At 43.4% G+C, this 60,948-nt stretch overlaps 2 protein-coding genes across 3 annotated transcripts; one reads left to right on the forward strand and one right to left on the reverse strand.

The window, feature by feature from the left end:
- Positions 1–26,474: 26,474 nt before the first annotated feature.
- Positions 26,475–37,131, reverse strand: il17rel (interleukin 17 receptor E-like; the record flags this gene model as incomplete). The annotated part of the gene is made up of 19 exons (XM_079183691.1): positions 26,475–26,847; positions 26,932–26,988; positions 27,324–27,455; positions 27,998–28,055; positions 28,145–28,204; positions 28,656–28,801; positions 28,919–28,976; positions 29,418–29,462; positions 30,102–30,265; positions 30,386–30,440; positions 30,531–30,602; positions 30,921–31,060; positions 31,423–31,467; positions 31,811–31,925; positions 33,002–33,108; positions 34,161–34,310; positions 35,022–35,049; positions 36,345–36,572; positions 37,123–37,131. The coding sequence occupies 19 exons, from the start codon at positions 37,129–37,131 to the stop codon at positions 26,726–26,728; spliced, it is 1,791 nt and encodes a 596-aa protein (XP_079039817.1). The 3' UTR covers positions 26,475–26,725.
- Positions 37,132–40,444: 3,313 nt separating this feature from the next.
- LOC306714266 (protein phosphatase 1H-like) lies at positions 40,445–55,764 on the forward strand (the record flags this gene model as incomplete). 2 transcript variants are annotated; one of them, XM_079184244.1, is made up of 10 exons in its annotated part: positions 40,445–40,680; positions 43,970–44,156; positions 45,409–45,762; positions 47,893–48,005; positions 48,311–48,395; positions 49,432–49,550; positions 52,095–52,158; positions 53,071–53,178; positions 54,595–54,746; positions 55,617–55,764. In XM_079184244.1, 10 exons carry the CDS (start codon positions 40,445–40,447, stop codon positions 55,762–55,764), a joined length of 1,566 nt encoding a protein of 521 aa, XP_079040370.1. The 2 variants fall into 2 exon arrangements, with proteins under 2 accessions (XP_079040370.1, XP_079040371.1); XM_079184245.1 differs by having other exon boundaries at positions 43,970–44,135.
- Between the last annotated feature and the right edge of the window lie 5,184 nt (positions 55,765–60,948).

Below are 60,948 nucleotides of genomic sequence, written 5' to 3' on the forward strand. Positions count from 1 at the left end.
GAGAAGAGGGAAAAAAGGAAGGATGCAAGCAGGGAGGGGGAGAGAGAGGGATGGCGCAGTGGTCTGAACTCTGTGTTCCCGACACTCGATTCACATCGGAGTCTGCTGCCCTCACACACACACACACGCACATGCGCGCACACAAATACACACACTCTACACCACAATGTACACAAGTACATCTACAGACTGCAGACCAGCACTCACACAGACATTGATTGATTATTTCTCGATTACCTCAATCATTGTATTGGTCTATAAAACATCAGCTAACTGTAAAATAATGGCCATTAGTAAAAAGCCAAAGAGGTTCAGCTCTCTGTCATATTTAGCTTGATCATGTACTTAATCGATTAATAGATTATCGAAATGCTGATAATTGTATAGCTCAATCAATCAGTCCCTCCAGCTATGATCACATGTAGCTGATATCACTCAAGTGAGATGAAGCAGGCTCTTTGTTTTATGTGAAATGAGGGGAAAGCACAGAGCTGCGTGCTTCCCTCTCTGCTCGCTGCTGTCCTCCGACGACCCCACCCAATATGATTCAAATACTCCACCGAATGCTGCATACGTCTGCTCGCGTACATCTCCGTCTGAGTGTCTGATAGCACTGACGCAGTGTTTGACGCTACATGTGCAGTTTGAGACTCCAGTGATCTCCTCCTGAATGCCGCTGGTTATGATGCAGTTTGTGTTTCAGCACAGATTCTTTTGCAAAGAGCTGTATACTGGCTCAGCTGCTGAAAAGTGATGGACAGCAGCGCGGCATCTTTGCTGCAAAGTGACCGACCTCGACATAATTTGACACCCTTTTTAAAATCACAGTAAATGTGGAGTGCGGCGGCAGCGACATGCTGCGCCGAGCAACATGCAAGTTGGTTCAGGTGTGTGCTCTGATGAGACAAAGAAACGTGGAAGTCAATGGCACATGTGCTGTAACTGAACTTTGACATGTGTGACACTGTGTGTGTGAATGGGAGCCGTGTAGTATGTTTGTCTGAGAGTCTGCTGCCAAACTCGGTTGCCTGGCATTGATATGACATTCCTTCTGCATGCTATATCTATTTTGGTGTGTGTGTGTGTGTGTGTGTGTGTGTGTGTGTGTGTGTGTATGTGTGAGATGCGTCAGGGACAAAGAGTTCACACTGCAGCAGTGCTGTCTCTCTCCTTTTTCCTCTCCATCTCCTCTCCCACATCCCTCCCTCCCTGCTTCCGCATCCATCTCCATCTTTCTCTCTCTCTCTCTGCCTTTCGGTTTTTTTTTTTTTCCCCTGCGAGTCTGTTTCCTTCTCCTCAAATGATCTCTCAGTATTTCGGTCTGTCTGGTCTCTCTCTGTCTCTCTCTCTCTCTCTCAGTCTCACACACAGTTTGGGGCTAACACACTGTCTGTACATTTTGTGCTGCATGTTCGTGCTTGTGTTTGTGTATGAAGCCTGTCGCTTTGTGTTCAAAGTGATATGTGAAGTGAAATGTGCCTTTCTTTGTATAATTGTAGCATTTTAGGGTTTGCCTGTGGATCTCGCAGTATCACTATTTCACTAAATATTTAAAGGTACCTTACACAATGCATGCAGGTGTGTTTCCTCTTTGCATGCTCTTTGACATCTGATGATTTGTATGCATGCGAGTGTCCATCCCTTTCACCCCCACTGTTCTCCCTTTCACCCCCACTGTTCTCCCTCATCCCCTCATTTGACCTCTCTGTCTCTCTCTCTCTCCCCCCTTAGTCTATATCTCTCTCTCTCTCTCTCTCCGTCCCTTGCCAGTATGTCAGATCCTCCCACATTGTGTGTGTAGTTCACCCTCCGTCTGCCTGTGCATGTGAGTGAGAATGTTTGATGCACCCTCTTTTTTTGAAGCTGTCGGCTCTGCCTCCGACAGAGAGGCTTGATGTGTGTGAAGCTGTTTGGTACTGATGTCTGCTTGTGATGTACAGTGTAGGACTCTGCACAGTGTGTGTTTGTCAGAGAGAGTTTGTGTGGTTGAGTATAATCTCTAACCTTATCCGGATATAGAAATCATACAAATACAAACATGCTTTAGTCTTGAATGTTTGTATGTATCCATACACTGTTATTTTTGTTTTTTTACAAGGCATTATTTTTTTCCCAATAAAAGTAGAGAAAGGGTGGAGGAGGGGCAGCTCATCTGGGATGTGTGTGTTGCTACAGAACAGCAGAATAAAACAGGTTCGTATCTTTAAGTCGCTGTGAAGAGCCTTTCTGTTCAAAGCAGATTGAGGCCTTAGGTCATTCAATGCTATGAACAAGTAACTAGTAAACTGTCTGTGTAAAGTGGTAGCTTAAAAAAAATCAATGAATGTGATTCTGCGTGTGCAGTGTGCATATTAAATCTGTCCTCATCCACAGAAATTCCGTTGAAAATCATAAGATTTTTGGAAGTAAAAATAAAAGAGTGGACACTGGCCAGGCTTTCCTTTACTGAGGTAAAGGTCAGAGGTCACATTACTGTTTCACCACCTAGAGGCCAAACTCCTCGCTCGTCTTCCACTGCAGCTCGATTTGAGGAATTGTAGGGGATACGGGTGCAGTTTGTAGTTTATAAATGAAATGTATCATGTCATGTGCAACTGTTTTTATGACTTTTTCATGATAGATACGAAATCGAACCAGAACAGTTCTCTGAAACTCGGCTGCCACAGCCAGGGCACGTCGGTGACATATCACTGGTGTGTTCATGATTCCTCTCCTCTCTCCCTTTTCCCATCCATCACTCCATCTCTTTTTCATCCCCCTCAGCCAAATCCCTTCCTCCGTGCCCATTTGTTTCCCTTCCCAGGCTGTCGTTTCTAATAAGAATTTGTTCTTGAATGGGTCTGGCTTGTTAGGCAATGGTTGCATAAAAAATTAATAACACTCCAACTTGTGTAAAGAAAAACATGGCGTGACTGAGTGTGTGTGTATGAACTTGATGCTCACTGTGATAATATGTCTTTCATATCAATGAAAGAGGGCTGTAATTCTGTAAATGACATGAAGATAAATGACACACACACATCACTGGATCTGCCTTTGCTAAACGGTATAAAGGACACTGGAGCTTTAAGACCACACAACTAATTGAGGCTCATGTGAGAACAGTAAGCGTGCGGCAAAGATCCGCTGCTGTGTGTGGAAATAGAGGCTGCAGCGTTGGTACACAGACTGTTGTGCTGTCATCTTGTAATGGAAGGAATGAGCGAAAAGTAGTAAAAGTATCCTTTCAGATAGAGGATGTGCTTTTTTGCTGCAAAGATGGAATGGCTGCAGAAGAATGCGGCTCAACTGACTCGACCACTGGTTTTTAATGTGTTTGGGTCCATTAGCTCAGTGAAATGATCCGGGTTTGATGTCCATATACGGCCGTCTTAATATTCCATGTCTAAAATCTAAGTCATTTCAGTTGAGACTATGATCCATCCATATGAGCCATCGCTAATCCGAACACTGCGGTAGCCACAGTGTAGCGTGACAAATAAATGCATAAGTCGTATTACACTAGACAGCCCCTGTGGAGTGTGTTTATTTACATGTGAGTGTGTGTGTGTGTTTCATGTTTGCTGTTAAATGTGCCCATGAAGCATGCAACCTCTATGTGTAATTACATGTATCAAACGACATCCTGGCATGTGTTGTGGCCCGCTCGCATCGCCTGCGTATAAATGTCGCATGTTTGCGAGCACACGTCGCACATCCATGAGTGCACGTGGACAGACTCCTTTCCAACGCGTGTGTGTGTGTGTGTGTGTGTGTGTGTGTGTGTGTGTGTGTGTGTGTGTGTGTGTGTGTGTGTGTGTGTGTGTGTGTGTGTGTGTGTGTGTGTGTGTGGCTCATTACAGCGGGCGACTCCTGCGGTGCGGCTGGCAGGCAGTGAGATATGAATGTCCATCTCTGCTCCTCCCCCTGCCAAGCAGACCAGTCGCAGTCTGTCACTTGGTGGCAGCGGATGATGCTCAACCAGTGGTCTCCCACAGAGTGGAGAGAAGGCTGTACAGCGGCTGCCACATGTAAGGAGTTGGGTACCATTTACTGTATATAATTTAGAGTTACATATGGATTTGCTTTTAGTTTATTTTGGCACAAAATTGACAGAAGACAAACACGAGAAAGAACAAAAACGAGGCGGCCCAAAACAAAGCATTTTCTTTTAAGAAAAAAGATGACAAAGACACATGTGAACTACACTAAAATGTAACGTCAGAGGAGGTTTCAAGGTTTCAAGGAATGGATCAACATGCACATATTCAATTTGTTTCAGTTATACAAAAAAGGGATACCTTTGGACAGTCTCAGGCTAGCTGTTTTTCCATCTGCTTCCAGTCTTTATCTTAAGCTAAGCTAACCGTCGATAGCTTCATATTCACAGTACAGATATGAGAAGGGCAGCGATCTTCTAATCCAACTCTCAACAAGAAACCTTTCCTTCAAGTGATCCACATCAAAATGTCACACTTTGGTGGGGAGATGGTTTCAGATTAGTGAAAGTTTTAGCTGCGGCTGTTTAGCATGACCACTGCTCTTTGTAACAAGCATAGAAAACATGTCCAAACTAGTTTCTGGGGAGATGCATCATTTTATCTGTTTCCTTCTTAAATCATACACCTATAACATTCAACTTCATAAAGGGCGTAGCTGACAAAAAGCTAAGAGAAAGAAAAAGCTTTACCACAGCTGGTGAATTGGTTGGTTAGTGAAAGCCAACACCGGTCCAGACCACAACACAAGCTCTGCCCTCCAGGTGAAAAGCAGCTTTGTCATTACAAAGCAGGTCAAACCACGGGAACAACACTTTATATTTCATGTTCCAAATCAATTGTGAATTAAACTTTTCTTTATGTTTTTTCATTCAAGCGCGTCCTTTGATGTCAGCGAACATGTTGAAGATTTGAACGCTGCTTGACAACTTTATTGCCCGCCTGTGACCCCCCCCCCCCCCCACACACACACACACACAGAGTCAGTAACCATGAAATTGCATCAACTGGCAAGACAATCAGGGGTCATCTTGATGTTGAGAGGTTTCCATGGTTACTGGGCCTTGCTGATGTGCCACTAGCACACGGATACAGATTACTTGAAATACCTCAAATATTTACCTGAAAAGCTTTGAATCAGGCTCATAGAATGCCTTTTGCTTGTTTTTTTGTGGGGGGTTTAGGATCTCAAGCCATGTCGGGCTGATTTGTAGAGGCTGGTTTGTTAATATACCTTAACAGCTGGACTGCAAGGTTGTCCTCAACGAGGACATTTATACACACCAATTGACCCTGGACTGAATTTTGCAAGAGTAACTATTATTGGCTTGATGGTATCCTGATTTAACAAGGCCAGAAGCTGAGTGGATACTGTGAGTTTATAGCCGGGGATGGCTGCTTGCAGTCAATCTTCTGCCAGGCGAAAGGTCAACCAAACCATCCTTCCATCCCTCCTTCCATTTATCAGTCCATCACTTTCCGTCTCTCTCTGGCCTCTAGGTAAACTCGCAGGATGAGAACGTCAGCGTTCAGTGGCCTTTAAGGCCCATTACCGCTCTGCTCAGAGGACCTTATTACACCTCGGTCAAAGGTCAGTTTGTGTGTTTTTGTTTGTGGGTGTGGGGGGAGGGCCACACACACACACACACACACACACACACACACACACACACACACAGTGACCGCACCTGATGGTCATGCATCCGATCAATCATCTGTGAAGGTATATTGGTTATTCTAAGAAGGCAGATGAGGTCTATTCCATGTGGTTAATCCGCTGTGACATTGTGACAGTTTGAGTGTGTGTGCGTGTGTGTGTGTGTGTGTGTGAGGGGTTAGGTGGAAGCATTTCATAAATGTATTGATTGGATGAAGTGTAAACACAGAGGGGCTACTGCATTATGCATGGGCCAAGTGGATAGTTGTGTGTGCATTTATGCATGTGTGTGTGTGTGTGCAAGTGTGTCAGTGAACAAATATACGTGTAAGCATGATTGCATCTGTCTCTATGCATACGAGTTTGCATCTTAATGTGTTTGTATTTACGGTTTATATGTATATACATGTGTGTGTATGTGTGTGTTTAGTAAGTAGCTTAGAAGTGGCAGCTGGAGCAGAGCGCACTGAATACAAAGACCCCCTCTAGACATCCATCCGTCAATCAAACACTCTCCGGGGGAGCGCGTTTGTTAGTTTATTTGTGCTTCCGTCAATCAGCTCTAATGGCGGCCCACCCATCTGTCCGCCCGTCCATACATCGGCCACTCATAAACATATGAACAGCCATTACACGCGCCGACACAGTGGGGTGATGAAGCTATGTATGCTAAGGCATGCAAACAATGTGGCTCTATATTACATCCCTCCACACATGAAACCCAACAACAATGGTCGCTTGAGTTATTCTGCAAGATAATGGTTGTCTAAATGATGGATTTCATAGCTTGTTTTGCAGTTGAATGACTCATTATACCCCCTGCTGGATTTCTGACATGTTGAGCGAAACAAAAATATACATTTAAGCGGGCAATCTGTCTATTCTAACAATGGATACAGTTAGGGATGCGCCTAGGAGACTTTTTCAGTCCCAGTACAGATATCTGGGCTCTTTTATGTGTAAGACAACATCGGGCTTGACTTAAAAGTTGCTTTCCTAATTTTGTAAAACAAAATGTTTTTTTGCTTATTTTCTTTTTTAATAAATTGTATACCTGCAACTTGGTAAATAAAATCTTCAAAATAAATAGGAATTACAATTCAAGTGTAAACCATTTTAATTTGATGCAACAACAATTGGTAAAAACCGTCCAAACACAGAAATTCAAATTCCAGTTTATAATATACATCCAATACAAACATAGAATTTTAGTCAATAGATCGGCCCCGTTGTCACCAAAGCCAATACAGCCTGAAATGTTGCATCGCGTATCGGTGAGTATGCACTGATCCATTATCATCATATCATTTATCAGCTCATTTATGCTACAGTGGAAAAAACAACAACCATACATGCCGGATCAGTGCTGCGCGAGTTCAACTCACAACAGAGATGAGAAAGAAGCAACACGGCTCACTCGTTAGCTACTTCCATCATCGGCACCGGAAAAACATCCAAAATAGATGCACCCCAGTTCACACCAACACAAGACGGGTTAGAGGGAGGCCAACTATCACATTTAGGCTTGAATTGGTCAAATGGACCAAGTGGAAATGACCTAAATGCAACAACAAGCATCCGTATCCCCATCAAACTGTATGTAAAGATGTTGAAGCCTTTTGTGTGCTCTATTTAATATTGGAAATATTAAAAAAGAAACAATGAAAACGCTTTAGCTCTGTAGCTCTGAAACAGACAAAGAAAAGCCCCGGTACATGGTCACATAAAGTAAACACTTGGAGTTCAGGCCCCTTTGTATTTGAGCCCCTGATGTTCTGATGTTTGTGTCCTCGCCTGCTAGTTTTACAGCGTCTGTAACTGTCTGCGTGTCGTTATTGTACATGTGTGAACAAGATAACTGCATGCATTTTGATGGAAACCGTGTGTGTCCCCATTTTAATGTGCATGTATGTGTGTGTGTGTGTGTGTGTGTGTGTGTGTGGGGCACCTCATGTGGAGGTTTGCCTCCCCTCCGGCTGCCTGGCAGCTCCGTGTGCTGAGACAGAGTTGGTGCCGGTGCCAAGTTCCACACTCCACCACACTCGCCTCACATGGCTCCCAGTAGCTCTCCCACCTCCAGTTTTGGTTATTTTAAAAGCATTTTCCCAAATTGTACTTGGCACTTTGTGTGCGGAGAGAGAGATCCACAGAGACTCTGAAAGCAGCTCTAACGGCAGTTTTAAAGACACACAGATATCAAAGGGGAAATTACTTTTTGACAACACAGTTACATTTTAATGATCCCCCCTTATAATCGTGTTTTGGTCATTTATGGCACTGAAACAGGACCTGCTGCTATAGTACTAGCATTGCTATTCATTGTTTCTGGCATTAAAGTTGCTGGATGTAAGAAAGCATTTTAACATTAATAAATCTCTGATTGCAATAAAGGAATAGTTAGACATTTTTGGTAAATAAGCGTGTTCACTTTTCTTAACGAGATTCAGATGATCACGTAAATACTCACATCTGTCCAATTAGAGCAAGCCATGAGCACCGTAGCTTACCTTAGCATAAAGACTTAAACGTTGGGGAAATAGTTGTATGTTCTTGTATTTCTCTTCAAAGCAGGAAGCTTACGAGACCAGGCAAGAATCACGGGATCACATAACACACACAAATCTAAATTTCAGTCAGGCTTAAAGTAATGCGTTTGACTGCGGGGAAGATGTTTTCACTCTTCTCCTGAATGGCTTAGGCTCATCCTATCACCTGACGCGTATCTGTGGAAAGTGGCTGCCCGTTTCCGAACAGTTTCCAAGGTTTCCTTCTCAGATGGTTCTGTGTAACAGGCCATCTGGCGGGTCAGGTTAGCTGCTCTCTGAAGTAGCAAGGAAGTCACCGCTCCATAGCCAAGAAGCAGTCTAGCACACAAACCCCCGCAAACAACACAAAATCATATTAACATTTCCTTTTTTTTGGTACGGAACAAACTTGACCCATCGTGTGAATTAGTGAGCCTTAAAGGTGCTGGTAGATGGATTTTGTTGACAAAGCCAGACTTGCTGTTTCCCACGTTTACAGTGCATAATATGCTAAACTTAGATAACCAGCTGCTGGCTGTCGCCTCAATTTTCAACAGATCTTCTCATCTAACTCTCAGCTAGAAAGCCAACGAGCGCATTACCCAAAACATCAAACTACTCCTTTAAAGATTGAGATAGATGGTTGTAAATGTTGCAACAACACAGGCGGTCTGAACTGTGCTGCCTGTAATAACTGTGACTTGTATTTTACGGAGAACTGCAGGAGAAAAGAAAAGGGAACACACACGCTGAGTGTAAGACTATACACTCTCACCAGCCCCTCAAATGTTATTTTCCACTTAGAAGTGAAAATATGCTGTGATGATCATGCAAAGCTTTGGAGATTGTGTGTGTGTGTGCGCCCGTGTGTGTGTGTGTGTGTGCTGGCTCTCATCCTACTGTGTGGTAAATATTTCTTCAGGATCATACCAGCCTGTTCCCAGAACAAGCCACCCTGCCTTCAGCCAGAACTATTTATTATCAATTCCACTAGTATGATCTTCTCATCTTCGTCCATTTGGCTCCCTGCTTACAGTCAGCAGCTGATGCCCCAGTGTGTCTGTCTGCGTCTGTGTGTGCGTGTGTGTGCGTGTGTGCGTGCGCGCGTGTGTGTGTTTGTGAATGAGCAAGAGAGAGTGTGTATGCCGAGCAGCATGTGACAGAAACTCCATGCGCACACGAGATGAATCAGGTGACGCCAAGGTCAGATCAAAACAATAACAGACGCGAGTGCACGTGCGTGCTTCCCCCCCACCCCCGCGCTCAAACACGCTCCTTCACACGCAGCTGTCAAAAGTCGGCCTCTTGCAGGGTTCGCTGCCTTTGTTTTCTCAGAGAACAACCTCTTTCACCCTGATCATGCGCCAAAAACATTTGCAAGCCTCTATCCACGATTATTCTGCGACATCAATTTTGAGTGTATCCATCGTTATTTGAAGAGTTCGGGGAAAGTTTTGTTGGCTTCCATAACCCGTTATTAGTTAAAAGGGAGATTATTTTACTTAAGTGCCCGTCACTAATAGGAAAAACCTTAAATTGAATCCCATTTTTAGAGGAAAGATCCCAACCCCATCTTGAGTGTTATGAAGAAGGTCATAGTGAACTTCAGATGAACCGCTTGTTCATTGATCATTAATTGACTTTCATGTCAAAACACATGCCACTTCAAATTCTTTAGTTAATATTTAGTGATTAACTAGGATTTCTTCCTGATAGTAAGCACTCTTTTCAGATGTGCAGTTACTTATTTCATGTGTCATAATATTTAAAGCAGTGTTTCATGTATTTGGTGTTGTGTTTTAGGAACCAGTCGTTTTTCTGGACACCCGACAAATGTAAGTCAAATATTCACTCGCTCTGCATCGGCTATTTTCTTTGCGAGCTCCCGAGGGAAACATCAGACTGATCTGATCTGATAATAGCAAAGTTTCAGACACGTCAAACCAAAACAATACGCTGACACCAAATGACACCAGAACCCTCTGCAAGCTCCAGAGCCACATGATGATCCTCTCTGGGTTCTTCATTACAAGTGACCCCTTTCCCATTGTGACGCATCCTTTATATCAAAATACTGATTAAAACATTTTGTAAACAAAACTCTTGGCTCCAAATTACCACATAAGTGTCAGTCACGTACAACGGTGAGTTCATCCGTCATATTTTCACAAAAGCTATCTCCTAATCGAGTGAAACTCTTACGTGGCTCTTTGTCCAAAAGCTTCAGTTTATCTGCCTTCCTAACCCCTGGTTGAGTTGACTCCTAATAGGATTATGAGCCCAACCGCAGATCAGTCCGGAGAGGGTCGGATTGGCTTTCGGCTTATCCCCGAACTAAGACAACGGCTACAGAGGGCTCCTTTTGTTGCATTGGAGAAAGGTAGAAACACTGAACATATATACACACTCATGTTGTGTTCATCTCCTAGTTATTGAGAGCTTGTGGGTATTGGTCGACTTGGCCATTCATGAACGCAAACACAACGAAAACACAAAGAGGTGATGCCTAATGAAGTATCGACTTCATCTTCATCACTTTAGCTAATTTGTGGCGGCAAATGTTTCGGAGACAATAGCAGACAATAGACTGTTGGTTCATGCTACATAATATGCAAACGTTCCTTTGTTCTTCACATTTGCATCAGCTGCTGTTTGTGTACGTCATCGGACAGAAGACACTCGACTTCATTAAAAGTTGAGAAATCATAAGGTAATGAAACAAGACTTGCATCAATAACCACGTAGCTCCCATTGTGAGAAGCATCCAAATTGCCTCTTTGTCTTCCCCTGCAGAGCTCAAAACATACCTCTGCAGCGCAACTCCTATTTCAAAGACTCACACACGTTGACCTTCTATCCGAGGACAACTTCCCCTGCAGCTGATTTCCATACAAATCCAGACTCGCTTTAGCCTCACGGGAGGGGAAAAAAGGTTTAATTTCACCCTTTTTAGTAAGAATACCCATCCTTATTCCTCTTATCTCACCCCCTGGGCACTGTGGAGAACATCCACATGCAGACTCCGTCTTGATCAAATCTCCTCAAATCCAGTTGACATGATGCAAGGTGAGCTGGAAAACAGTTGTAGCCTCAGTGACCTACAGAAACCTTTTAATAACTTCATTACTGGACTTTCCCTTGTATCCATTTAAATCCACTTAGAATGGAACTTGAGGCGGTTGTGAATGACTGGGTCTCTATGGATGAGTTAAAAGAGAGACGGCTTTTGGAGCCGGAGGAGCGTAATGGGGGTCATCGGGGAGCTTGGTGTGAATAAAGGAAGAAATCATTTGCATTTGCAAGTGACCCCTGGATAAGAAGTTGAAAAACACGGCATAGAAAGAGTGGAGGAACTGACGTTGACATTTTGACTACTATAGTCAAAAGGGAAAATGATCAATTGATCAAGGTTACTGCCAGGTAAAGCTTTTACTTCCCACTCTAAATGTCATATTACATGAAGTGGGTTATTATGGTCTTTTACTGAAGTTCCAATTTCATTTACAGAAAATAAAGATCTTCTCTCTGTGCTTTGTTATTGCTGTGGTCTAGAGATGAAGCGGTGTGGACATTTCATATCACAATTAGTGACCAAAGTGATCACGTTCATCAGTATTGTTAAAATGAGCGGAAAATGTGATGTACATAGTTAGATTATTATTATTATTATAGTTAATATCAATATGCTCTCTCTCTCTCACACACACACACACACACACACACACAGTCAATCCTTTGTGTTGCATTTGAGTAATTGCAATGAGCCCAACTACTGACAGAAATGCGGAGGAGTCTTGTACAATAGTCAATCCACGTTTGTTGCATGTAAAAAAAAAAGAAAAAGTTTGAGATTCTCACAAAGAAGACTCTGTTTCTTTAAGATATCCATGGATGTTCATACATGTACACATCCATGTTATATTTCCCCCCTAACTTATGTAATGTTTCCTCAGCCTCAGCCAAATATATACACAAGGCTTCACAGCTCAACGCCTGTTACAGATACAGCCCTGGGAATAATATGAGAATGTACGTAAATGTTTACTTGCCAGGGGGGAAAAAAATCCATAATATATTTTAAGTTTCTGGCCATGTATAGAACAGCGCTGTGTATTTGTGTTGATACGTGTATGTGTGCAACAGAGTGCAATACACCCCAAATACCTTGGCTGCAGAAATGTGGGGGCAGCGCCACTTGGATTTGTATGGTAATGCTTTTGGCCTCAAGCCAAAGTGGACCCTGGAGTTGAGTTATTCCACAGCAGCAGCACACACACACACACACACACACACAGTGTTTACAGTGGCGTATTTGGACTGAGCTACTAATTGAAACATATTTCTTTTTCCATCCAAAGGAGTAAAGGGCATCCCTATTTTCCCACTGTGAAGGTATGGTGTGTGTGTGTACGTGTGTGCGTGTGTGTGTGTGTGTGTGTGTGTGTGTGTGTGTGTGTGTGTAGAAGGGGGTGTGGGGGGGCTTGTGAATAGGCCCATAGAGTTTCTAACCACAGGCTGGCCATTACACCTAGTTACAGTCACCGCTGGATCGACAAGGAGACAGACAGTCTGCAACACTGACAGAACTCCACTGTGTGTGTGTGTGTGTCGGTGTGTGTGTGTGTGTGTGTGTGTGTGTGTGTGTGCGTGTGTGTGTGTCTTATATCAGGTTGGGGATCCCCTGAGTTGCCCACTTCAGCACCACATGTTTAATAGAAAACTTAAACTCTCCCGAACAGGGAACAAGACGCAGAAAGAGGGAAAGGCGAGCTTGTCTCTTTCAACAGAAAGAGTCCTCTGTAACCCGGAGCTCAGGAACTCGAGCCTGTCTCTCCGTCTGTCTGTCTGTCTCTCCGTCTGAGGCGCTGTCGGTGATGAAAGAGGTATTCAGATGATTTACAAAAAGTCAAAAGTAGCAACACGTGTAATACAGTGTATAGAAAATATGTTTGTACAGGACAGGCATTTTAATCACATTTGAGTATAGAAGAATTATTGACAGAATTGCCACTTTCAGACGTTTCTAAGGTCATAAAACATGTTGTCTGACCACATCTAAAAGGCAAAAGGTGTAATAGCTTCCTCCTGGCTGCATCTCACTTCTCACTTTGTTGATTTGATGCATCGGATGAAACCTAAAATGTTAAGCCTATGCATTGATCAGATAAGCATCTCTCACTTTTGGACTATTGGTTTCTCCTAGAAGGCGTCCATGCATTCGGTTGTGGACATGAAAAGTGCAAAGAACAACGATTTTCATCGAAGCAAAAAGTATAATATGCGACTGAAATGAGGTGAAGTATAGTAGCACAAAATCAAGTACTTCAAATTATCTTTAGGTACAATTCTTATGTAAATGTTCTTTTGGCACTTTCCACCGTGTCTTTTTTTCTTTCTTCTCTGTGTGACTCTCTGTTTTCTTTCCTATGTTTATACACTGCTATTATTCTGTCTTCAGTATTTCAGTCTGTCTCCCTTTCTGTCTCGGTCTCAATATTACTATTCTCTCTCCTGGTTTTTACAGCTCTCTCTCTCTCTCTCTCTCTCTCTCTCTCTCTCTCTCTATTTATACACAGTGTTACTGTTCCCTCTCTTGGCTCTTTTAAGAGTCTCCCGCTCTTGGACGCAGCCTTAAATGGAAAGTCTATACGTGCTGCCTGTTTGTGAAGGCCACAGAACTCTGTTCAACAGCTGAGCATTTATAATGGTTTGTTTATGTTCGAAAGGGCTTTCCACAGTAACCCACTGTCATGTGCGGAGCCTGGTTTGAACGGTAGGCAACAGTAGCAGACGAGTGGGCACGTACACACACACACACACACACACACGACACACACTGCTGTGCTTGAGAGCCTCGGCGATATGGATTTAATTAGTCTTATTATTCTAATCATAGGCTGTAAATGACAGGCCGGGCCACTGGGAGGGGAGGAGAGAGAAGGGAGGGTGGCAAAGAGGGGAAGGAATGAAGAGGAAAAAATCGAGGGAGGGATGGCAAGACTGTTTCTGCGACTGAAGCTCTCTATCTAAGCTATCCTGTCACTGTTATTGGAAAGTGTGTGTTTCTGTTTGCGTGCATGTTTTTAGCGCCACTTTATGCTCCGGCCCCACTTGTATGCTTTCCAAACTGCAGTTACGTGCGCGTATCTGTATTCAGAAATGGGGATTTTTGATTGACAGGTGTCTAGCCTCTCTGCACCTGTCTCTGGCGTCACTAATGGAGCTGTGAATACAGGAGGTGGAGTAAGTGTGTGTGTGTGTGTGTGCGCGTGTTAGCCCCCCCGGGGCGGGCTGCTTGATGGAGTGGTCCTCCGTGACACACACACAGACACACACTTGGGTGGAGGTGGATGGTGTGTGTTGGGTGGGTGGGTGTGTGTGTGGGGGGCTATATGAGGGACCTCCTCCATGCTCGTTAATTGCCCATACTCCATAACCCGCTGAGCTGCCATGCGGGGGAGGAGGAGAGGGAGGAGAGAAGGAGTATAGGGGGAGGGGCGACAGCAATGTCTGCCATCTGCTCTGACTCCTGACCCCCACCCCCAACCACGGGCGCTCCACCCAACTCTCCTCACTGCGCATCCACCTCTCCCGGCTTTTTTAAGGTCCTCGGAGGATTGCTTCCTATATTCCACAATATAAAGAAACCCTTGTGTGTGTGTGTGTGTGTGTGTGTGTGTGTGTGTGTGTGTGTGTGTGTGTGTGTGTGTGTGTGTGTGTGTGTGTGTGTGTGTGCGAGTATGTGCATGCGGGCCACCATAAATGAACAAGTGACCCACCACTGCATTACCCCGACACACTTTACAACCACAAATGATGCACACCTGCCTGTATGTTTATCAGAAACACGCACACAATGCACTCATCAGTACAGACAAAGATACACCTCAAACACTCACATGCTCCTCGCACAGCTTGTCCGTGTGTCTGTGTGTCTGTGCAGCTGCGGCGGCGGTGACTCACGTGCACAGAAGCACACACGCAAACACATGCTTGTCCTTTGAATCAGGGCATTCAGTGAATTAAAGGCTGGAAACATCACCGCCACCACGAAAAATACACAGTGGGAGGAGAGAGAGAGAGGGGGAATGAGAAAGAGGGTAGGTGGAGAGGAAGAGAAACTGGTTGGGGAAGAGAAGTAACGCAGGAAGGATAAAGGGAGGGTAAGGCAAAGAGACACTGAGAGACGGGATGCTCAGTGAGAGTGGTAACAAGTGTCTGCCTCTTTGTGTCTTGATGTATTGTTCCGGTAGCAGAAGGAGACAACCTGTCATGACTCGTGATTGACAACTGAATTGTGGATAAGCCTTAAAATAGGCTGCCCAGCTGTGTGATGGTGCATATAAGTGTGTGTGAGTGTGTGTGTGTGTGTGTGTGTGTGTGTGTGCGCACATGTATGTTCCATTACAGAGCAGCAATTCATCTATTATTGACATGTATAGTTGTCACTGTGGCTTGGTTTGAAAATGCTGAATTATGTATAGAATAGAAGAGAACAGAATTCATACGATCCATAATAGACCTTTAATATGGAGGGATGAGTCACGGCCACAGGATTATCCTAAAAGGACTCAATTAATTTGATGGTTAAATCTCTTATAGCTGTAATGTGCCATCACGAAGCGTTTACTTATGATGTCCCTGAAAGGGACACGACAAGCCATGGGCAATGCATTAAGTCACTATGTTTTCATCGAGGTAGGGTTTTTAGCCACGCTAGCCCCTGTTGGTCGGCCAACACTGTGGCGTATAGACTGAAATAACTGTTGGATGGATTGCTTTGAAATTTAGTACAGAGGTCCATGCCCCACTCAGGATGAATTGGAATAATTTTGATGATCCCTGAACATTTAATTTAGTACTATAATCAGGTCAAAATCTTAATTTTTCCAATGCTTTAATGTATGCCCAAATACCTGCAGCAATGATGACTCAGGTGTACTACGCGTTTAGTGATAATTAGCAAATGTTAGCATGCTAGCACGCTAAACTAAGATGGTGAACATACCTTATAATGTACTAAAAGTCATTATTGTTCTGAGCAAGTTACAGTGCGAGCTCTACATGTACATCATGGCAGAACAACATACATACAATGTGCGTGTGTGTGTGTGTGTGTGTGTGTGTGTGTGTGTGTGTAGGTGTGTGTGTGTGTGTGTGTGTGTGTGTAGGTGTGTGTGTGTGTGTGTGTGTGTGTGTAGGTGTGTGTGTGTGTGTGTGTGTGTGTAGGTGTGTGTGTGTGTGTGTGTGTGTGTGTGTGTGTGTGTGTAGGTGTGTGTGTGTGGAGGGGGGGTTCAATGAGTTAATCGAGAGCAGCACAATGAAAAAGTAGAAAGAAAGCAAAAAACGTGAGGCACAGCTGCTGCATAACATGTTCAGCTTTCCTGAAAATGCCGCCTCAGCATCTCTTAGCTGAAGGTGCTCTTGTGTGACCTCGGCTTTCAAAATGGCAATTACCAACAGTCCGTCAGTGCTCTGGCATTAATGGGCTAGCCCCCGTGCCCCCCTGGGTATTGTAGTATAATTACAGGGCATTCACCCTCAGGGCCACTCTGATGTCCACGCCGAGAGCCTCCCCAGTAGACTAGACCAGTCACAGAAAATGATTCAAATGCAGGCAGAAATATCACGGGACTCACACATGCATACATCACAATGAATTGTACGAGATGCGCATCCCCCCCCCCGGAGACGTACGCCTCGGAAAGGTCTGAGGGCCGATGGGGCTGAATCTGGCCCCTAAGGTAACAATAATAATAAAGGTTGAAGGGAGTAGCGGGGTGTGTGAGGTTGTGGGGATCCAACCAGCTCGGTTACAGCAGAATTGAATTCCCACAGGGGCCCCTATATGTGAGGGGACACAGGCTGGGATATAGGCCAACCATATGGATATGCTGTGATGATGAAAGACATTGCTGTTGAGGTACACAATGTGCATCCCTCAAGCTAAACAATGCTGTGGTTGTGGTTCTCCCTTTTTCTTTTCCCTCATTTACATAAAAGGCCAACGAGTTCTTCTGCCATTCCACCACTGCTGCAATGACTGTAGCATGCGGTGGCTGCCATGGCGCGCTGCCAGTACAGTACTGTATATCACTCCACTGTGAGGGCTGGAATGTCGGCCGCAGCCCCAGCTGAGTCACTGGCTCGGTTCAACCTATGTGGGGGATCATCTGAAGGGAAATAAATGTTGAACCTTAAAGGATGGGTTCATGTTTTGTCAAGTCAGTCTAAAAACAATGCTGACATGCTGATATGTGCATTGAGAGAGTTATTGCTTGATGCAATCATTGCTCCTGTCTGTACTTGCTGTGAAGAGATCTCTATCCAAGCCATTTCAAAAATGGAATTGTGCACTTCTTAGTAGTTATCAGAGCTATTGTTAGAGTTTCATCATTCTGAATCTAAAGTGTTTAAGAGATCCCAATCCGCTGACAGATTTGAATACAGGATTTTTTTTACAGTTGAAAATAAACGACAACAACTAAGACGCTGTTACATCTTTTTACTTATCAGTCGACTTGTACGCAGAGAGCAATTAGCTCAAATGTGGCAATAAATGACAGCAAGGCACATGTACCCGTTTTAAAAATATATTTTGAAATGCTTGTCTCCAGAAAGAAAAACCGGCAGTGAATGTCCATATTATGGGAGATGCATGAAAGAAAGAAAAAAATCTCCCATATGGAGGTTTTAGTGCATCTTTGGCATCGCCTTGGATTTTAGGAGTAGCGGTATATCAGTATGATCCTCAATATTTAATAAGCCAGCCTCACTTAGATGGCCAGTATCTGAGCCATATGTGAATACCAGCACTGAATTCCTCCATGTGGTGTGTGATGTATAGTAGGTGGTGAGTGTGTTACGACAGCATGACACAGTGTGTGTGTGTGTGTGTGTGTGTGTGTGTGTGTGTGTGTGTGTGTGTCTTTTTCCACCAGACTTCCCTTCTCCCAGTTGGTTTATTTTCCGCAGTGAACTCTTCTGCCCCACTCTGTTTTTTCTTTGCTTTTTAATCTAACTTTTTCTTTCCCTCCCTTTGTCTCTCTTTTTCTCCCCTCTGTAATTACCTAGTATCCCTTCCTCTCCTTTTTTTGCACTTGTCTTTGTCAATTATCCGTGGCTGATGCCCCTCCCTCATCACACACACACACACATACTCATCTTTCTTTGATGGGATCCTGGTTTCTTGTATATGACTGTGGTCTGGTGCAGTGGGCCTGTTCTTACAAAAGCCATTGTGCATGGGGGGTTGGCAGATCCCTCTGAAGCCTTGCCAGCTCCTGTGCCAAACGCACACGCACACGCACGCACACACACACACACACACACACACACACACACACACACATCAAGCAAAGCCCGACAAGTGGGGAGCTTATAGAACTGCAGGAAAAGGCCTGGCACTCATCCACCCACGGGCCTCTTACCCCCACCCCCACCCGCTCTGTTTAGCACACAGTGGGGGGTCATCACATACACACACACACACACACCCACACACTCCATCCACCTCCTGCAGAAAAAAAAAACTGCCACTGTATTGTGTTTCCATGTTCTTCTTCTTTTTTTTGTGTTTGCTCTCACAGTGAAGACAGGAGCGCTGAGATTCGGCTGAGCTTTCACTCTGACAAAGACATCTCACCCGGATCAAAGTGTTTGAGGGCTCACACACAAAAAGACATGCAACATACTCCAGTCATGTTGAATCTCATACTATAATATGATGACACAGAGGATGCCGATTAAATTAACCTAAATTAAAAAAAACATATATATATATATATATATATATATATATATATATATATATATATGTATTTTTAGTAGCTCTGGTTTACTGCCAATTGTTAGGTTTTAAGACAGTCTTTGATACTTCTGATCTCACCCAAATACAATGGAGGTAAAGGGAAATTTATTAGTGGTTTTTTTTCTTAAATGGCATTCTAGACAATTCTATATCAACATCTCTTGACTAGAGTTACCACTCTCATGTCTAAATGACAAATATGAGGCTACAACCAGCAGCTGGTTAGCTTAGCTTAGCAAAAAGACACAAACACATTACATTTCATTTGTTATACAAAAACGGAGGTGGGAAAACACTAAGCTGGTCGCCTGGCAGATTGTGTGACTCTGCCTTAAGTCGCAGTGCTAAGCTAATCGACTATTAGCAAGTGAGAGTTTTTTTTTACAAACTGTCGACCTGTTCCTCTAAAGGGGTTTGCAATGAGTGCTGAACAAGAACAGGACGACATAATGTCTTGGCATTGATCAGCCATATTTTGACCCTGCATTTTGCCCTCTCTTTCACTAACAATGTTTGTGCTGAGTGAGCTCATTGTGTCCCCGCTGCTGCCTTTGCCATTGTTTTGTTGTCTTTATGGTACTGTACTGATACTCTTGCCCACCTGCCCCTGTCACACACACACACACACACACTCCAACTGAAGCGTGGAATCACCACAGCTGGCCAACCGCTACATGGCTTGACCTCAACTACTGAAATGTCAAGGGTCACAGGTTGCCTTCCAACAGGGGTACTCACACGGCTTTAACGTGGCAACAAACACAACCTAGAGGAGGGGGTGGGAGTCGGCAGCAGGCCTGGCGTGTGCCGGGGTCGCGACAGGTCAGTGGTCAAAGTAGCTGACAAAGACCAGTGACTCCACTGCTGTCACTGGCTCAGGGCTATTTTTGCAGCCTTTAATAGCTGCGCTTCCAGTGACCTGGCATTCATGACGCGATCCGCGATGATTTGAAGCACAAAGGCCTGTTGAATATGAGCGAGGCGACTGCCAATTACTCTAAAAGGCAGGAGGTAAATTTAAAGGTCTGCTTTGTTTAGGGGATAGATATTCACTCGCTTTGAATTGAGACATTTACAGAGCGTCGAGGGACGGAAAGAGCCGCCGCCACCGCCACAAAATGTTTCTTTCCAGCGTAAACACTGAGCAGAGTGAGAGAGTGAGGGATGAGAAAGAGTTGCTCGTGTGAGAGAGAAAGGGAGGGATTCGGAGAGCCAGCGGAGGGGCGACAGAGAGATAGGAGCCCATGGAAAAGGCCTTGTTTGCCAGCTGGGAGAGGCATGAGATCATTGCCCCGTGCAACTCTGCACCATTATCCCCCCTAAAGCCTGCACTCCTCCCCTCTGCCTCCCATTACACACACACACACACACCCATCACACACTTACTGTACACACTCATCTGACTGTTCTGTTTATTGATGACTCAAGCTTGCCGTTTCTTTCCGGATACACAGTCAACACTGGAGCTCTGGCACCTCAGGGCCTAATGGACTGATCTCGACTGTTTACAGCTGTGCCCTTTCTAGAATGACTCACAAAGCAACAAAGAGGCCTCTGTTTGCGAAAAGAGCCTTTCCTATTCTCATCAACAGGACCTACCGACGTGCACCGTACCTTTCTTCGAAAGCCCTACTGTCTCTCCTCCTTCGACGAGCTTGTCGTCTTCTCTACGGGCAGCGTGTCTGCTCGTCCTCTGTCTGTCAACCCCTGTCTTTCATGCTTTTCATCTACAGGAGGTTCTTTACCTTGTCATCTGTCACCACTTGGACCTACAGCACCTCTCACCTTCCTCCTCCTCTGTATATCTATTCATCCTTTCATATTTTACGCACACAGTCTCCCATCCACCTGTACTCTTCACCTAATGGTAATTCAAAACATCATTGTAAAAGCCAAAGCGACAGCAATTTTCCCTCATCCTTCCATCCCCTCATCCATTTTCTTCTTTTCTTTCTGCCTTAAACCTTTCACCTTTGTCCCAGTTTCGCGGCTCTCCTCCCACGTGTATGTGTTCCCGGATATATGTCTTTCCATACCTGTGGGCGTGAGTGCCTCTATATGTGAATACTTGCCTATTTGACATCAGCTTTCCGCTCTCTACGGCTCTAAAGGCCTGTGTTTGTTTGCTTAGCGCAAAGCCCCCGCGTGAGCGCTGCGTCGGCGCTCACCGATTAGCCCGCCCGGGAACAACACCCCATCGGAATGTCTGGAATTATACACAACAAGGATTAGCTCATCCCTGTCTGTTGTCTCTGGCCTCGGAGTTTGTCATTCTTTCACCGCACGGGCTTAGAGACAGAGATGGACAGGCAGCTGGAGACAAAGACAGAAGCATGGTAGTGTTTTACCTGAAGGCCTAAATCATCATCCTATGTGCCAATGCTAGCCTAAAGAAAGGCCTCTATTTATTTGGACTCTCGTCATTTCTTGTTTTAAAGGAAAGTCCACCAAAAACCGCTGTACCTGGCATCTTTATCCCCGTGAATAACCAGCCATGCTTAGACAGCATGACATCATGTCCAGATAATTCCATCAAATCACAATAGAGTTTAATAATGATCTGCAATGCAGTTTCAACATATAGGCTATATAAAGGTATTCTGGGAATATAGTAAGGCACTAGACAAGACCAAAAAAGGTTAATTACACAATTTCATCATTGGTTGGCTCCATGTAACCCTCTTAATTGATCTGAGGTTTAATGCCTTGCTCAGGTGGGCTTTAGGTGTATATATTCAGTAGCAGCTCTACTTCAGTTATTTGCTGAGCCTCTCAGACAATACTTAATATGTTGTGTTTATTCAACGGTCTAAACTTTGTCATTAGTCATTAATCATTGGCGTGACTTTTTACTTTTCACTGCTTTGCACCATGAACAGATACAATCCATGCCTCGTGTGTGTCTATTTCAAGTCAAGTGTTGGTGAACACCTCCATCTTGTGGCCACTGTAGAACGACGCGTAGGGACTAATGGCCTTATAGGTCAGTGAAAAGTATGTGGCAATAAAATCAACCTTAGTCAGACTTCCAACACAACTCACAGGCAGCACATGAAGATTAGATAATAACTACATCATATTGTATCTTTGTTTTTTCGCAGTACAAAAAGTCCAAACATATTTTCTCCAGCAATTGACAAGGGTTGATTTTCCAGAGCACTGCAACATTTTTTGCTTGGCACAGTCATAAAATGAGTTATCGATCAGTTTGAGACACATCCATAGTCTGTGCTTCATGCTAGAAAAAAATCAACTGGAACTGGAATTTACAACTCTTTTACCTCGCCAGAAACATACTGTGATGCCCACGGTGTACTGATGGAAACAAGAGTGACGGAGCACTTTGGCACAGATAAATAGTGACGGCTCACCATGAAACAGATGAAACTTGGAAATTGTTGGTGACGGCTCACCATGAAACAGATGAAACTTGGAAATTGTTGGTGACGGCTCACCATGAAACAGATGAAACTTTTTTCTAAAGTTTTCCATGAACAAAATGGTGGTCAACCTACCTTGCTGGACGAAGGGGTTGTTTTTTTTACTTTTCGACGAATCGATTTTACACACGAGGTGGCGCAGCGAATTTTGGATTTTAAGTGGCTAAGGATTCTGTCAATCAATTCCAGGTTACTCCCATCGCCTCCCTGAGTCACTTCCGCGTGGTGTCACATGCTGAAATTGGCCAATCATAGGCTTTTGAAAGTGCCAATACACACACTGAGACGGAAAAATCTCTGGAGGAGACTTAAATCAGGCCCTGAGAGGTCAAAATGGCTCAAAATGATGCCAAACTGCTGTATTTGGATTGATTGGACACTATTAGTCATAAAACAAGTGAAATATATAGTTATATAGGGTATACAATTAGAATGGCACAGCTGGAACAGCTGGTTCCACAATGACAAATTGGACCGACCTCTCCGTACCAAAACCTTTATAACTTTGGCCTGCTTCACTTTATCAAAGCCAATTTTTTTTTAAGACTACTGACATGTTGTGCTATGATTTGGTAGAGTTTTAGGCTTACTGCTGCATTATTTCAAAGACAAAAAAAACAATAAAAGTGCTTTTTTTTCAGGCGAACCTGAACATTTTCAATTTGAGCTGTGTGCCATCTTCATTTAGTATTAACCAGTAATCTATACACTGATTTTACACATCTGAACGAATCTCACAAGTGTTTCTGTTATTATAACATCAAAATTATTCAAATAGACCTTGTAGTTAGAGATCTACACTCTCTTTTGTATGGGTATGCAATTTTCGGGCAGAGGACTAAAAATAGGCTTAGGCATTAAAAGGCAAAGCTTCCCTCTGGGAAGAACTGGCCTGGAGATGGCACTGTTTACCATGTATTTAAGTACACTGTAGACTGCCTTTTCACCATTCCTTATTGGTGTAAATTAAATCAGCTCAACATTCGTTTTTACTAATGTGGTAATAATATTGTTTACCTTTTTCAAATTGATTATAAAGGGACATTTGTCTTATATATAGATGCAAACATTATCTTGTAGACCGAGTATAACTGCCTGCACTGTGCTGTTGTTTCCGGTGACGTAGCCCCGGACTGAGTGAGATCATCGTTGGAAGTCAACCAAGTGATTTTGTGTTTATGCTACATGACGTGGCAAGCAGATCAGTTGACCGACTCGAGACGGAAAGGGAAGCTGAACCAAAACCTTACCTTACTCTTCCATGATAACTTGATGAAGACGATTGTTCTGCGTTTATCAGTTAAGAGTTGCATACAAAATCTCATGCAGGTGGGGCAGCATCAGGGCAGAACCACCCACTGGTCCCTCAGGTCGGCTGCCAAGAACACACAATAATGTGCCTTTTGTGTATTTCATCATAATATTCTTTTAGTCGTGTCCGAGCACCATTTTTCTCTTGGCTGACGTTTGTTGTTTTGTGTCCTGTTCCGTTTAGGTGTGACTTTAGTTCTTACATTGCTTTCTTTCATTCTTGGTATTGCTGCTTTCTTTGTTTTCTCACTTTTCCTATCATTCTATATCAGTTTCTTTCTTTCTTTCTTTCTTCCGTGTACTGGTTGCTTTCTCACAATCTGTAAACAGTTTGACATTTTCTCTTGTCAACCTAGTATTATAGCTACACTCACAGCGCTTACAAGAATCCAGGTGCTGAGGAAAGCAGATATCAAATGACGACAAAATCACAAGGGAATCCTCGCACACTGCGAGGCTCACATCAATTTTCTTCAAAAGCTCGTGGTTCTGAAATAAAAATTGCATATTGACTTTTCCTATAAAAGACCAGTAGTTGTAGCAACTTAGACAGAGTTCTATATGTGTACACATGGGGATTAGTATAAGAGCTGATTCCATAGGTAGTCTTAAAACATTAAAAATGTGTCCAATTTTAAGCCAATTAAAATAAATGATTCAGTGTTTATTCACCAGTTTATTCCTGGCATTGTTGAGGGGACAGCATTTACAATTAACATTTAGAGAAGATGAATAATTGAATAAATACTTGTGAAAACATATGGAGATCTTTTCTTTGGTATCTACTTATAGATGTAAACAGCGAGGTTTTCATCTGCACGTAATATTAGACATAAGTGTGCATTTGGGTGAAACACCACAAGTGAGCAAGCAGTAATTATCTTTGGAAACATTTACCAACACTTGGTTCAGGTCCAGGTTAAGCATCATCTGATATCTGCTGTGGATTTTCTACCTAGTCACCATGAATTGTAATGGTTGCAATAATCAGCTTACCGTCAAATTTAATTATTTCCTCAACAGTTAGTTATGATAAATGATGACACATTGGTATATTACTCACGTATATTTTCCCGAAACAAACGTGGACATGTTTTATGATTCATGCAGGAAGATTATCTGTCTCTGACCTAGGAGGAAGGATTTCCCAGGTATGCAGGTGTTGTGGAAAGGCAAGATGAACGTACTCTTCTGCGTAATGTGTTCAGCCCTGTGGCAAAGGATAATAATAGAAACTGCTTCTCACTTTCCCGCCTTCTGTCACGTGATCGGTTTTGGAATTTTCAAAGGACACATTATTTTCGGGACTCACCTTGTTTTACATGCTTGCATTCAAAACCAATCTAACAAGGAAACGTTTGCCAGCACGCCCGGACCAAAAGACTGATCCATTTAGAGTTTTACGTTGACAAGTTCCTCGTGATCACAGGTGGATTGTTCACTTGTACTTGATTAAGTGTCTGCACATAGAGGCCTCTGTTCTCTTACTGGTACAGTGTCCTGTCCCTGTTCTGAGCAACTTCATCTGCCTATGTAAACCAAATACTTCCTGTACGCAGAAAGATGAAGGTATCGGGTCATCAAGTCATTCCCAGGTCGACCAGGGAAATCAAGCTAAAGCAGTGGACTGGAATCAATAGGAACAAATGTGCCATGACTTAAAAAAAATGTTTCTTATCAATACTATAAGGTGCAACTTGAGCCCAACAGCTTGATATTAGGACCTGCCTGCTGTTTCATAGCTTAATCCTCGTGGTTGCTTTGTTTACACGTTCGGCAGTTGCATAGCAACATTAGCATTTATCTTGAGACATGTTTCTGTTCACCTGATGAACGTAAGTCCAATATTCACTCTGTTTTTGGTCTCTTCCAACCCCCTGAGAGAAATATCTGCCTCTTTAGCTGCTAAATGCTCCACTGTGTTCGCCACTGTGTGCCTGTTGTTTAGAGTTTCACGGGCGGTGTGCAGTTGATTTATTTGACCTTTTAGGCTGACAGAAGCTGCTGCAGGAAACAAGGTTGATTGAGAGCGGTGAGAGTGAACCAAAACAGTATAATTGCAGATTGTAAAACAAGAAACATGTGTTGGAGAAGGGTAAAACACTGCAGAATTGAGCAATAAGTTTATGTCGGATCCTCAGTATAAGTGACTCCTTTCACTTTACCCTCACTCATGTGATGCATTGGTATTATAAAAAATGATAACGACAGCAGCTTTAATATTTTTTCTATTGATATAATGTGCTCATCATCACTTGTGATGCTTTATGAGCTTAGATGAATTAAAATGTATGTTTTTTTTCTTCTGATTAAAAAGGTTCATGGGGGATAATTTACTTCATAGCAGCCGAATTATGCGAGTGTAAAGATGCAAATGATTACGGAAGTGGTGTGGCACTTATGAGGAAACTCAGCAGAACTTAACAAGTGTCCAAACAAAGTGCGTGGTGTTGGAGCCTGGACAAAAACACTTTCCAATACAGATCAACACAGTAGCAAATACCAGTTTGGTGAAGTGAGTGTTAAACTCGCTGCTCCTGTTTGCGGCACCATGTCTGTCATTTTGACATTTCCAATTATCATGTTATGCTATGCTGTGAGTGATGTGCCGCTTTTAACTGTGTGCTTCTGACACAAGGACAATAAGACGTGTGGACGTTATGGCCACAAGTTCATGATGAGAAAAATAGATTGAGCAGGTTTTCTTTCATACTTTGCATTTTTTATTGAAAATATAAATTTAAATAAGGACGAGAACCATTTAGCTGCAAGCTGAATGAATATTTCAACTTAAAAGAAATATACACATTAAGTTTCACCCAAACAGAACAACAACAGCCACGAACTACAACAAGCATACGAACCAGCAAAAAAACTGTAACATCCATAACATTTGAAATATCTTTCCCAACATTGTACTATTCAACGTTTGGTCTGTGTAACAACTTGACAGATTTATGCTGCACATTAGAAGTAATGCCTTTGACCGGAGCTCCGTTCTTTGGTCAGTCAGAGATTAAGTTGGCCTTCTCGGTGTTCCCACACTGTGGTGAATCGGGAATGAGGAACCCTCCATGGAGAGCAGGTCGTGTTTGAAATACAGGGACTACACACTCAGAAGCAGGATCTGTCAAAACACAGGCGTAGGCTCAGCTTTCAGCTTGAAAATGCACGTGTTGTCCTGTCATCATTCATGTGATAATAACCTCACCTGTTCTCTTTTCGGAGATGCAGCCGCTATTTATTTTTTGTTTCCTCCTCTGATGCACTAGAATAGAATACAGGAGTAATCAGACGGGGAGGATGAGGAAATAAAACACAACGACAAATTCAGTGGCTTTTATTCAAATGAGTTGACCTGACACAGGGCACCCGTGTGTGAAAAAGTACATCTACAGTATGCTCGTGTTAGCATGCCATGCACTGTGAAATATTATCACCTTGTTGTTTGACATGATGTGTGACTTTAAAACCGTTTTTTTATTTATATGAGAACACTATGAATAAGAGGTTGATTCTCTTAAGCAGTCTGCGGCACCGAAGCCTTGAACAAGAGTGTGCCATACTGCGTGCCTGAGCTTGATGGAGTGGTTCTCTACCTACCGGTTAACAGTACGTGGAGCGCCAGAGTGAAAATGATGATGCCAGAGAGGCAGACGGCAGCAGGTAAAATGAAGCAAGTCATGTCCCAAGAGGCTCGGCTGAAGGCGGCAGGTCTGTAGGCCCCGGTTTGATCTGTGATAAGATAATTCAGGGTAAAGACGATTTGACTCATGGCACTCGGTTGATAGGATTTCTCCGTCTCTTGAGGATAACAAAACATTTATCTGTGTTTCTCAGCCCTTATGTTCATACAGAACAGTTTCATCCATCAAAGCACACATAATTATAGTGGAGTACACAATGCTAGTTACAGAGGATCCTTTTATTCCTCAAAATGTTGCCAAGAAACCACTCAGGGCAAACTTCAGAGACACATACGTTTGTGATTACCCTATTGGAGATTGCGTGACAGTGAACACTTACTGCTTCAACCCATGTTTATTAAAAAAAGAGGTAGTGGGAAACCATTTGCATTTTAAACTGAGGCAGCGCCTCCGGTTGTAAACTTTTAAAGCAAAAGGGGGGGAAAAGAAAAGAGTGGGAACAGACAACAGATGATGGGACCAGAAACAGAAGAGAAAGACAAAAGACAAACACATTTAACTTTATCTAAAACACACAAAAAAAGGCAAAGCTTGGCCTTTTGAGCAGTAAAGCAGTAAAACTGTACTTACTGCATTGCTCAAGACAGTGAATGACTGTGGCGGCAAACTTCACATCGAGCCTCTTCACCTGTCCAAATACAAAATGTGTATTCAAAGTCATTGTCTGTCTCAATGTGAGGGATCATGCAGATTACCTCAAAAACTACACAAACATACCTGGAAACATGAGTTGCATTGTTCCCCTGCCAGGTTCAGGCCAACAGCTTTATGTTTCTCCTGAGAAAGAGAAAGAAAAAGGGAGTTTAGCTGTGCAGGTGTGATGGAAGTTGTCACGGTTTCTGTTTTGCTTTCATTGGCTCTATGATGCTTGATTGATGAAGCATTACAAAACACACACTGATAAAAGGCTTACCCCGAAAATATGTTTTAACACATTTCATGTTGCTGATACATGTGTCAGATACCCTTTTGATGGGGGATGTAATTACTTTGCATTGCTGCGATTACAATCTGTGTTTTAACGCTACGAAAAATCGCAGAGAAAACCGTTTGCTTTCCAGCTATTAAAAAGTCAGGTACACAAGAAGCTGCCAGCGCAATCTTTTGCAAGCGTGTTGTGACAGCTCCTTCGTAACGCAGATGCTTCTTGTGCAGCACGCGATGGGTCACTAAAAGGTTTGACAAGTACGAAAAAGGAGATCATGCGTACGTGCTCTGTGACACCTACCACGTGCATGGTGTGCCTGTCGGTGATCTGGCACACTGTCGAGCCTTCAGACCTTGCACACAGCCCCACAGAAAACGTTGCAGTGATCCGGGACAACATCTTTATGTCTTCCTGACCCTTGTGTCTGGTCACAACCACCTCCCATGCTGCAAATGATTATTAATGTCAGTATAGAGCTGTCATCGCAGAGACCAATTCTTCAATAGCACATTACATAGTGGCATTATGTTTATAATATATTGGAAATGTTGCCTTGGAAGTACCTTGGAATCTGGCATCAGCAAAGGGGCACCTGGTCCAGGACTGATTGCCGGCAGTGAACTGAAGAACATAGTTACGGTTTGATTTAGTGCTCCTCTTCCAACAGTTACATAACGCTCATAAACATAACCTCCCTCTAAAAATGAATCATGTACACATTATACCAAGCCCACATGAAATAGTTCCAATGAACTGTTTAACCACTGATGTAAATCAGTATAAACTGCAGATAACAATAGCAGCAGTACTTCTGTTTTCTGGTTCGATTACCAGGTAACTCTCTTTGCTGAACTGAGCTACAAAGGATGAGGGTTTGAACAGAGCGTTTCCCTTTTTTTGTAATCTTAGTCGTCACCAAAGTACAGTGAAGCTTGTTCCTTTACTGTGGGGTGTACTTATATGGACATGGACATGTGAGTGGCCCACAGCATAGAGTCAGAGCGTTCTGTACTGTACCAACAACAAACATGCTTTACGTCAAAGGGAGGAAGTGATCATTACCTTCATGCACAGATCAGGGTGTGGATCCACTTTAGTGAATGTAATCTGAGAAGCAAAGATTGATGAAATAGTTATTGATGAAATACACAGAGCAGCACTTTTAGGTTCAGCTGGGTTCAGGTGTCAGATGGGAGTTACTCTGAGTCACTGCTGGCTATTTTTATATCAACAGGGAGTTCCCTTTTTTTCCCCTGATGACGACGTCTGATCAAATCACAATCTCAGTTTCGTTAAAGGATTCACAGGTGTGCAGTCTCTACCTTCGTTCTTGCAACTGCGCTGTTCGTAACCAGTTTTTGGAGAAGCTTTATATGGCTCTGATTCAACAATTAAATGAGCTTAAGCAAGAGGTTTAAATAAACTTGTTCTTATTTTGAATCCCTTTAAAATAAAACTGTTTAACATGCCTGGCCAAGTGCAATATTACACAGTTTACTTTAATGTGTAAACTCTTTTCTCTGACGTCATATGTGGGCGATTAGACAAATGTTAGACAAACAACTGCTGTCGTCATAACTTCTTCCCACCATATAAAGAACGAAGCCTGCTCAGTCACCGAAGAAGACGTCAGCAGAATGATGTCATACTTTGCTTGTCGTGTAAACACCAACGTCAAGTGCTTTGTGAACAGAAAACTCGCGAGGTAAACACAACTTCGGGCTTCAACGCGTCAGAGACTCGTACCTTTTCTCTGCTGACGTTCTGCGAGGCGTGAGGCAGATCCACACAGACGCCGTCCCCTCTTTTCTGACACAACGCAGCCACGGCAGTCACGGGACAGACGGGCTCCCACGATAGCGTCTCCTCAAGCGGGTCAAAGTTAATTCCGAGCCACAGCTCCTCGAGACCTGCGGGCAGGGGAGATCTCAATATCTTTCCGACTGATATTGTATCGGCTGTGAAACGCTCCACCCCCAGGCTCACATTACTACGAATTCCCCGTGACTGAAAGCAATCAAGTGACTCACGGTGTTTGAACGGACAGACCTGGACTCTCGAGGCATCCGGCACCGCTGACCATCCCTGTGAGGAATGTATTAGCAAAGGTTCAAGCCCTTTTCCTAAAAACAGATCATACATGCTTAAAATGAGGAGTGTTGGCAGAAACGTTACCTCGATGCAGAGGCAGGGCAAAGGTCGGGAGTAAGGGAGGGTGGCTCTCTTCACATGTTCCCCCTTCTTTATCTGGAAGGTAAACATGACATGCATTCATCTTTCTTTGGCATGTGTGAGCATGGTTTCGTGTTCTTTTGGGCTTCCTGAGTCAGATGATTGATTAGCCACATTCTTTTTCCACCGGCACAGTCTGAGACAAGCAAGTTAATTAACAGAAGTAGGTCAGGGAGTGATTCGATGTACATTGACACACACACACACTGGTAAGCAGGAGAAAGGTTTTAAGTGACAAAGGGCACTCCGACACCCAAACATCATTTGAAGAGATCACGAGAGTGCTTGTGTTTGAAAGGATGCTTCAGTTTCATGTGAAACAGCGGGACTAACCAGTGTGTAGGCCCCTGTGCCGCCGCAGATGAAATCCTTGTGGCAAAGGCGGAGGTGGTAGTCTTTATCTTCCAACATTTCTGACACACTGACACTCAGCTCCTTCCTCTGAGGGTTTACATCATATGATATCCTCCCAGCTGGACGAAACAGAGGTCAATGTTAGTGGGATGCTTTTGCCCTCGGTCATGGCTACATGCGGGGGGCCTAAATTAGGTTTCTAGTGTTGTTGGTGCCACCTTATGGGCTGCAACATCGATCTGAAAGGTCAATACCATGAAGGGAAACATCTGTGACACAACAAGCTTTATTTTTCTGTCTTTGCTTTTCTGAATTACTTTAGAGCAATTTGTCTAGAATTTATTCAAACAAAACAATCACTCAAACCTACAAGAGGTCAGAACCACATTTGGCTTTGTTTTAAAGGCGAGAAGGGCAAAAGGTTGGAGACCACTGGTTTATAAAACTGTGTGTTAGATATAATGGTATAGTATGTACTCACTGATGCATTCTGGGACATGCCTGCGCAAATCTTCACTGTTGCATTCTGCGGAGAAACGGAATGTTTAAACTACTAATAGTCATTGGTTTAAATAACAGAGCAACGTGACATAACCCCTGCACGAGCAACATTTACATAATATTCACCTACTACAGTTTCCTCTATTATTAATCATTAACCTTTAACACAACTGTATATCCATCCTCCTCATGTTCCAAGAAATTACAAAGAAATACTTGGTAGGTTACACAACATCCATTATTGACTTAATGGATTTGCTACGTTACACATTCAATCCTCAGCTACTTCTTCATTTTATTGTTTGTTAACCGCCGTGCTGCCATGAGCGCTAGTTTGGATAATTATGCACACACGCACGTGCTCTCACCTGGAGCGTCATGAGTGCCTGTCCAGGTTACCCCGCAGTAGCTCGGCACAGTTTTCACTGTGACTTGCACGCGTTGGCTTGGAGAAACGTCAGTGCAATCATTCTCAACTTCCACCTTCAGGAAAAAGGAAAGTAAAAGCGCACGAGCGGTTACACGTCTGGCACGGTTCTGAAATTTCGTCACGGAAAGTGATGTATGTGTTTGGACCCATATCAAACTACAAGAAAAGCAACTGTTGTATTCCGTGTTTTGAGGGTTTGTAGCTTATATATGATGTTATGTAAATACACTTAATCAGAGCGTTATGTGCTAATTAGTGGAGTTGCGAGTTACAGGTTATGAAGGTTTAAAACTCCAAGCGGGGCGCTCTAGCACTCGCCTGAACAAAGGAATGAGAAAACTGTAACTCTGAAGGACACGCTTGGGCAACTATACACTGATATCAAATCTTGGAGTAAACTGCCAGCTGAGAACAGTACGTACCACAGCTTGAGATAGCAAAACGTAGACGTCACACTTTGGAGCCTGTTAGGCTAGGCTTTCACAACATACACACACACTGATGACGCATCGAAGGAGGCTCCCGGACGAGAGCCAGTGTGAGCGGATAAGCTCAGTGCTCCAACCAGGCCGTCGCTCTGCTAAAATCGACCCCGCCTGCACCTTGACTTTGACCAATAGGCTCCTCTAAGGAGAACCTACAAAACTTACCGCGCTGCCGTGTTCACGCGCCTTTTCACGTTGCTCTCAATCGGAGAGGAACTGTTAGGACCGTGCACGTTTAACTGCTCGGCTAATGTCTCTGTGATAAATAAAACTATTGCTTGAATCTAAGTAAACGCCTCGAACTCAATTCGTTAAGTTGTCTACACGACAATGATATTAAAAAATAAACCACATATCAAAATGTTTTGCCACAAAGCCACGACTGATGTGTCATCTGACAATGTTTTGTCAATATATGGAAATATCATTTTTCACGTGTGCTTAAGAATTTTAGATCCGAAACCTTCCAGAGATCACAGAACAATATTTTCATGACGCTGCTGTTTTGGGCGATGTAATGACCTGCACGCATTTGCTTGCTGACAACACTGGCGAGACATGAAAACAAACTCTAACAGAAAAGTTGCTCTTGCATCACACTGATTATAACGAAATGTCCAAAATAGGTCAACTGTTGACAGTACCTGCAGCCCAGCGAGTCGGTGTCGCGACTCTCTTTTGAAGCTGAAAATCTGGCAGCTGGCCATCATCCCCGCGGTGACGGTGCAGATGGACAAACCATGGATGGACTCTGGGGAGAAAAATATCTCAAAGTCAGAAGACAGAAGAGGCCTTGAGCACAGAGTTGTCAAACAGTAACCGGTAACCAGGCAGTTAGCCATTCAAAAACTCTTCACGCTTTTCAGCATGAGTTGGCATTACTTCAAGTGTCATACAGGAAGAACATTTGTCCCGTTTTACTGGCTTTGTGGACTAAAGACTCAATCAGGATCAAAGGGGTTTCCCCACTCCAGCCTGGCAAATCGATAAAGATTATCATAGTGTGCTGCAGAGGGGGAAAAAGTGTGCACGTGTCTGCCAGCATGTGCATTTTGACCCACACCTTATCGGATCAAGTCTGTGTGCAAAATCAGGAACAAGAAAAACGTCAATTAACATATCAATGATGCAAATGCAGAAGTTTGATCATGGAAAGTAGTTTTATAACTGAGACTTCCTTCACTGTTAATCTGCACCATCCCCAATCCTTTTAACAACGACAACCACCTCTAACCATGACCGGTCCCACTTTAGCTCGACTACACTCAAAGAGTTGCATTTGAAACCTCCTCGTTGAGACAAAGTTGAATAATTTGAGTCACAACTTTTGACGCGAGGGTCAGTAGAAAATAAAGCGTGTACAGCCACTGAGAGCTAAAGCATCGCACACCTAGCCTACTGTGTAGGTTAGGAGAGCAGTCAGAAGCAATTAGTTACATCACTGTCAGTATTAAGTAGTAAGGTAGGTAAGTTTCAGATGATCATACACCAATGAAACCATAGTTATGAATATTATATTTTATTTGGGCAAATAAATCCCCTGAAATCCTACAAACTGGATCTTTAATTCAAACTTTTTAGTCACATTTCTCCTCTTTTTGTGCAGGCTAATATCCAATTGAAAAACGTATTACAAACAGACAGATCACAGAATATGATGTTGATATTTTAAGGTAGTACTGAGTAGCTAGGTGCCTGCAGAAAGGTTAACTATCGTGGACAACTCAGCTGCAACTGAATGGCATTGCTGTTAAAACAATGCAGTAAATGTCCTTGTGGATTTAAGTCGTCGCATCAACATACCAGTAAGTTTGAATGCGGCCTTGATTCTGAGGTGCAGCGAGCACTTCTGCCTCCCCTCACAACGCATGACGGTGGAGATGTTGATGTCGCGGAACACAGAGGAATGGTCCAGACCTTCAGCGGGGTTCTGACACGGAGGAGGGAACCAATCTACATGGGACAGGGCCAGAGAAAACAGAATACATGTCACACATCATCTAACAGGGAATACTGACATACTATACACCGATGCAATCATGTTGTCTTTTCACACAACTGTCACTTTTGTCCCGCCAAAAACATTGCACACATTTTCATTATGTTTCAGTGAGGTGTTTCTGCTGTCACCCGTCCAATAAAGTGTGAGAAAATGTGTTTTTTCTTAGTAACAAAACACACCGACATTGCCTCCATCATTGCTTTGTTAATGCGCAGCATCGAGATTCCTCTTTAGCACTTCTTCAAATAAACACTCCCTGGAGTAATTCCGCTCAGTTTTAACACCTCACCGAGTACAATTCAAAGGTTTAATTTGACACACATGCCTGTCATGGGTGCATTACGGTGTATTATTCTGTTTCATTGCGTGTCAACAAGTTGTGGGATTCAAAGTTTGATGGCAGGTAGGGCACTCTGCTTTCAGATCTTCCAAAATGATTTGTTATCGGAGGCTTTAGTGTCACATGCCTGTGCCTTGATGTGGTTGTATAGACTTTTTCAGCCCTGCCTTGAATGCATTTCTGAACACTGCATGCAGTTTCTTTTGGCAACATCACGGTAAAGAAAACTCGATATTAATCACTGTTCTATTGTGCAGAATCAAGTTCTGTGTGCATGCATGAGTGAAGATGTGATGTAGCAGCCGTGCATGTCGACACTCACTCTCGGGCTTGGTCTTGCACTGAAGGCCCTGCAAGGAGAGAGAGAGAGAGAGAAAAGAAAAAGGTGAAACACCCAGTATCTCTTTTCTGTGAATCCTTCTGAATAGGAGCTCCATTAATAAAGTAATTCTTAACAAAGAGAACAAAGGAAGCACCGCTCCAGAACAGGGATTTTACGGATTTTACATCCTCGTAGACCCTTCAGGTAAAACCCAACGCCTTTGTGTCAATGCTGCAGTTTGTTATGCTCCAACAAGCAGACAAATACAAAGGGTAACGCTAGCTATTAATCAATTACTCCACTTGTCTTTCTCTGCTTTCATTTGGCAGTTGCAACCAGACTCTGTGCTGACTTTATATGAAGCTAAATTGCAGACAACGTTCACACCGTGATACACGCAATCACCAATCAATTCACTTTGTACAACACATCCTTGTTTGTTCATCAGCCAAGAAATATGTGGAAACTATTCCTGCACCCAGTGATGACTGACGGTGTTCAAGTGTGCTTGCACTTGAATGACGTGTCAGTCGTCACTGAAAGCTTCTGGATCATGCTAAATATGGCAAAAATCCTCAATTGTTCTTTGTTTAAACCGTCTCCAGGAGGTATTGTTGTGTTACCAAGCAGTATCCAGTATCCCTCAACAGTATATATTCACATGACCTCATAGGTCATGATGTTTTTAAAATCCAACACAATTCATATTGGAGTCACATCTGGAAGAAAGTGTTGGGATATTTGGGGCGTTGTTAGCTGATAAAAGAAGACCTTAGGCAAACAAGCTAGGGTAGAGAGGTTAGTGTTATCTACACACTCTCCACCCAACTACATTTACAGCTGTTTTAGTTTCCTCCTTCGGCTTGAGTCAATGATAAATTGAGTAATACAGAATGGGATTCAAAAAATCCTGCAGCCTTAAAGGAGTAGACACCAGCTCCCTTAACATGCGTGTGTTTAGTATAACATGCATGCTCACTGTTACCTGATAATATTCTAATAAACAATTTTGTCCGTGAGTCAATAGGTGACTCACACAGGAAGTTTTAATGCTGGGAAATAACTTTACAGCAGCACTTTCATCCTAATTCAACTGATGACACATGCTCAGGGTTTACCTCAATAGACCTGTCACCTGAAAATGTGTAGAAGGGTTATTAATAGTAGTAGTAGTAGTAGATAGGTAACACAAGACTGGTGGTACTAGCAGCACCACCAGCAGAATCGTAGGAGGTAATAATAGAACACAACTATATTTAGAAGCTCAGAGACAACCGGCATGTGTCTGTTTGTCGTTAATGTCCCAAAGGATGCAGTTTTTACCTGAGAACAACTGGTGCCACATTTCTCTATCCTCTCCAATCCCGTGCTGTCTGCTGCAGCTCCATTCAGACCCAAACAACAGTGAGACATCAGCAAGGCGACCCACAGGACCATTTTCACCAGCCAGCGCTGAGACACAGACTTCTTCTCTCCTCCTGCTCTGCTTCTCTGGGTCCCCGGGTTATCTGTGATCTTGTTTTTTTCTCCTTTTCTGGCGCTGGGGGCTGACTGGCAGGGGTCAGGTGAGGCGTGGGCTATATGTGACAGGTAGGTAGATGGTGAGGAGGCTGTCCTGTTTGTTTTGTCCTGAGCGTGACGTTACCAGAGCCAAGCACACAGTGAGACGCAAGCTGCTGTAAACAGTGGATTTAAATGTTCCTGAGTGGAGGCGTGGCCTCTGGCTGGACACAAACTCTCCTTTGCCTCTTTAACAACATTTCCAATAATGTTTATTGTCGTATAAGCACTGCATGTCCTGTAACTTCTTCATTTCGTGTTTATAATTGGAAATTGTGACACATTTTTAAAATGTTCAATTTGACTGGTATAGCAATTAATTTAAGTGGAAATACTGAATCCCTGCCACTGCCACACACACACACACACACACACACACACACACACACACACACACACACACACACACACACACACACAGACAAACTGTACTACCAGAAAATCTACATCCGCATTTACTGGAAGTGTGCAAAATGTCACAACTTACAACTGTTTACTATTGCTTCAGGTCACACTGTGAAATTCTGTGATAGAAACATACCTGTTGCATCTTTTCCCTGAACAGAAAGCCTTTATATTGACTGTGAACACCAAAATCCTGCCGTTGAATCCGGTTCAAGTCAAAGAGGGTGACGACTGAGACTCGGAGAATGCAACTTGATACAGTCATTATGTTGTGACTTCAACCTTTGCAACCTTTTTGAAAACATAATTGCTTGTTTCGAAATTCTGAAGAAATTGGGAAAGGGACTACTTAAAGGTTCTTGAGCAGGTCATGTTTCTGTTCACAAATACTTTGACCCAAGGCATCAGTTAGCCATAACAGTGGCTCTTGACATTTAACTCCCCCACAAAGAAAACTTCCTCTTCCTTCCTTCATGCTACCACTGCATGCCATAACATGGGAAACAACATACTGCACGGTTGAACGCAGCTGGAAGGACATTCTTAGTCTTTTAAAAAAAGAACAATCACTTTATTTTTTACACTTACATAATATAAACTATATTAGCCCCACTAGCATGTATGCTGGGTTTCTGACCACCTGGCGAAGTCCAATGTTTACTCTTCTTTTAGTTTTCAACCAACTTCTGAGGGGAAACATCTGTCTCTTTAGCGGGTTAATGCTCCACTATGTCAAACAGACTTTTATTAACACAGTTATTAGCTGTGACTGTCTGCTGGTCGGTGCCAAGCAGGTAGTGTAGTGTGGGTTTTCAGAACTTTTCTTTGCTGCATCTGGGTTGGGCCAAAAACAACACTGTGAGAGCCGTGAGAGTAAACCCAGACACTTTTACACAATAGTCATTTGACCCGTTACGACAAAAGAAAAAGATAATTATAGGTGCTATAAAGCAATCAGTGTCTTTAATAAAGTACAGAAACATTTGGGTGGTATTTTTATACTGTGCATCACCTCTTTCTTTTCCCCTCTTGTAATTACAACTATTGCATTTCCCTGTAATACTGAGTTGACGGGCAGATTAAAGCATGTCAAGTACTAACAGTTCTCACAGAACGTCCTTTTCTTATTACCATTCTTATTACCAACACAGCATGTTCTGTTAAAGAATGTCTCCAAGCAACAAGTGCACCTCCTACCATTCTATTGCTGGGAATGACACAGGGAAGAAATCACCCATGTGGCATTTCCAAGCACAAACTCATTATTCTCAGGTTATCTGATGGTCTTGATGGCACCCAATGGCTGGTTAACACAATTTGGGTTAACAGAGGTAGAAAGAGAGCAAAAGTCTTTTTATGCATGCGTCAACAGCGACCCTGCAGCGCCGCTGCATGCGCAATAGCTTCACTTTGTGTTTCACTGGCACAGACACTGCACTTCTTTGAAACGCAGTGTTGTGCAATAACATCTAAGCAAGACCATAGAAACGTTTAGGCAGTGGGACAAGTGAGCTGATAACCCCCAACGCTCGACACAGATTTTTTATATTTCCACGACGTAAATGCGAAATACTTTCATTTCAAAGGCGTCCGTAAAACAGGTGGCATATTCCAGTCATTACCCAGCTATGTTGTAATTGTTTTTCCCATGACCATATAGAAGACAGAGGAGACACACCCATCACATGCCTTGCTTAAATCAAATCACACATAGACAACGTCAGGCAGGTGTAAATAACAGGCTATTGACTTGCATCTGGCCCTTAGCCTTGTGACACCTTTGAGCTTCCTCAATGAAAGTGTTGGGGAAGTCAAAGAACATTGGTGTGACCAAGACCTGGAGCGAACATCAAGGACAGAACTGTTGACATAAGACCATTTATTGTAGTATTCATTGTTACTATTTCACAGAAGAGCACTATAAAATAGTTTGAAGCAGTTCCTGGATAAATAAGAAGAAAGGTTTGGTACCTTGCGCAGTCATCATTAGGTAATCAGTAGGTCAGACCTGTTCTACTTTTGTGTAATGGCTCCATCTACTGGGACTCAGTGTGTATTACAACACCTTCCTTTTTTTCCCCACAGTCATGCCCGCTTCCCATACATAATAATAAAGTTATAAATGTTTAGCAATTCATCAATAATTAGTCAAAGGTTTTATTGATAGTGGGCCATCAAGGCTGCAGTCATAACTTTTGGTAATTCATTAGTAAACTCTCAAGGAAAATTGTACAGCTTGATAAGTCATCAAGTCTGCAGTTTTTATTGGAAGTCATAAAAAAGGGATTCCTCCACTGGAATGTCTAAAGTCCTTTCCTTTTAGTTGATTAAATACATGTTGTCCTATGATGCGCATGAGTACGCACAGCTCCAGCCACTCGTATGTTAAGTTATCTGTTAAAGGACAAGTCCTCGCGATATCACAAAATAATCACACAGCTAAGTTTCGACACACCAGACTGGTGAGCTATTCAACAGATGTGTGTAGTGAAATACTAAAGAGTGTAGGCTGCAGGAAACGCGCTCGGGCTGCTTCGTTAACTCAAAAGAAGGGACTATTTCTTTCTTATGATCATCATCACCAGTATGACGTGTTACATTGCAATATATCATATTTTTGATGAGGACAATGGGCAGGGTTTCTACAGCCCGTGTAAAGACTGTGTAGGGCTGAATTACCTTTAACCTGCTGTCAGCCTCTGTAAGCTGCTCATCCTGCACTGCAAAAAATAACAGTCATTGAGCCTACCGAACGTTAAAGTCTTGTTTTGAATGAATAAATTAGAAACCGTTATAATAATTTCCATTTGTTTCCAGGAGAGAGGTGTAGCGTAACCTATACTGTTTACAAAATAGAGCTTTATTAATAATGACTCATCGTATCAAATATCGTTAACGGTTACAATTGTCATACAGAAGCAAAACAATAAATAAATAAAGGATTTATCCCACACCACTGGATGTTTTATATTCTATTTTTATATCATTATTATTTATATTATTGTATTACATTACGTTATTCTTTTTTTTTTAAATAAATGTATTGTGGGCTTTATAAAAACGTGGAGACCAAACATGGAATTAACATTTTTTTGCAGTGTGCATCCATGGTTGCGTCACATGACCCGTTAATCTTCAATGTATTTCCGCGTTCACGACGGCCGAGCTGTTACCAATGACTCTCCATGGGTGTGCAGGGCTTTACCTATAATGCATCATAGCTGTTTTCATCATCCTCTCCTCCGGCTGCGGCTGCTGTCTCCGCTCTGAATGAATGAAGCTTTAACCGTCTGAGGTCCTCCTCCTCCACCTCCTCCTCTTCCTCTCCTCCGCCGCCCTCTTATCCTCCATCAAGCCTGCCGTCGACCAGCGCGGCCGAGCTGGGGGGGAATCCGGGGAAAGGGAGCCGCGGCGCCGCGCACCGGCCGACGGACACCCCGCCGCGACGCGCCACCAACATGCTCACCCGGGTCAAGTCTGCGGTGGCCGGGTTCATGGGCGGAGTCGTGGCCGGGGGCAGCTCCGGCGGAGGGGGCAACGCCGGTTCCGAGCTGCCGCTGAAATTCCCATATATGCGACCCGAGTTCCTCGGGCTGTCCCAGGATGAGATCGAGTGTTCCGCGGACCACATAGCTCGGCCCATCCTCATCCTGAAGGAGACTAGGAGATTACCGTGGGCCACCGGATACGCTGAGTAAGTAACTGCCCTTAAAGTGTCATCATCACAGTGGCATTTGATATAAAAGCATGTGTGGCGTTAAGTCTTGTGGAGGCCTAAGTGCTTGCAGGTCTCCATCACAACAGACCTGCACCTGTTGTGACCCACATCCGTCCCCAGCATTGTTTTGGATCCACCCAGCACCCCTTTTGCTCTCCGGCCTTTTGTATGCCATTTCAAAGTGCGTGCAGTTAGTCATGGATAAACGGCATTCATCCATCCTGAGAGCCCAAGCTGGCTTCCACGTGCAAGAGGATGATGCATCCACTTCTGTACCAGCAGCATCTGGGTATTAGTGTCGACGTGGGTGCTCTATTTACGGCCAGCTGCACTCTCCGTGTAGTAAACCAGCTCAAAAAGATGCAGCCCCATATTCCTGCTCCAGACTGCTGACTAGTCTTAACGCACTTTGGTGAACAGGTTGTGTTTTTTTGTGCATATTCTGCTCGTCATCGCTGCCCCCGTCAGCACCCACACACTGTAGTAGAATTCATCCCACAGCTGGATAACCCCCGTCCCAGACTACAATGGGCTGTAAGGCCTCTCCATCCTGATACCAGCAATGACTGTGGATAACGTTTCACAATAAGATACACGGAATCTTGAGTGTTTACCGAGGGACAAATGGGAGGAATAGACAATTAGTCAGTTATCACTTAACTCTCTTATCGACATTTCTTATTATATATATAAATGGAGTCCCTCCTTCTCTTCCTCTGCATTACGTTAGAATAATACTGAAAGTGTTTGTTAATCGGGCCTTTGGTCACACCTTCCTTTCTCTCTTTAACACACACACACACACTCACTGATACTCAAGAGGGTCTCTTTGGGACCGGTGTCGTTAATGAGTTCAGCTCGTACCGCCATTCATCTGTAATTAAAGCCCTCTGTGTTGTCATTACAGCAGCCATTTTGGCTCTCGCCTCTCTTAACTCTCACACCTCACACACACTCTCTTTTCTGCTCACAATCCAAACAGCAGGACTCTGCGAAGTTTTCCTTTCTTTTTGGAATGACGCAAAATCCAAGTTAATTGAAAGTGACGTGTTCAATTGTTGTTGTTGAAGTGCTCAGAATTGATACAAACACGTGTCTAGCGTACATTTACAGTTAGGGTTTGTTCCTAATGGGAGGAAAGCTAATTGTTCTGAATGAACCGTGATTGGCAGGGAAATGGAAAAAAAAAACTATTATTCTTCCTGCAAATGGTGAAATGAGAATAAATTAGATGCAAGGGCACTTTCAATCACACACACACACACATCAGCTGCTCTTACCATGAAATAGAGTAACACAGAACGATCCAGTATTGATTGGACCCATTAAACACACTGTAGTCCTGAAGGATGAGGACTGTTTTGCAAAAAGGTTTTTAGGCTTCAAAAGTTCCTACAAACATGCTTTTCTTTTTCTTTTTTCAAGTAAAACCAGCAGGACATGATCTCTCTCACACACACACACACACACACACACACACAAAGTTCATCACATTACTGTGATTGTTGACAGCGGATTCGATGAAGCAGACGAAGACTTCCCGGACTTGTCCGTCATGAGCTCCAAAGCGGTCGATGCGTCGGGAGTGTTTTATGGCCGTCATACCTCAGAGGGTGCAGCAGAAATATATTATCACAGCGAAGACCAGCTCTCTGGACATGATGGCTTTTTTTATGCTATGCATGGTGACTGACACTTTATAACCAAAGCAGTGCCAGTTTGATACACTGATCAGACCATATTGCTGTACACATTTTTAAAAAGGGCTCCCTGGTTATTGGATTTCCTCTGCACTCCACTAAAGCAAAATGGCTTCACTTGAACCAGATTGAAAATACAAAAGCCTTTATTGATTTGGTATCCTCCCATTTCACCACTGCATGGTCTGCAGTGGAGAGCTATAACGCTTCCAAAGACAATATATCTCTCTTTCTCTCCCTTTTGTCTCTCTCAAATAAAAAAAAATGCTTCATTTGCTTAAAACGGGGTATTAGCAAAACAGGCATGTAGAGCAACATCGAATAATGTGGTGATGAAAAATTGGAACAGCAAAAAGCCAAATCTAAAACACGTACTCACTTTTGCAAAAAATAGTCCCTGTGCTTGTTTTCCGCTGCTTCTCCTGTCACTATATCTTTCTATTTCTATCGGCGGTTAAAAAGCATTTGAGGGTAAAGAACCACACATTGATGCCGCCTAGTAGGAGAAAACATCCAAACGTCTGTGTCTATAAATAGGCATGCCAATTTCTCAACTCGCACACACATTCACAACACCCTCCAGAGACGTCTGTCTCACTGGAGCTGCCTCCACGATTTTTATTTTCTCACCATGCATTGCTAGCCGCCACATTACCGTAGCTGTTGGCTGTCATTCAGCAGGCAAAGATAAGGGCTGCAATTTTAGGCGTTTATTTTAACCCCCCACATTTTTTTTCCCTAGTTATTTAGTATGAATGTAACTTTTTTAAATTGACAGAAAACATCATTTAACATCAGCCCTGCTTCATATGTGTATTTTTCGCTAGCTTCTTGTCCTGTTTGTGAACCACAACGCAAAAAAAAGAAGCAAAGCGGTGCTTAAAGAAATGTTGTCAAATGCTGAAATGTGTGAAAAAGAGCAAATGAGACAGATCACTTCTATGCAAACCACACAGTTATTATGTGACTGTCCTCAAACAGTGTCTCTCTCTCTCTCTCTGTGGTCTGCCTGGTTAAATAAGGGACATGTAAAGATGAATAAGGCAACGCACACACAGCTTTCAGCACGGATGTATAGTCACACACACACACGCACAAAGACTTCCAATTCTCCCAGAAGCGACTGTCCCGATGCATCAGGACACTACCGGCAGAGGGGTACCACAAACAAGCTCTCCTGTTTGATCTTCATCAGGGAACATGAAACACACAAAAGCCAGCTGCTTCGCCCCGGCGCACAGATAGAGAAACCTCCGGCTGCAGGCTCTCGACTAATTGCTGTGATCCTGCATTGAGCCATTGATAACCATGAGAGACCACAGTGCCCGTTTCATCCAACAAAAAGCATCTGATGTCGGCTTTTCATTCAACCGCCTGTTCCGGACCACAGCTGTCACAAACGGGCAATCGCGGCAAGCGGCGGCACATCTGTTGATCTGGGGGGGGGGGGAGAAAAAAAAAATGAATGCCGAAAGTCTGTTGCCAAATGTGGATTTTGATATTAGGACCTCTGCATGTCTATAAAATGAGTCAACCTGTTGGTGTCGTGCCTTTTTTTGTTTCAGGGTGATCAATGCTGGTAAGAGTGCACTGAATGAGGACCAGGCCTGCTGTGAGGTGGTCGTGGCGAGAAGGCGGCCGATGAGCTACTGCCCCCCCTCCACGCCCAGCAAGACCCCCACGGCCAAGAGACGCACCTCCCTGCCCAACGGAGAGGGCCCGGGGCTCTGTGTGGAGCACAAGCTGGGAGAGGTGAGGAGACACAAACACACTCGATGTTTCAGCATTATGCACAAAGGGTTTACGGCGTACGTTCATGTACTTCAAGTACTGTGTATGTGGAGCTGTTTATGTGCCATTCAGGGGTCCCGTTGTGTGTTTAGTTGTGGCATGATGCGTCTAGAATGATGCGTTTATGGCTGCAACTAACCATCATTTCAATAATTAAGTCATCTACAGGTTCATATGAGACATCTCAAACTCTTATGATGTTCAATTTCCAATCCCATGTTCCCATCAGGATGAACTGTAAGAACTTTGGTGATCCCTTAACTTTTCATCATGGCGTCATCTCGCAATTTCCTTTTGCCCAACACTGCGGTTGATGACCAAATACTGGCAAAGCTAAAAAGGAGTTGTATAAGATGTATGAATAAGTAAGTAAATTGTCATTTTAAGTCAGTTAAAACTCCCAAAAAGTTTGCGCCCAAAGCCGTTTGTTTTTCCGAGTTACACCGTGTGCGCCGCGTGTGAATGAAAATGTCCAGAGGCCGATCGGAAATTGTGAAATAATTTAAGTCAGGTATTCCAGGTCAGTTAATACCAAGCAGAGTGTGTGATGGCACAGACATGACAGAGGTGTGAGGGGGAGCCAAATGAAGAGAAAAGGAGCTTTGACCTCTGCAGCTTCCAAACACGGTTGGACAGGATGAGTCACGATGTTTTCTCCTGGATCTGTCCTCCTGGAGATGACTCACGCATACGACAAGTCACCCAGCAGCATTAGTCATTAAGCTGTACCTTTTTTTTTTTTTATCTTTTTCAAATGTCAGTTTATATATTTCTTTAAATCACGTTGTTGTAGCCGGGGCATGGTATGACGAGACGGAGGAGGACGTTTGCGTACATGTGTATACATGAACTATACAGATTTTCCAGTGAGACTCCATTATTCTGATGTTTTGCACGATGGCTCCTGCCCCTTGGGCTCAATCAAACCAAACCGGAGTTCAAATGCTAAATATAAAAGAGTCTGTAATGATATCTGTGGCACACTCCATATGTAAAGCATTGTTGATGTGTTTTAAAAGCTGCTCTTTTAACTGAAACCCCACCTCTTCTAGAATTTTACGAACGTTTGGGTGGGACACTGATTACTGGGTGTAAAGATATGCATCTTTGAGCTAAACATAATTATAATCCTTTTTATCATTCGTGTCAAATGTGATTATATTTCCACTTGATAATAAACGAATGTACATGTTTTCGTAAATGCTGTCTGCAGGACGGTGAAGGACTGGTGTTCCACTACTGGGCCTTGTTCGACGGCCACGCCGGCTCGGGCGCGGCAGTCGTCGCCTCCCGCCTGCTGCAGCACCACATCGCCTGCCAGCTCCAGGCCGTCATCGAGATCCTACGCAACCTGGCCTCCTTCCCCCCGACTGTCCTGGGCGAGGAGCCCGACAGCAACCCTTACCTCCAGGGGAACACCCTGACCCGGGCCGCCTCCCTGCGCGGGGCCGCAGGTGCGCCGAGTTCCCCGTGCAACACCCCGCCTCCGCCTCGCTTCTTCACAGAGAAGAAGATCCAGCATGAGAGTCTGGTGGTCGGAGCCATAGAGAACGCCTTTAAAGAGATGGTGAGAGTCTGGTGCTAGGTCATCGCTGCCCACTCATCCTGATAAGTCCTTAAAGCTTTCACACTCACCGGAAGCCACTCTGTCACGCGTCACTACGCAACATTCTAGGACTGGGTGCTCAGGGTCTTATATAGAGGAATGCACGGTGAGATTGCAGAACAAAGTTTTTGTGATTTTCTTGCAGAGTCAGTCGTCTGACCTCTCGGTTACAGACCTGCCTGTCATCCTCCCATTGTCGGGAAGTTTTAGAACATACACTATCTTCTCCACACCTTTTTTAAAAGGAAAAATGGCAAAAACAATTCAATGGTTCCAGCTGCTCAAATGTAGATATGTCTTTGTTGCTTTAGTCTTTTTATGATAGTCTAAAACAAGACATTTGAATTTGTCACCGCTGGCTTTTGGAAGCAGCGAACAATGAATCAGTTAATCAAGACAATAATTCAATATTATAAAGATGATGGACTGTTGACTCGGGACATAAACTCAGAAGCAGGAATGTGTTTCTCTGTAGCTGATGGTCGGTAAATAGTTCATTTATTTCGTAGTTTATTTAGCCGCTTAGTTGAGCACATTTACACATTAAGATGCATTTTATTACAGTCTAGGTCAGTTGATGTGTCATATCATTATATATAGATATATGAAATAAAATATCTTGAAATGCAGTCATACCGCAATAAATTCACAAATCCTGATATTTAATTTAAATTATGATTTCATGGATGGGAAACAAAAGGAATATTTTCACCACATTTTCCTTTTTTTTTCCTTATTTGAAGAGAAATATTAGCATTGGAGTGCATGACCTGTCAAACTGTATATTTTTGCAGAAGCAGAAGCAACAGACATACTGCCAGTGTGTGTGTATGCAGTAAATATTTGCATGAACACTCAGCAAATATGGAAATGTAGCTACTGAAGGCGCCGACGGATACGAATACAGTCAGATAAACAAAAGCTGGTATCAGTTGCTGAATTAGTCTTTGCTGTCATAATATCACACACTGATTCTCTGACCTGAGGCCAGAAAGGCACACACACATATTCACCAACACACAGACAGGTTTACAGAGATGCTCATGAAGGTAGTTTCCCCACCACAACCTTTAAGTGTCTCTATTTACAGTTCATTTAGACATCTGGCCTCAGAGAGCTGGCTTATGGAACGATGGCTCCCGGCTAAACGCACACGTACGCACTGCGGATTTCTGTAGTTCAAGGGCAGCGTCTGACTAAATATGTAATTTGCTTTTTCACAAGGCATTTCGATCAGAACATTCCTAAATTACTGCAGAAACGGCTACAAGCCAATCGACCTTTCTTTGTTATCCAAAAGAGAAGAGATTCTTTTGCAACGTTCAGCTGTGTGTTTCTTTTGTTTTCCTTTCCTTCACCGTTTCTTTCCAGTTGCTTTGTGGCGACGTGTCTGTAGAAGCCAAAGTCTATGCGGTATGAACCACTAGATGGCGATGGAAAACAGGCCACGCTGTTCAAGCTGGACCCTGCGGTACCCAGATTAAAAAGATCACTGTGAAAGCTCCCCCTCCGATCAACCCACCACCACCCCGTCTGCTGGAGGGAAAGAAAAACAGAAGCTCTCTTACATTTGACTTGACGTCCTTTTGTAGGACATTTTTTCACTGCGTCATTTAAAGCCGTAGTCTGCGAAGGAAGACGTCAAACCTTCTGTCTGCAGGGTTTCTGCAAGATTGGAATGCAAAAAAAAGAACAAACTGAAAAGAAGTTAATGAGCATTATGAAATGTTGGGGGGGGGGGGCATGTATGATCTTGAACCTTGTCATGCTCAGGCAAAATACAAACCCTCTCATATCACAGGTTAAAGCGATCAATCATCTACAACGATGCTTACACATCGAGTGATTCTCGAAAAAAGTTGATCTGATTTTCCTCCATATCTTTTTTTCTTCACGGCCTCAGTCGTATTTATGAATGTTATTAAATAGACGAAGGCAGAGTCTATGCATTTTTTTAAAACTTTTACTGTGTGGTTAGATGCGAGAGCTTTTTAAAGCTTTTTTCTCCCCCCCCCCCCCCCCCCCCCCCACCGATTGTGCTTCTTAAGTGAATCTTCATTAAAGATTGACAACCGTCTCTCACTTTCCCAGGATGCCCAGATTGAGAAGGAGAAGCAAGTCCACCACATCACAGGAGGATGTACGGCCCTCACGGTGGTGTACCTGCTTGGGAAACTGTACATTGGGAATGCAGGCGACAGCAGGTGTGTATGCTTATCTTCTGTCCACTACATGAAAGAGCCTCTAAAATCAGGCACTGATAATTACACCGCCGTACAGGAACACCAAAAGCATGTGATGTCAGTGCATTGTGACGCCCTTTCCCGCTGTTTTGGACGCTCTCGTGGCCAACCTCAGCAGGGAAATTGGCTGACACTAGAGGGTAGTCAGCTGTTCCATGTGTCCTCTGTCGCTCGCTTATTATCACACCCCAAAAATATGGTCGTTTGAAGTAAATCGTCAAGGTTGCCTGTACATTACACCTCCCAACTTTTTTCTGTGTCTGCAGGGCCATCATTGTTAGAAACAACGAGATCATCCCCATGTCGACAGAGTTCACGCCCGAATCGGAACGACAGCGACTCCAGTTCCTGGTGAGAAAACGCTGTGCCGTAAAGAGTGTTTGCGTGTCTGCTGTACGACGCCTCGTCTTTGGTGTCGTCTTTCATCTTAATGAAATCTGAATCGTGACAAATATATAAAAAAAAGGTACAAAAAGCCAATGGGATTTCTCCATTGGATTCTGGATCATTGCAGAAAATAAGCTCCGTGGCAAACAAACGTTTATGATACTTACAAGTTTTGTTCGGGACGATAATCGTCACAAATGAACACCACTGATGTGAACGTTGGACTACAAAAAACCTCTGTAGTTTAATTTAGCCACTTGTTTGCCACCACCGTTTTTAGATAAGTAAAAGCTTCAAAATCCAACACGACTTTGAGTTGAGGGAACCGGAAGTGCGAAAAACGCTGTCTCGTTTCCTGGACTGCAAGCGCTCTATTGTTGGCCACAGTCTCACACTGTGAGTTCACACAACAAGCAACGCAATCAGCAAGGCAGCTGAACTTCATCCATTTCCTAAAGCGCTGTGCAACAGGGAACATCAAGCAATGTGGGCACAGCTGAGAATAGCTGGCCGTGATTGACCTTTTTATAGCCAGTGGCAGTAAGCAGTGACGTGTTTCCTTTTTGGTTTCATGAATAAATCTCAATGATGATGTTTGGATGAACTCTCTTGTCTCTGTAGAAATGGAAAGCTCTTTATGACTGCCAATGTCGCCTGCACAGATATCTCCGTACAGTATTATATATTAAGAAAGAGTGAAATCAATCAGCATGTATGTACAGTAAATAAGAAATTGCAGCAGGTCTGTGTGGTCATTTACAAACCTAAACGTTCCAACTGTAGAACATCCACCTCTATAGAATTCTTTAATAACCAAATTTAAGGCATTTTAATGTTATGTAAAAACAAAGGCGGCCAGTATATCATAAGACATTTCCAACTCTCTAAGATCATATTATCAGCCTCAAAGTGACAAAGTGATAAAAGGTGGCTTTCACCGTTTGATCCGCACACATTTAGCTGCTTGAGTGACTTGAAGACCGTCGTTGTGTCCTCCCAGGGTTTCATGCAGCCTCACCTGTTAGGAAATGAGTTCACGCACCTGGAATTTCCCCGGAGGGTTCAGAGGAAGGAGGTGGGCAAGAGGATGCTCTACAGAGACTTCACCATGAACGGATGGTAAGTCTCCCTCCGTCTTTTGTTCATTATCTGTCTTAAACTCTACTTTTTTCACCGAGCAGACGAAGCACGTCAAGATGGCGGAGCCCTGCATCCTCAACATGTGTGCTTTTAAGATGAAGGACCCGCCTTACTGGGATTCGAAACCTCCCAAACTATGCTGGGGAAATGAAAACTGCAAATGTTGTGGCATGGCAGACATCTCCAGCTGCATTATTAAACAATAATCAGAAAAATATTCCATTAGCTGCTAGTGCTGCGATCGCAATCTCAGCTTCTCTCACTCCCTTGCCCTGCTTTTTACTGCTGCTTACAGCCTTCCATACAGCCAGAGCCGAAGAGACCAGCGGAGAGCTAATGAGGGAGCAGCCTAACTTGATATGATATAATGATACAGCAGAGATGGATGAATGTGCAGTGTTCTGTGGGCTGGCAGGGCACCATGCTGTTTGACTGTGGCTTCAGAGGAAGCCGGTAATGAGATGTGCTTTTACAGCTTCTCTCTCTCTCACTCACACTCGCTCACTGGCGCATAGAGCCACATACGGTGCAGTGTGCGTTGTGATGTATATTTCACCACCAGACCGCCCCTCAGGGAGCAGAAATGTGCCAGCCAGGATGGTGCCACTGTGTGGACTACGGTTAATGTTTCCCTTCACATCCAAGCAAGGAAGTAGTTTGAAGTTTTTTCTTTTTTTTCCCCCCCCGATGTTGTTCATATCTCGAACGGACTAGGTATTGTCACAAACTGTGACCAAAACACAGGGGTATACTTCACAAATAAAGTGGTTCATCACCCCAAAAGGGTGTGGGAGTCAGACAAATGGATGGGAGGAAGCTGTAAAGGCAGCAGTGCAGGGAGTGAACGCGTGAACATGTGCTGCATGGGTGCAAGAACAAAGAAAAGAGAGCAAAGGTTTGCGGCGAGAGGAGCGCTGTGCCACCCGGAGACTCCTGCTGCTCAAGCTTTTAAGCACGAGGCACACCGGGCCCAGGTGTGTCCAATGCCACTGATTACTCCCCAATCAGGTCTGCAGCCTTGGAGCCCCGGAGATAGAAAGCACAGAGGAAGCAAACAGAGGGGCCATCACAGTAGAGCTCGAACATTTTTCAATTAGCCAGGGTCACAAACCAAGGCAGCTGGAGAATACGTTTGTAGGATTTGAGAAAGCCAAGAGATTTATAATTATTCTACCTTTGGCTACTGGGGCTTAGCGGAAACCTCTGAGATGCCCCTGAGCAAGGCAGTGTTCAGGTTCATCAGCTCGAGGCGATGGCTTGAAATCGCTCGTTTTTTGTCCTACGCACACGTCTAAAACCCGAGGATGTTAAGGCACAAAACGGAGAAAAGCAGCAAAGCCCCACATTTGAGCAGCGGGCCTTTATGATGAAGAACTAAATGTGTGGAACTCAAATACTGAGAAGGATGGTTCTCGTGTAGAGACGTCCCGGATAAATCGGAGCAGCGTGTGACTCACGGTTCAAATCAGAGGTGTTCAGTTTGACGAGCGAGGTTCCGACACAAAGGGCACAGAGGCCAGACAGAGCGTTGCATTCTGGGACGGGAAAAGTACACATCTCGCTTCTGAGACAGACAAACGGGCGGAGAGAGAGAGAGACGGAGCGAACCCTGGTCAGACGTGAAGCCGTCTGAAGTTGTTGATCTTCTCCGTTGAACCGGTGACACCCGAGTCTAATCTAGCTAGTTTAAGTACATCAGCGTCAGCCGCAGAGTCTTTCAGCCGCAGAGTCTTTCAGTCTGACATCAAAGCGCCGGGTTCTTTTTAAGTGCGTTTTCAGATCTTCTGCTTCCGTTTGTGCACTTCTGAACTCATTTCTGTCTCGTTCGCTCGTGTAGTCGAAGACCCGCTCCCCTTCGCTTTCCTCTCGCGGAATCAAAACCAACAATGGGGATGGTGGCGGCTTGGTTTTTCTCACCGACAGTATATGTTTATTGACAAGGAATTTGAGTAAGAACAAATGGTGGAAATATAAGGAAATCAATATTTGTTTCATGCAAAACTGACAAGCACAAGACGTTAAAACTTTACACTTCACCATATTGCTCCATGAAGATCAGTTCATTCATCATAGAGGGGCCCCACTCTGCCTGTGCCAACAGTTTATATTTCTAATATAAATGTAAAAATAACCCTAATGATGTCATCAAGGTAACGGGGAGTGTATTGTTTGGAGCTTATCCCATACTAGGGCTTAAAAGTCAGGGTGTCTTGGCACCTGCCGCACCAATTTTGACCGCTTTTTGGACGATTGACTCCGGCAAGTCCCGCGCTTTAATGCACGTTTTAATTCTAAATCGCTGAAGTGCTCCGGTAAAGATGCAAGACGTCTCAGCAAGAAAGCGTCAGTCCCACTGCAGTTAGTTACATCTGGATGGATAATGGTGCACCTGAGGGGAGAGGCTGTTGCTCTTCTCACTCACTCCATTATGTGAATTGAGTGTGAATGTGTCAGCCGGGAAGAAAAGGAAAAAGGTTCAACTCTCGGTCTTGTTCTGCTTTTCTGTTCTTTCCTCAAACACAGGGCGTACAAGACCATCGGGGATGAAGATCTCAAGTTTCCACTAATATATGGGGAAGGGAAAAAGGTAAGTGTGTGTGTGTGTGTGGGTCTACTCCAAGTTTTGTACATCTACTCTGGAATTCAGAACTGCAGAGAAAAATCACTCGCTCTAACATTGTCAATCTGACACACACACACACTCACTGCATGCTTGCTAGCCACCCACAGAGTGGGCGAACACTCGGCCTCTGATGTGCGAGCACCACACTGTGCGTGCGCGTCAATGTACACCCTCACTAGAAGAGAGAAGAGACAGTCCATCTGTTTCACTCCAGTAGCTACATCTAACACACACACACACACAGACAGACAGACACACACCACTCGGGAGATGACAGTCGTCTCTTTTGAGAAGTGAAGTTAATCCTCACTTGGTCTGCAGGGGGGATGAGGAGGAGAAGAGGAAGAAGACCCAAAATGAAAGCAATCCACCAAATAAATTGCACAAAACGCTTCAAATGTTCCGTCATGTTTCCGTTTGTTTCATTATTTCAATCAATTCGGTTTGATGCGAAGCGAGACAAAGCTAAAGGAATACGACCCCCGACGACCACACAGCGCCGGTGTTGACTGATGAACGGCTGTTGACAAAACGAGTTTTCACGCCGCGATGAAAGGGTGGAATTTGATTATTAGAATAGAAATCGAAAGGAACGTCCTCGTGCTTCTGAACACAGTCCCATATTGTGATATTTGTTTAATGCACCAACCGATATGTTTACATTTAATGCACCAGATTGCAAAGCTATATTGCAACACGCCGTACTGTGAGTACGCCTCCACATGTTTTTGGGAGCTAACAGGTCAACATGGTTACTGTCAGTCACTATGGGAACAGCCATAAATTTATTAATGGCAAACAGCAGAAATGCTTTGTCAAAATAAAATGTAAGTGTAAGAAAGCTTAACTGAACCCGTCTATGTTTTTTTTTTACAGGCACGAGTGTTGGCCACCATCGGCGTGACCCGTGGGCTTGGTGACCATGACCTCAAAGTTCATGACTCCAACATCTACATCAAACCGTTCCTTTCCTGTTGCCCTGAGGTAAGAGCAAACTCAGTCATTCATGACTTAAAAGTGTGCTCAAAGGCCAACTGCAATTAAATTGTGTTAAAAAAAAAACCCAAAAGGGAGACGTTTAGATATTTCCGTTTCATGATGTCATCCCCTTTTGTTGTATTGCATGTCTACGTAAATGGAAACCTTATTTCTGCTCCATAACATAAGAGCCACAGACTGACATTAGCTCTCATTCAAACATTTGCCGGCTAATTAGCTGCTCAGCTCCTTTATGATTCATTAAACATGGAGACGTGACTCACTCTTCTCTGTAACCAAATGTAAGGAGAAAAATATTTTCTTAATTAAAGGCTACATTTTTTTTTTTTTATAAGACTACCAACCTGTTATTAGGCCCAACACAGCAGTTATCTATATACTTCATGCATGGAAACATCTGCCGAGTTGGACACCATGATGTGTATATATAATGATCTACAGGTGGTTGTAACAAGCCAAGAAACACAAAATATGGGGCAACAAAGGCAGCGATAAGAACCGCCAACAGTTATAGATTGTGGCAGCAGGTCGAAAGTACAAACTTGGGCAGAACATAATGAACTTTCCTTGCAGCTGGCCTGTTTCATTTTGTCACGCTAGGCTTTCCAAACATGAGGAATAGTGCATCGATCTCCTTAAACCCATTTACCCTCAGACGTTGTTTTTTTTCTTCTTCTAATGGAGCTGGTTACAATCTCAACTAACCAACTTCTTAACGACCCTAATCAGATGTTGCAGATGTTTCTGTCCTCCGTTCGTCCTCACCTCCTTTCCTCACCTTGATTTGACTCGTGACACGTGTCCAATGTGAGAGGATAAGTCAAACACACGACTTTCCCTGTCGTATCTGCCCCGACAGTCACAGCTGTGTCTCTGTCTGGAAAAAAAAAGGTCCTCCGCTGTGGGGAGAACTTAAGCTCACCTGTCTGGCTGTCTGGCTCTGGTTTCAAAGCTCTTTTCATCTCCTGATGTGTTGCAGTTTGTCTTATAGAGTTTTACATTTCCCCTCCCAGAGCTCCCTGCTTGATCTTTAATTCATTAATAGCCGGGGTTCATACCAGGTTCACATGGAAGACTAAACTCCTCTCAGCGCTCTGTGTCTCCGTCTTTCACCCTTCAGCAGAGGCTTTCAAGTGGTTTCTCGAGATGCGCTCGGTGAATGGAAACCGCCCTGAATTCATTGAAGTTGTGAAAAAACCGCCACGCGTTGAGTAGTGTGAGGGCGAGGTCAGTATGGATTTCAGTATGGCTGAAAAACTTGAGCTCCTTTTTCACTGAGCGTACTCGATCTTGCGAGCCACTTAAAAGGAATCTTTGGTATAACAATGTTTCGGTTTCAGGTCAGACGGACATTCATTTCATGGCTACTTTTTAATAAACTCTTCATGTTTTGGCACGCAGGTGAAGGTATATGACCTGATTCAGTATGAGCACGGGGCGGACGATGTTCTGGTGATGGGAACCGACGGCCTCTGGGACGTCCTCTCCAACCAGGAAGTAGCCGAAGTCGTCACCACATTCCTGGCCAACTGTGACCCCGATGACATACACAGGTCTGCTGCTTGTTTATTTTTTTCCTCTCTCTCTTAAATTTCTTTATTTGTCTGTCTTTCTTTTTGTCACAGTTAGCAACGCAGAGAAACTAGAACTGAACCCAAATGCAGAAAAGTAAGAGGCTGAGTGATTTCTACGATCAATTGAAGTGAAACGCGTACCGAGTTCAAAAGCGGTTTGTCTGGCGTATGTATCAGGAAGTTAATCCACTTTTAGAAGGAAATAAAGTTGGAGCACTTAAGAACAAACTAACACTAGGAGGAACAAAAGCTGAACGATACACAGTGGGTGCACTGACAAAAGACAGGGAGAGCACAAAGACTAAATGCACAAAGAAAGGAGGGTGATGAGACACAGGTGGAACTAATCAGGGCAATCACACGGGCGGTAAACACACAATGGCAGGAGGTGAAGGTATTTCACAGGAAAGACGAGGTGGAAAATAAAACATGAAGCAAAGTGATTAAAAAGAAACAAAACATAACCTCAGAGCAGGGCTGATTATGAGACTTTCTGTATCATTCCAGCTTCACTGCTTTAGTTCTCCGGTAAATGTCATGTATTTCTACCTGCATTATGACGCCGTACGGTTAAGCGGGTTTATGTAACGGGCACCGGTTCCCTCTCAAGGATAAATTACACCCTTGGCCACGAACCAGTTGCTCTCATACTTTTCATGCATTTTAATATAATAAAAAGGAAATTGAAATTCTCACCAGATCTCATCTTGTGAAGTCTAAAGACGGTGCTTTGAGGCAAAACAGAGAATAATACAGTGGGACGGTTATAATGACTTAACTAGTGATACTAGTCGGCCCCACATGCTGAGGGATCACAGGCTTTATTGTTGTTTTCCTCTGCTGTCGCAGGTATACCATGGCAGCACAAGACCTGGTGATGCGAGCGCGTGGCGTGCTGAGAGACCGAGGCTGGAGGATCACCAACGAGCGTCTGGGCTCCGGAGACGACATCTCCGCCTTCATCATACCGCTGATGTACGGCAACCGTCAGCCCTGAGGAGCCCCGACAGAGAGGCTGCGGTTCAACGGCTTCCGAAACCGACCGGATCGATGTGAACTGAGAATCCCAGTTCGGTTTCCCCTGTGCCGTTTGCACTTTTTCTTCCTTTAGACTAAGGATATCCTAATGTTTGGATGTTTAGATTTGTCGGTGTTTCATATCTCTACAGGAGTTCAGAATCGGTCAGCCACCTAATCCGGCTGCTCTGGGGACCACTACAGTGAGCTCTGCTTTGTTAGTCTATTTTTTTTTTAAAGTGAGAAAAACGAGGTCATTTTGATTAGATTTTTTGGTCACGAATTAAAACTGTCAAAAAATGCGACCGGCCCTGATCTTCTGCAGAGATGTGAAAGCTGCAATAGATGAATGTTCTTCCAAAACGATTCAAGGACCTCTTTCCTTTCGGTCCTTCTTACTTCTCTTGCAGTGCTTTACATGTCTCCTCTTCTTACCGCTCTTCTAGTCCTCCCCTCTTCTAGTCCTCCCCTCTTCTCCCATCCTGTACAGTCAACTTGTTGATCAAAAGCAAACCTCCTTCGTCTTGAGACCTTGGACCGAGCTGACGGGTCAGCTGTGTTTTCTGTTTTGCCACAGTGTGGCTTTCGAAAGGAACTCACTTGCCGAAGAACTGCTTCCACATTTTCTTTGTAGATCACACAATGATTGCAGCGATGAGATTTTGGCTCGACCTAATCCGAGCATAAATCTTTTGTGGCTTTCAGTTGGTGTGAGCCCAGGAAGCCTGAAATCTTTTGTCACGTGGAAAGTCGGGGGGGTGGGGTCGGAGGGTGAACATCATGTTTTTTTTTTTAAGAATGCGGACGGAGAAAAAAAAAAGAGACGAGGACCTGAAGTTGACCACCTCACAGTAGCAAGGCAAATCAGAGTGGGAGCTCTGTATGAATGGGAGATGTTTCATTTGAAAATTGGCATCATTTAAACATCTGCACGGAAAAAGATGTTCACTAGTACAAGTCATTTCATCTGATATGGAGTCTTAAAATGTAAAAATTCATTTAGGGAAAAACCACTTGCTTCTGTGCTGAGTTCGATGAGAAGCTTGATACCGCTCACATATCGTTAGCTTATCTTAGCTAAAGGCTGGAAGAAGGGGGAGCTAACTTACCTCTGTCCAAAGGTAGAAAAAGTTCTCTAAAACCTCAAAATGAACACATTGCACCACATGTTTTGTATGAATTCAACAAAGGAGGTATTACATGTTTGCTTGTGAGCTTCACAGGTGCTGGTAGGCGCCGTTAGACGGAGCCAGGCTAGCTGCTTCCTGTCTAGCTAAGCTAACTGTCTCCTGGTTACAGCTTCGTATTTAATGTACAGATGTGAGAGTGGTATCCATTTTTCTCATCTAGCGAATAAGCTTTCCCAAAAATGTCAACCTTAAACCTTTTTAGGAAATATTGTGTTATTACTTTAGTTTTCCAAAAAGCGACAACCTCACAAGACTAAACATTAGATGAGATGACTTGTACATCAAGATGCTCGCACTTTAGACTGACCCACATCATTAACCAAGCAGCCGTTATATGTGAAACGATGAAGGGGGCAAATATTCCCTGCAGCAGGGAGGATTTCATTAAATTCATAATTGTTTAAAAAAAAAAGAAACTATCACGAAATACAATCAAAGTCAATCTGAACAAAAGTTTGACGGAGAAAGAAGCTGAAACTTTTGGTTTCCTTTAACATGTTTTGCATGTTTCATGCGCTTTACATGCTCGATACACAACCAACTTGTCTTCAGAGGGACCGGTTTGGCAGTAACAGTGTATTGAGTTTGGATGTTGTGATTTTGTGCATGCAGTGACATGTTAGGCCTGGGAATATGAGCGACGGTGCAATGGTTTACACTGCTGTTTGTTTTTATATGGACTGAATTTGCATTTCTGTGATGTATCAAAGCGTTAGTGATAATGTCATTTGTTTGTAGACGTGCATAGACCATGCTTATAATTCTAAGGTTGTTGTTCCTTAAGAGTTATTAGCATCCCAGACAGTTAGCATAAGAGCTAAGGGTATGATTTGTATTGAGAGACGGGAATGAAATGAAACAAACGGAACTTAATATTTCATTTTGCACTTTTTTAATCATGTTGGCTGGACTTAAAGAAGAAAAGCGACCATGAACAGTGCCGCTTTTTTTTCTTCCCTACATTATTATTCTGCGTTTATAGGCTACACTGCTCAGCCAGCCACACTGGGTTGAGATGCAGGAAGTCTGGTGGAAGGAGAAACTGTACACTTCAGGATCAATAAATACAAGTCATCATTTTTGAAAAGTTTGATTCCAGTCTGAGGAAAAACTACCAGCATACAATTTAAAAACTTCTCAAAGAAAGTCCTTGACTGACAAAAATAAACAGTGATAGTTTTAGCACTGATTTTTACTGTAGCGGGAGAATCTGTCCTTATTTCATCAAATCGGGCGTACGGGCGATCGACTGAATCCAAAGATCATTCGGAAATCCTGCACTGCCAGGATGAGGAAGCCAATTATTAAAAGGAATAATTTGACATTTTGGGACACACACACTTCCTGGCTTTCTGGTGAAAGGCATTTCCCAAAATGTCACACTTTTGTTTCACATGATATGTGCCATGGTGTAGCATGGGCTATTGTCACCTTGGCTTTGGCTTTTTTTGCTGTTGACAATTACCGACATTCCTCCCAGCAGCTGTCATTTACATTTGTCTGAAATTCATACGGTGCATTTTTCCTCGTGTACATTCCATGAAAGAAATATTTAATTTAAAAATTCTGTATTGTAACATGTCATTATTTGCTGTTGCGTCGTAATTCCATCAGCTATTTGACAGATACCAAGTTTTTTTTTTTTTTTACTTGTTCTGTATTTAATTTATTGAATGTCTTTGTTAAGCATTGTCTTTCCCAGTTGTGGAAATGTCTTGAACTGCAAACATGTTGAGACAACGTCAGAATGGGGCATCAGAATATGTGTTGAATGTTCATCCTCATACCCGTCATTAAGCCTTGTTCTCTTAGATGAATGTCAAAAGAATGAATATATCATTTTATTTTTTCATCCCACTGTGCCACCCAACTGCTGCACATCAACTCAGGATCAATTATCATGAGTGGGTAAAGTGGACAAGCTGTTCAGAGTGATTTTCTAAAGGCGGGGGAGTCCTCCAGGGCGGATTATTGGTTCCACTACATTTGTAAATACGTGAGAGAGGAAGTTCTTGAAAGTTGACTTTGTCCCTTCAGCTCGACTGTAGGTTTCCCTTTTTGAAGTTGCTGTATTGTGAAAGTAGTCACTGCTGTTGTGGGGTTTTTTTCTACCTTTTAGACGATAAAGTTTGTAATGGGGAGAAGGAGAAAAGCTGGAAGGGGTTTTTTTCTGTAGCAAAGAGGAAGTTTGAAGCCCATTTGGGAAACATTTTTAAGTGACCATTGTGCTAGCCTCAACCTCCCCGTATGTGAATGTGAAATGTACATTTTGTAAAACAAGAAGATAACTTATGAAGTCAAAAAGAAATATTTTTAATGTTTCCTTGTGCAAAAAAAAAAAGAGCAATGTTTACCTTCAGTGTTTCTTTTCCAGAAATAAAAAAAAGGAAAATAAATGTTACAGATAAATGTAAAAAAAAAAATGTAGTTTGCGTCATTAAAAAAAAGGAAGAATTTAATGTCAAGTACACTCAATATGGAAGCACTCTTCTCCGCTTGCAGTCCAAATCAATCCGAAGGGGCAAGAAACTAAAGAGGAGACGTGCAGAAGAGCTAATCAATAATAGTGTTGGTTCTGTTCTCTGGTTTCTCATTGTGGGAAAGCAAAGAGAAAAAAAACGATCAACGGTCAACGGGCCTCCAAAAGAGTAGTTTCGACTTTGTGAGTTGTCAGCAGAGGGATTCATTAGTGGAACTACACAGTGCTCACTGGAACTCAAAACGTTTTACAGGACAGAACGGGGTCGGTTCATACTGTATCATGTGGACTCACTGAATGAGCACAATAATACAGACGCAACTCTTACTGATGAGGTTAACCCGGGTAAAAGCCTCGATTCTATTGCATCTTCATTAATCACAGAAGACATGCAAAGCTAAACAGATGCATGTCCCCATTATTTGGGTGGTATTAGTATTAACTGGTGCAACTTAAATTATTAGGTTTATTTACTTCTAATTTACTTAAAGGTTGATAACATTTGACATTTTCCTTTATCCAAAACCATTGACCTCCTAAGGGACCTTACAACGGAGATTGGTGAGAAAAGGGGGCCGATTTATGTTTTAACTTTAAAAATAAAATGTATTCTTTTTGTTAACATTTTCTTCGGAGGAAGTGCTACACCTTCCCCACATGATATAATAGTAACACACCACTATCGATTGGCTTAATTCAGTTAGGAATACCTATAAAACAATACACACACTCCTCCAACCGAACTTTTGTACAGTCCCTAAATTTAACCTAAGTTCCACCGATTATGTTTTACAGACCCAGAGTTGAATTCCAGTCTATTGAAGTTAATTATCTAAATTCCAAAAGACAAGATGAAAACAAATTTCAGTTCCTGTTGACTCGTTCTGACTTTCGTTGGGTAATAAAGTAACAAAGATACAGAAATAAGAAACACAAACTCAGGTGATACAAACCATTAAAATCACTTTATTCCATGTATTATGTAAAACCACAGATATTTGAGCCTTGCTAACACATTTATCCTGATTATTTATTTACAGTTTCACAGGAGACGTGATTTTTTTTGAAGGCACATTCGTCACCGTTCACTTTATTCTGTTTTGACAGCCATTCGCGTTGATCTGGTTTTGACTCCTCCGTCGCAAGTCACCAGCGCAGGCAAGGCAGTAGATTGCGCAGTCATCTCCACATGGGGCAATATGACTACCCGACCAACAGCACAAACTACTACCTCAACCAGCGCTTGGCCCACGGTGCTCTCAGCCTCTTGCTTCCTTTTGTCCTCTTCGCTCCATTTTCAATCGGAATCGCCGGTCAGTCCGTGTCGCTGTGCGTAAAAGCGCACGGGGGGAAAATGGCGTGCGCGCAAAAAAACGTGGCCGCAATAAAGCGAGACAAAAAACCGCACCCAAAGAAAGAAAAAAAAACGCACCTCCTGTACCTTTCACATATTTCCTGCACCCGCTGCTCTCCTCGGATGACCTCGGTGAAAACG

Source organism: Pholis gunnellus (genome assembly GCF_910591455.1).
Source record: "Pholis gunnellus genome assembly, chromosome: 22".
Taxonomy (NCBI): domain Eukaryota; kingdom Metazoa; phylum Chordata; class Actinopteri; order Perciformes; family Pholidae; genus Pholis; species Pholis gunnellus.